The sequence below is a fragment of the Myotis myotis genome, unplaced genomic scaffold (genome assembly GCF_014108235.1).
Source record: "Myotis myotis isolate mMyoMyo1 unplaced genomic scaffold, mMyoMyo1.p scaffold_m19_p_11, whole genome shotgun sequence".
NCBI lineage: Eukaryota > Metazoa > Chordata > Mammalia > Chiroptera > Vespertilionidae > Myotis > Myotis myotis.
In genome coordinates this window covers 18,946,093-19,007,040 of record NW_023416315.1, presented here as the reverse complement: position 1 = coordinate 19,007,040, position 60,948 = coordinate 18,946,093, and the positions used below count along the sequence as shown (strand labels likewise).

Sequence of the window (60,948 nt, the reverse complement as noted above, 5' to 3'; positions counted from 1 at the left end):
CGGCCCCCTGTGTGGACCCGGGGAGCTCCTTGTATCTTTCTGGGGCCACAGGTACTCCCTGTAGTTTCCATTACGGGCTCCTGCTCTATCTTCCGGTCCTCTTTTCCTCAGTTGGATGGGGGTCCTTGAGGGAGAACCCCAGTCTCGCATCTCTCTGCTTCCCTCAGGCTTCCTCAGCAAGGTGGCCAGAGCAAGACTCGGGCCCACAGGGGGGGTGGACAATAGCTGATGTAAATGGGGAAGGCCACAGCCTGGTTGCAGAAGATGAATGTGTGTGTGTGTGTGTGTGTAGGGAGTTCTTGGCATGCTGACATGTGGGGCAGTGACCAGAGCAGGGATGGACAGTTGGGGTGGGCAGAGGGTGAATACGTGGCCCGGGGGTGGGTTCTTAAGAGTTGGCTCTACCACCGATTCTGGCTGCATGATCTGTTTAGTTCTCCTTATTAAGCCTCAGTTTACCCATCCGTAAAGGAGGAAGTTCAGTAGGATCCCAATAACAGTAGCAACAGCCATTTGTTCTTCAGTGGAGAAATAAGATCAGGGAAAACCTATGGGGTATGTCAAGGCACATGAAGAAGCTGAGGCTCAAAGCCATCCAGCTAAGGGGCCTAAGCTTACGGAGCCCTGGCTCCGGAGCAGAGCAGCGTCTGTCCATTTAAGCTGCGGGAGGCCCCCCTGTGTGCCCCTACCACTTCCCTGAACATAGAGGCATTCCCCAGGAGATCACCCCCACCCCCCTGTGTGCCCCTACCACTTCCCTGAACATAGAGGCATTCCCCAGGAGATCACATTTGACGACATCCAGGCAGGCTCCCCAAAGCCAGCTGACCTTTTCAGGCCGGGGCTGCGGGGACACCAACCCAGGAGAGTCAGGACTTGCCGGGTTAGGAAGGCTTCATGGAGGAGGAGGAGCAGACACGGAATCGTGAGGCTGTGGGAGGGAGACAGCACAGGGCTTTCACGCTCTGGATACCTTGGGGAGGATAAAAAGGAGGGCGGTGAGCCCTGGGAAAGGCACCACTCGGAAGCCCGGCGACCAAGGGGGAGTGGTTCCCCCTCATCCTGTCCTCCCGGGTCCGCTGTGCAGCTATCAGCTCTCGCTGGTGTCTGCCTGGGCGAACGCGGCGGGCGGGGTCCCGCTCCCCACGTACCACCGCTCCCGGCCTAAGCCCTCCCCCAGGCGCCCATTGGCCTGCACCCCAGCCCAGCCTGCGGAGCGCGTGGGGGTGGGGATGGGGGTGGGGGAGGTGGTGGTCTGTCGCCTCCCTCCAGCCCGCAGCTTGGCGGAGGCGGCGCCTCTCCCTGAGAGCTGACCAGGCTGAGCGGCGAGCGGCGCGCGGCGGGAGAGGGACGGCGTGGGCCACCGCGCTCGGGCGGTGACAGCGGCGGCTGTAGGCGAGTGCGGTCCCCACACACGCACACGCACACGCCGCCGGGCAGGGACCCACGGCCCCAGGCGGCCGGCTGAGGCACGCACGCGGACACCCGCGATCGGCGCGCACTCCTCGGCGCACACGCTCCCCATCCCAGCGCGGCGCGGGCGTGGGCGCGGACTCGCCTCTGCGCGCCTCCCCGCGGAGTCTGCCCCGGGCCGACCCGCAGCAGCCCGCATCCCCGAAGGCCCCGCCGGGAGCAGGTAAGGCCCGTCCCGCTGCCCCTGTTCCTCCACACCCTGTCCACCCTCCCAGACCCCAGAATCTTCGCCCCTGGGGACTGCGGACCCCCTCCTCCAGGGCAGCGCGGGGCCAGCCTCCGAATCTAAAATGAAGCCCCCTCCCGTCGCTGCTGCCTTTCTGCGCGACAGTCTGACACCCCCACCTCTTGGGGCGACTGGTCCCTACAGCCCTTAGCGGGTGGGGTCGACCTAGCTACCTCTCGACCCTTCCCCTTCCGGTGCCAGAAGAGAGGACCTCGGGTTGGGAACGCACTGCGGACGAGAGACCTATAAGGACCATAAGGACCTGCCTCTCTATTCCCAAGGCACAAGGACGCGCTGCGTGAATTGGGGAGGTGACGCTGAGGGTCCCTGGGGGCTGGATGTCGCAGGTCTCAGGAGGTTTGAGGGCTGAGCAAGCGATGTGCTCGGTAGGAGATGGGATAGGGGCCAGAATAGAATGCCCCGCTTGGGGACACATTTGGGATTGTTGTCTCTCGGTTTCCCGCAGCGTGGAGGGGCTGGGTCAGGATGGGTTTGGTGGTCCCACCAGGAAACGCCATCGGGGCCTGTGGGAGAAGTGCACCTGCCTGCCAGGCTGAAGTGGGCCTGATCGAGACCCCTGCCTGCTGCCTTAAAGGCACAGGTCCTGCGGCAGGGGTGGGAGGAGGGGGCCTCATCCTGTGAGTTGGGGCATCAGAAGGGGCCAGGGCTCCGATGGATGGAGCTAGATGCTCAGAAGGGAGCCCAGCAGAAGCTGATTCTATTTCACATGGAGCTGGGGAGTGGAGCCTGGCCCCTGGAAGGAGCTCAGGCCTCCTTTGGAAGGTGCTGGAGGGGGGTACGAGGGGTGGGGGAGACTCCCCGCTAATGCTCCAGGCCATGTGCATGCTTTTCATGCAAGTGCGTCAGTTCCCTTTCTCCACCTCCCCCAGCCTCACAGTGTCCCACCAAGCCCCCCTCTAAATAAACCCACGCACGCAAAAACAAAAAACCAGGCACGCATTTGGCTTTTCCTGTGAGCAGCCCTGTGTGTTGGGGGGCTGGTGAAGGGGACTTGGGAGGGATGGGGCCACACACATCTGTGGAGAGCTGCCTGCCTTGAGGCTGCCATTGCACCAGGCTGAGAAGCATCCTGAAGGCCAGGCTAGAGGCATTTGAGTGGCTGTGGGCTTCAGAAGGGGATGAAACACTGTTTGAGCCTGGGGGGTGGGGTGGGGGTAGCAGCAGCACCCATATTCTCCCAGGAGGCCCCAATCTGAGTTGGGTGCTGGGTGCAGGTGGGTTGTGTTGGAAGAGCTCACAGGTACAGATGAATTGGGCTCCTGATCCCCACTGACCTTGGAGAGGGCAAGCAGAGGTGCCAGTCTGGACACAAGCCGCAATTTGAACGTCTAAATTAGAGACAGGCCCTGTGCCAGATCTGCCAACCAATCCATCAACAAGTGTGTGTGGGGTGACCAGGGAGGCGGCCCATCCCTTCCTCCCCCGCCACGGGCAGTTCACCCGCGGTTCTGCGTCTGGGACAAGACCCGGGAGTCTGCCCCCCTGTTCACAATGAGGGGACATGGCTGTGGGGAGTCTCTGGAAGGACCCTTTTCTGCATTCTCAGGGCTAATCAGGCTAAAGACTGGCAGGGGGTTGACATTGGAGGAAGCTTCAGAACCCATTTTCTCTCCTGCGGCCACCCTCTCGGCCAGGCCCCTACGCTGGGATGCTCTCTCAATTTGTGTTGAATAAGCAAACACACAAAATGGGTATTTACAGTCAGCATATGGAACCAAGAGGCTAGGAAAGACAGGCGCTAAGGTGGCTTTCTTTCTGGGGATGTGGCCTCAGGACTCCAGGTCATTGACTAAGGGCTGGCAGTGGCTAAGGGGAGGACAGACACCTGGTGCTGTCTGCCAGAGGGCAGAGCCAAGGCTCAGCGCAGTACCAGGAAGGCCACCCGGCATGACGCCTACACCTGCGTGACAGTGGGTTTCTCGTCCGGGAGGCATGTGAACCAGAGTCCGGTGCCCCAGACAGGGCTGCCTCGGGGATTTTCTACTCTGGGAGGGTAGAGGCCCTGGAAGCCTCGGCCACGTCTGAACAGAGGAATCCGAGTCCGGAGTCTGAACGGCTGGGCCTAGTGGTCCAGCTGCCAGGCAACACGCAGGCAGCAAATCAGCTGCGATGTGTTTGTACCGTGCCCTGGATGCTGTCACGGGCACATGGTGACAGCCACCCCCACAGTGACACACAAAGAGGGGGTGACACACAGCCGGGGAAGCATAAAGGCTTCCTGTGACACCGGCCAGAGAGCCGGGACAGAACATGTGACAGCAGAAAGACAAATGGACATTGGGGCACACACCCTCAGATCTAGATGTACCTGGGACCCCGACATTTGCCCAAGGAAGGCCGCAAGAATCCTCCTAATGCAAGCCCAGGTGCACGGGAACTGAATGCAGGAAGTGCGTGTGGCATGAGATGAGGACAAGGGCTGGCGAGCTTTCTGCAAAGGGCCGATTGTCCGTATTTTAGGCTTCGCTGGCCACACACTGTCGCAGCCACTCAGTTCTGCGGTTGCAGCGTAGAAACAGCCACAGATGATATGGAAACAAATGGGCATTGCTGTGTTTGATGCGCTTATTTATGGACTGAGATTTTGAATTTCATAGCTTTCATGTGTCGTGAGATGGGAGTCTTTTCATTTTTTTTCCTGACCATTTAAAACTGTAAGCATCATGCTTGGCTCACTGGCTGTCCAAAACTGGGTGACGGGCTGGATCTGACCCGCCGGAGGGGCTGCCAAGACCTGGGCTGGAAGGGAGAGGTGGTGTAGGAGGTTGAAGAACGGAGGGGCTGAGTGCTAAGGGCTGGAGCTGCCCTGGGGGGCCTGGGATGCCACCCTCCATCAGCCTGGAGCTCAGAGGGCCCCTCTGTTTCGTGGGTCAGTGCCCGGAGAGGCTCCCCACCTGGCCTGAGCGCCTCACCCCAGACAGGCCTCCGCTTTGTCCATGTGATGAATCTCCCACGCTGAGGACCCCTGGAGACCACATTCGGGACTGAAAACAAATCAGCATCACATCACTGGGCTTCACCAGAGCCTCCTTTCCCATTCACCCCGTGCCCAGGTTTGTGCCCGCCTCCACCAGGAGGGCGACTACAGGGAAACCTGTGTGCCCCCCTGGAAGGGGAGGGTGAGGTGCTGCTCTCCCACTATGGGGGCGCCCAGGAGGCTAAAGAATGCCTGGAAAGACACACTGGAAAGATATTAGAGCTTCTCCCTGGGGACCTGGACCAGCCGCTGGAGAGCCGGGAGTGTCCCATCCCAGGAACTGAGCCCTCTGCAGCTGCAGTGCTGTAGAAAGAGTGCTGCAGGGGTTGGGGCAGTGGGGGTGGCTGGAGGGTCTCTGAGGAAAGTGGGGAACCCGGTGAGTCACCACTGGCCTGGTGTGCTGACTGATGACGCTGTTTTTGCGTGTGTCTGGCAAAGTGGCTCATCTGAGGACTCAGCTGCTCTTTTCAGTTCCCCATCCAGGTCTGTGGCTGTGCTGATGGGGCCTGAGGAGGGCAGGCCTTCCCGAATCTGGATGGGGAAGCGGACTCCCTTCCAGCCCAGATATCTGTCACACATCTGTTCCTGCCAGGCTGGGGCCACGCTCTGCACTGGGTGACTTTGGAGAGTGTCGCCCCCTCTCTAGTCTGTTTCCCCACAGGAAACTCAGTACCACTGGGAGGTGGCTTTTAAAGTCCCTTTGAGGTCTGAAATGCTGTGCTTATAGTTGCAGCTTCCTAAGGAGAGAAGTATGGGCAGGGGACAGCAGAAGGCCTGACCAATCCCCAAGGGCGTGAGAAGGGTCACTCATGGGGTATCAGTGGGTTTTGAGCTGATCTTTCAGCAGTAGCAGAGGCTGGCAGGAGCATAGGGATGGAGTGCACAACCTTTGGAGCCAGGTGGCTTGGGTTCACTTCCCAGCTCTACCACATATTTGCTGTGTGACCTTAGGGAAGTTGCATAGCCTCTCTGTGCCTCAGTGACCCCAGCTATCGTGTGAGTGAGGATAATGCTAGTAACTACTTCACAGGTTTGGCTAGGTGAAATGCGTTAATGCGTATTTATTGCTTGGAAGCGTGCCTGACACATACTGAATGTTTAATAAATGTTAGTCATTAGTAAAGAAAGGTGCAGCTGGCCTGCTATTTCCATTTTGAATGTTACACGGGGCTGTGGGGGGATAGAGGTGTCAGCAAGAGAGTGCAAAACCCTGAACACAAGTGGTAAGAGAATAATAATAGTTAACATATGTGTAGTCCTTACTGGGAGCCAGGCTAATACTGTATAAATTTCTTGGTGTCTCACAGCAGTATCTATGAGGTAGATATTACTATTATTCCCATTTTACAGATAATCAAATTGAAGCGCAGAAGAGCTAAGTGGCTTGTCCCTAAGTCCACCACAGTAAACGTCAGGAGATAGGGTTTCTTGTCCTCACATCAGGTGCTAAATTGCCCCAGCAGAGCCTGGACCCAAGGGCGAGCCTGGGAAGGTCGGTGACCAGGTCATCCTGACCACTTGTGTGGCTGGGTCAAACGGCCCAGGTCCACCCTGAAGGAGGGGAGAGTCCCACCCCAGGCTGCAGTAGCCGGGCCCTGCCCTGTGAGGGGGTCGCTGGCAGCTGGGGAGAGTCAGAGGGAGGCAGCCAGGACAAGGAGGGGCAGCCGCTGGCAGGGCTGTGGCTGGCAGACCCAGGGTTGCATCTACAGGGCAGAAGAGCCATTCGCATGGCCCAGGGGAGTACCAGGTTTGGGGTAGGTGGTCTAATATTGTAAACTCGGAGAGCTGTCCAGCAAGGGTGCTGGGGGCGGGGGGAGGGCGCAGAGGAGGTTGCCGTCTTAGAGAGGCTGCAGGAGATGACCCTTGAGGTCCCCAGTGGAGGTGGGGGAGTGGGAAGGCCAGGGCTTGGGAGCTTCCGGGGTCTGTCTTGCTGGTGTGTCTGCATCCGGTTGGGCAGGGGTGGATGTAGTGGGGGAGGGTGGATACGTAAGGACAATGGTGGGCTAAGGGAATAAGTCATGAATGTTGGCATCACAAGGAGAAAATTGTATAACTAGGTGATGGATGTTTACCAGACTTATGTGGCCATCACTTGCAATATATAGCTATTGAATCATTATGTTGGATGCCTGAAGCTAATATAATGTTCCGTATCAATTACATCTCAATAAAAGAAAGAGAGAGAGGACAATAGTGGGAATCGGGAACCTGGCCAGGCCTAGTTCCACAGGCGGCTCGTGTTGAGCGGATCCCACCCGTCCATCCTGTGTCCCTGGGCTTGGGCCACACCTGCTCCTGGATCACCTCGTGGCCTGAGCAGCCCGGTGACAAAGCACGGCACTGGGGGATAGTGGGTCAGCCCCCTGCAGTGGTGGCCGCGGAGCTGCTCTGCCGGGAGCGGGGTGAGCACCTGCCTGTCCGCCTCCCCGCGTGAACATACGTGTGTGCACGCGCGCAGGCCTGGAGTGCGTATGTCTGTGTGTGTCCCTCCTGCATCAGAATCCAGACAGATCTCATTGCCTCTACCTCGCTGAGTGCCTTTGCGCGGTGAGCGTGTGTAAGTGCGTTATGATATGTGTCACTAGGCTGATAAACATACCGGTGTGACTGCATCTGCACACATCTTTGTTCTCGGTTGGGTGAGCGTGCTTCTGCATTGCTGGGAAGGAGTGTGTGTGTGTGTGTGTGTGGTGGTCTGTCAGCCCCTGAAGGCATCTCCTCCTCTCCTCCTTTGTGTATTCCACACAGGGCTGTTTGTATTTTGTATTGATGCTTTCAAGTGGGTGCCCTGGGGATAAATGTCTTTATGATCTTCTCTGTGGACCTGTGTCTGTGTATGTGTGTGTGTGTGTGTGTGTGTGTGTGTGAGAGAGAGAGAGAGAGAGAGAGAGAGAGAGAGAGAGAGAGAGAGAGAGAATCGGGCATCAGCCAGTCTTCAATACTAACCCCTTGCTTGCCGGCTGCCACCTGCTTGCCTGTAGAGCAACCAGAGCCAAAGAAGCCACTGTCCTTTCAGGGCTAGCAGTCTTGGTGCTGATGGAGGTTAAACAGGTTCGTGGTTCTGCTCTACGTGAGAGTGAGAGTCACCTGGAGAGCTTTAATCAGCCCCGAGGCCCGTCCCGGCCCTAGAGCACCCACTCAGTTGGACAGGGGTATTTTAAACACACCTCAGTGGTTAGGGGGAGCGTGCAGCCCAGGTTGAGCACAGGGCTAATAGGTTAGAGTGCATCTTGGGACCAGAGTCGGCCCCGGCTGCTGGCCTCTGGGCCAGAGGGACTGGCAGAGGTACTGGAGGCCTTGTCTTGGGTGGAGGCCTCCCTGACTTCGCACCTCACCATCCTTTGGCCTACGTGCCTGAGAGTCAGCTCCACATCTCAGCGACCTCTGCCTGTGGTTCTCCTCGGAGCCTCCTGCTGGTGGGGAGAGCCGGCCTCCTGCATCTGCTGAGGGTGGGCCAGGCATTCCCATGGTCCCGCCAGGCGTGTCGGACAGGGCCTGGAGCTCCCCAGGGATAGTGGAGGTGACCAAGCCTCCGGGGACTGCTCGTGCCAGGCCATCCAGAGGCAGCCTGTGACAGCAGGGATGGGAGAGCCCTGTACACAGCTGGCACCCAGAGTGCTGGCCAGGGACTGCCCAGCCCGGGTAGCTTTTCCTGAACCACAGGGCAGAGGCTGGGCCAGCATCCCCATGGCCACTGGGCTTCTCAGAGCATCTCTTGGGGGGTACAGAGGCCGCCTTCAGCATCTCTGAGTGGGCCCTAAGCAAGCAGAGCAGCAGGGGGCTAAGACGGGCCCCTTTCATGGAACCTGCCTGTGGCTCTTTTTCTTTCACTGCTTTGGGTGCTTGTTTGTCCCCCAATTTAGCTTGGAGGGGCTGAGGGCAGCTTGGAGGGGCAGAGAGAGAGGGAGGGAGGCATGATGGGCAGAGAGCCTGGGCACAATGGCCCTAGGGTAACGGCAGCTCTGCCCGCTGGTGGGGGAGTGCAAGGCTAGTGGTCCGAATGTAGTGCCCATGGGCCTCCGGAACCAGGCACCTGTGGGCTAGGGGTGACCCTGACACGGGTCTCCTCAATCACTATGTAATTGAATAGTAATAAACATACGTTTTAAATGACCGAGTCGTATTGCATTGTATGGCTGTGCCGGGCCTGGGAACAGCGCCTGCAGGATGGGATGGAGGCCTTGTGGCCCCTGCTTTGTGTGGGTGCTGTTGTAAATGGTACTGCGGTGAGTAACCTCACCGTGCCAATTTCTGTTCAAGTGCAAAGGTTTCTCCAGGAGAGACTTCCAGGTGCGGGGTTCCTGGGTGGATGGGACTATGTGCTAACGATCAGTTTTCGAGGCGACCAGCCTCATCCCCTGCGACTGTGCGGGCCTCGCCAGCCTCTCCACCGGACTCCCCACACACTGCCGGCCTCAGTCCTGGAGGACCCTGCGCCCCTCAGCGCGGAGGCCCAGCTCCCTCGGCAGCCACTTCGTTGTGCGTGTCGGAGCTGAGGGCTCTGGCCTGGAGGCCCAGCGGGTGGAGGCCAGTGCAGGAGGCTGTGGGGTTAGGGGACCAGCTCGGCAGCTGGAACCAAGCGGCCTTCTGTGAGTGAGCAAGTTAGAGGTGCGCTCCTTTCTCACGTAGCAGCCTGGAGCTGGGGTGGCCCCGCGCCACGAGCTCCCTCAGGCATCCTGGTTCCCCCCGGAGTGTTGCCCCCACCGCTCAGGGGTCATCCTGGCTGCCCTGTCAGAGCGGGTCGGTCCGGCATTGGGAAGAGCGTAGGAGCAGGACAGCGTGTGATGCTGTAAGGACATGTGGCACATGTCACTGCCGCCCCTTCCATAGGTGGGCACACGTGCCCTCACCTGAGCAAGAGGGACAGGCGGGCACATGCGTGACAGCTAAAGCTGTCGTCGTGGAGGGAGATGGGGGAGACAGCCGCCAGCCGCAGAGGAGAAGGCCACCCACACCACCCCAGTGGTCCACTGGGGGCCTGCCCAGTGTGCTCCCACCGTGTCCTCTGTGCCTAGCAGATGTGGGTGCTCAGCAGGTGGTTGTGGGGCAGAGAATGAAGAACAGCATGGACGAAGGCATGAGGGGTTCCCTGTGGAGGCTGAGAGCCTTGCCGCCGGAAGGGGAGGCATGGGGGGGGGGGAGCAGGCTGTCCCGCAGGACTCATGCCTTTCCTCTCTCTCGAACCCTAGGCACCTTGGGGCTGACCAGCGGCTGCTCTAAGTGGGAGGTGAGCGGTGCTGGCCTGAGCCTCCTTGTGACTGAGAAGCACCATGGCCAGCATCGTATGGGCCTCCCTGGCTGTTCTCCTGCTGCTGCCTCTGGTAAGGCCCCAGGTCCATACCCTGTCCTCCCTCCCCCCACCAGCTGGAGCCCCCAGCTCACCTGAGCCCCCACCCCAGAGAACCCTGTCTTTGGCCTGCCCTCAGCTGGTATCTCTGCTGGCACCCCCACTGGACCATCCAGCACTTTTGTGAATTAGAAAGGGTGTCGCATCCTCAAGGCCTTCAACTGACTTGGCCAGAGATCCTTACACAGTTTAGGAATGTGTCGCGATGCTGACGTGGGTAGTCTCAGCGCTGTGCATCCTGCGCCCTGCAGGGCCCCGGCCAGGCTGCAGGAGGCTCTTTGGCCCCAGGCCCCTGCTCACCAGTCTGCCAGGTCAGAGCTCAGGAGCCTGCTCTCTGCTCATGTCTCTCCCAGAGCGAGGGTGGTGGGGAGGGTTCCAGGCCCTGGCCCCCGCCCCGAGAGGGGACTTCACACCAGCAGGGGCTCTTGCTGTCTCCGAGATCTGGATCCGAGCCCTGCCTCTGCCCTGCCTCACCGTGTGGCCACAGACAGCCTGTCCCCGGCCCTGGAAGCCGTCTGCACCTCTGTGAACAGAAGGGGCTAGACCGAGCATGGGAGTCCTGGATGTGCCTGCCTCCATCTCCCGACATCCCCCTACAGAACTGCGCCTGCCCCCGAATTTTGAGTTAGTGGCGACAGCAATGCCAGGGCTTTGAAGTTACTTCTCCTGCGCTTGAATCCAGCACCTGCCACTAACCAGCTGTGGGACCTTGGGCAGGAGTTTTCTTAACTTTTCTGAGCCTCAGTTTCCTCTTCTGTAAAATGGGGCAAGAGTAAATGGGAGTGGTTCATAGGCCCACTGAATGCTGCCACTGCTCCCTCGCCTGCACCTCCTTCCCCAGCCCCCAGAGGAGAGAGACAATGAGCGATCAGCCCCTCCTCTCCCCCAGCCCCTGCTCGCTCCCCTAAAGTGTAGCAGTAGCCTTGTGGCTTCTGGGGCTACACTGTCTGGGGCCGAATCCTGGCTGTATAGTCTACTATGCTGTGTGGCTTTGAGCAAGTTACTTAACATCTCTGGGCTTCAGTTTCACATGTGTAAAATGAAAAATGCCAAAAATACTACCTACCTTGTAGTCCTCTGGATATATATGTATACACATATAGTATATGACAGAACAGTGCAGGAGGTCATAAAGTGCTATATATGTGTTTGCTGCTGTTTTTATAAGACTTGGAAACTGAGGCCCAGGGTCAGGGTAGGATCTACCCAAGGCCACACTTTGAGTTGGTAAAGAAGAACCTCATGGTGTCTGTGACAGAGTGGATGTCAGGGTCCCTGCTGGCCCTGAAGTTTCTGTCATTATCCTCATCCTGCTTCTGCCCCTCCCCGCCAGCCCCAGGGCTTATAGTGAGCCTTGCTGCTCCCTCCCACCATCCCTCCTGTTCCCTGCAGATGGCCGCCATGCACTCCGACTGCATGTTCAAGCAGGAGCAGGTCCTGTGCCTGGAGAAGATCCGGAAGGCCAACGAGCTGATGGGCTTGAACGCCTCCTCCCATGGTGAGTAGGCTGGCGTGGAGGACATGGTATCCCAGCACGTCCATAGCCATTAAAACTGGTGCCCCAGCCTGCGGCCACCTGGGAAGAAAGGTGGAGGGGACGGGTCTGGGTCCTTCAGAGAGCCCTGTGGGGCAGTGGAGTCCTGGATGTGCCCTGGGCAGGACACTGGGTTGCCCTCGTTGGGGACAGCCTGCCCTGGATGCCTCCCTGTGGGAGGGCTGTTCTGAGTGGCTGGGTGTGGCTACCTTAGATCCCAGGGGGGCTAGAGCTGGGTCTGGCTGTCAGAGAGCTCGTTAGCAGGAGGCCTGGGCCTGGCAGCAGCAGGGACACAGCTGCTGCAGGTGCCCGAGCTGGAGAGCAGGAGGTGTGGGGCCCTTTCCCCCTCCTCTCCTCACTCCACCAGAAGCCAGAGACAGGCAGCAGTGGGAACCCACCTCGGCCTGTCTGGGCAGTACTCCTCCCTGAGCTGCTCTTAGCCTGGGGCGGGGTGCTGCCTCCTCTGCGGGAGCGGCCACGCACTGAGGACAGTTAGCAGCCGCACTGAGGACAGTTAGCAGCCGTTGTTTCCCTATCAGATGCCCTGGCTCCCCTGATCCCAGTGACAACCCGGAAAGCCTCGTAGCATTTCCAAATGTTCCAGGCAGTGCCGTGGCCCTGGCTGAGAACCAGGCGTCCTGTGTGGCCCCTTCCTCCTAACTCCCTCGCTGTGCAGAGAGGACACTGAGGCCCACAGGGAAAAGGCACCCTGGACTTCCTGACCCCCAGCAACCAGAGAGAGGGTCTGTGTGGGAAGCCAGGGACTTGGGGGTGGGGGCATTCCTGGAGGCCTGGCCAGCCTCACTTACACCTCCGTCGCTGGAGGGTGGGGCTCTCTGCCCAGATGAGAAGGATCCACCTCTCCCTCTGGATCCTCTCTGCTTATAGGGAGCTCTTCTGAGCACCATCTGCTTAAATACTCGATTAATCTGCAGCCCAGTTATGTGGAACGGTCCCTCCAGGCCAAGCTCCCTGGCCAGACAGTGAACATTAACTGCTAATAGAGCTGCTCCGGCCATGCTGGACTCGTTTGCCCTCCAGCCGAGCTCTGGCTCAGCCCTAACTGAGGCTGGAAGTGGATTCTAGGCCTCACCAGCCAGGGAAACTGAGGCAGGGGCCCCAAACAGGTGCCCAGTTGCAGGAGACCAAAGTGGTATCTGGCCTAAGGCTCTGGTCTAGGAGATGGGAAATGGGGCCATGAGGTGGACCTGGAGCCCAGCTGTCCTGCCTCCTAGCCCCGGGCCGCCGTTCCTGCATCACGGGTGTCAGGGGCATGTGGGGTGGGGCATAAGAAGCATCCAGGAGGAAAGGGTAGAGGTGGGAGGCGGGGCTATTGCACAGATGTTTGTGGAGCCCCAGCTGGGGGAGGACAAGCAGGCTAGCCCACAGGGGCGACGTGAGCGTGAGACAGAGGTGAGGATGGACACCCTCCCAGGAGGGGCAGGCCAGTGCTGGGAGAGGCTGCACCCCAGGTGTGCTCAGGAGAGGAAGAGAGGAATTCTGGGAGGGTTCATGGACAAGATGGTATTTATACTAGGTCCGTGGTTCTCAAACTGGCTGCACATCAGAATCTCCAGGAGCTTTTAGAAGAATGTGCTCACGCTACAGTCCAAACCAGAACCGCAGTCCCTCACAGTCACCGTGACTTCAAAGGCTCCGGGGTGACGCTGGCGAGAAGCTGGTCTGAGAACCCCCTAGTTGGGCCCTAGGGACCAATAGGCCCTTGACGTGAGAGCTGAGGGCGAGTGAGTGGGGAGAACATCCTTGGTGGGGGCACCACGGCAGCAAGAGCTCTGTGCCTCAGAAGCTCCACTACGAAAACGAGCAGGTGGGACGAACCTTATCAATCGCCAATACTTACATAGGTTTTCCATGTGCAGGCACTGTACTAGAGCTTTTCCTCCCACTGCAGCAACCTGGAAGGTAGGCTCTCCTATTACCCCTGTCTTATAGATGAGGACGCGGAGGCCCCTGCACCTCTTAAATCCTTGTCCCTCCCAGGACCTCCGCCCCCCAGAGAACACCAGGTGGTAACGTGCACTGTGGCCTCCAGAGGGAAGCTGAAGGACAGGGTCACGCTGGGGGAGGCACGGGAGCCGAGCAGGCAGGTGAAGGAGGAGGATGCGTCGGCAAGGTGGTGGAGGGCGAAAACAAGCCCTCTGCCCGGCGCTGCTGTCTGCGTCAGCCTCGGCATGTTCTCAAGATGTTTATTGGGACTGTTATTGAAGAGTTGTGTTTAGTGCTTTTGTCCCTCATTCCAAACCTCTGAATGCTAAGTGGGACTCAAGACAACACGGAGTCCAGCTCTGTCATGTGACACGCAGAGAGGCTGAGGCCAGAGGTGGCAGTCCCTGGCCAAGTTACACCGAGGGCCCGAGCCAGCTCGGGGACAGGCCCCAGGTCTGCGGCCCGGGCCAGGGGTGCCCTTTGTGCTGCAGTGCCCTATGCCAGAGAGAAGGAAAAAGGGCCCCTGGGCGTGGGAACCTGACTCTCCACTCCTGAGGGTCCCAGACCCACGCAGGTCACAGGCCCTGCCTGCTGGGCGGTTCTGTTTGCTCTCTGCTCCGCCCAGGCAGCCTGGCTGTCCTGTGTGAGTCCGGCCAGAGCCTCCCCTTTGCAGGGTTGCAGGCTTCCGTCAGCCTGGAGGCCTGGCCTGCATTTCAGCGGGGCCGGTCAGGTGTGGTCCTCGGGGGTCCCCAGACTCTGGAGGAGATGGAAGAGGGACGCCTGCAGCGGCCCTGGCAGGGGCAGAGGAAGGAGACTTGTACAGAAGACGAAAGCCTCTCATTGCTCTTCTGACCCGGCCTCTGAGGCCAGTCCAGGGTGCACAGTGCCTGGTCCCAGCCACTCCCCCCCCCCCCCCCCTGCCCCCACCAGAAGAGGAGAGGCCTGGAGGAGGGAACCACTGCAGGGCTGGGCCCAGGCTCCCATCCTGGGAGCAGAGTCAGCCTCTTGCCTGCACCTCCCAGCTGCTGTGAGACTAAACAGGCACCCAGCATGGGGGAGAAATGGGGTCTGCAGGGACCCCTCGCTCCCCAAATCTGACTCGAGCCTGCGTCAGAATCTTCTGGAACACTTGTTCAAACACAGATGGCTAGGCCTAGCACCAGAGTTTCTGACTCAGTGGGTCTGGAGGGGCCTGGGCATCTGCATTTCTGGCGAGTTCCCAGTGGAGTTCCTGGTCTGGGGTCCACACTTTGAGAGCCGCTGAGCTCGAGGGGAAAAATAACTTTCAGTAAATGGACATCATGCTTTACCCTCGAACTGGATGCTAAAACGGGGGCTTAGTCTACGCATGCATCCTCGGCGGCTTCTCAAAGGGACGGCTGTGCCTTGTCTGAGTCCCTGCGGTGCCTCTGCTCTCGCGGCTTTGAACACACTGTGGAACTGGACAGGATCGTCACCATGACAACCCGAGATGAGCGCCTCATTCTGTTCCAATTGAGGCTAATGGCTCCCGCGTCCTCTCTGTTCAGCCTGCCCGAGTGGTCTTTCCTCCCGCTGTTGTCACGAGGCGCTGCCCCTCCTTGCTGCTTTGTGTGGGTGGCTTAGTGGGAGCAGCCCAGGAGATGGGACCTCTCCCACCACTCAGGCATCTCCCCCCGACCCCCCCACTTCCCGCCTGAATTCCTCTGACCAAGTTCCATAGAGGCTTGAGGGGGAGGGAAAGAGGCAGAGCCAGGAGGGCACAGTGTAGAGTTGGGCTACAGCAGGAGAGGAATAGGGAGGTGGGGTGTCCCCGTGGAGCGTCCTCCAGGGCTCAGAGCAGTTCCAATTCCCCCCCCCCCCACCTGCTCTGCAGGGGTGAGGAGAGTAGGGAACGTTCTCAGCCTCTCAGCAGTGGCTGATGCACTGGACCGTCGCCGCCTGGAAGCACGCGTTCCTGGCTGCTGTCACTAACCTCTCCTGGTTTCCTCCTGCCTCTGGCCTCCCCTCCTCAGTCTTCTCTGCCAGCTGCTCTTCTGCTGTTGGCATGCCTTCTTTTGTTGGGGCCAGGCGCTCTTCTCTCTTCTTCTCAAATCTAGGCCTTCTCATGAGACAGATCAGCCAGGTCCATGGCCCCACCGAGCATCCCTGTGCTGACCACCCCCTCTTCTTCCTCCATTTCCGACTTCCCGCCTGCACTCCAGACCTTCATCTCACTGCCTGTTGGAAACCTTGGCAGATGTGCCTTGGGAGACACTTGTCCTGGCAGCGGGGCCAGAGAGACGCCCCAGCTTCTGGGCATTGGCAGATCTCGAGTGAAATCTCTGTTGCTGATTGGAGCTCTAGCCGCTCAGAGTTGGGAGTACCCTCAGAGACACCCAGCCCTCAGTGCGCACACAGGGAAACTGAGTCAGGGTGGAGGGGTAGAGACTTACCAGAGTCATGCAGTGAGCCCTGGGCTGCAGTGGACAGAACTCCAGTCTCGTGGCCGACGTGCAGAGCTGAGGGACACCTGCCCTTTCCCACTCTCAGTCCTCAAATGCAAACTTCCCAAATGTTTTCTCCACGTCTGTAGCCCTGGCACATGGCAGGAGCTCAGAAAATAGCTAAGAGAATGATCGCCTGCGCTGCCTCCAGGCCTGGGACCCCCACCCTGTGAGCCCCTTCTTCCTTGTGCCATCCTCACCCGAGCCCTGTGCCCCTCACCGCCCCGCCGTCCTTGTGACTGCTCGCCTCCATCTGAAGTGCCCCAGGGCCTCAGGAACGTCAGCTGGCAGTGGCAGCTGGCTGTGCCAGGGCCCGCTGTTCCACGATAAGGGAACATCTGTTAACGGGGCACCTGGGACATGGGCTGGGCGTTCGACGTGACCATACTCCGTCACTGTTCCCGGCCAGCAGGGGCCCTGCAGCCCACACTGAGCTGCTGGGTCCCCTTTCAAGTACCGGATGTCACAACAAGGCGTGTGCAGCTGGAGCCCTGCTGGGGTGGGCAGTGGGCACCATCAATGGCTGGCCTGCTGCTGTGAGGCCTGGGACACGGTTCCTCACATGTGGCCCCCCGTGACCTTGCCATCTTGGTTTGTGGTCCTCAGAGCTTTCTTTCTTTCTTATTTTCTTTTTTTAAAAAAATATGCTTTTATTGATTTTAGAGAGAGAGGAAGGGAGAGGGAGAGAGAGAGAGAAACATCATGTGAGCGTGAAACGTCGATCAGCTGCCTCCTGTATGTTCCCTACCAGGGACTGAGCCAGAAAGCCTGCAACTCGGGCGTGTGCCCTGACTGGGAATCAAACTGGTGACCCTCTGGTGCCTGAGACAATGCCCAACCAACTGAGCCACACCAGCCAGGGCGCTCTGAGCTTTCGATGGTGTTTCCAGCTCCCAGACTTGGTCATTCCAGGAGTAGGATGCTATACGTTACTGTGATGGGGGATGAATTCCAAAATAGCCAGGTGTCAATTCTGAGAGACAGACCACTTCTGGCCCACACAGCACCCAACAGCTCATGAGGCCGGCCCAGGCCCCTCTCTGCCCAGGCTGCCTCTGTGACCTGCCGGCCCTCCGCTGGCCTTCTCCCCTTGCCTTCTCCCCTTGCCTTCTCCCCTTGCAGGCCTCTCTCCAGGGAATGATTCCAGAGACACCTAATTGACGTGAAGTTATTGATGATAACAGTAGGGGGCGTGTGAGGAGTGAGCTTGGCGCTCTGCTGGGTAATGAGTGTGAACTCATTACTCTTCCCAGCAGCCCCGGGGGTGGGAAGTGGGGGGTGGTGAGGGTGAAAGGTGGGGGGGTGAGGGGTGGGGGGGTGGGGGGGTGGGGGTGAGAGGTGGGGGAGGTGGGGGGTGGGAGGTCAGTTCCACTGGCTGTACCTTACCTGGCAGAGAGGCCCTCTCTGCACCAGTGTGTATGGACCCCTTTGCAGCATGCGGACCCTCTCCCGACTCTCCATGCTCTGCTGTCACTTCCCTCCTCCTCCTCCTCCTCCTCCTCCTCCTCCTCCTCCTCCGTCTCTCTGTCCTGATCGGTCATGGTCATTATGGGCACTTCCTCTGCCCGCCCCCCTGCCAAGTAAACAAAGTCCACAGGGTGCCCTCCTCCCCTCCTCCCCGTCCTTTCCTGGTGGACTGCCATCCCATCGCCTCCCCCACACCCATGATGCTGGGCCTAGGGGCCGTCCAGGGAGCTGAGGGAACCAGCCCACGGAGGTGCCTGCTGCCAGGGCCTGGCTCACATGCTCTCTTCCCCACAGGCTGCCCTGGGATGTGGGACAACATCACGTGCTGGAAGCCCGCGCGCGTGGGCGAGATCGTCCTGGTCAGCTGCCCCAAGTTCTTCCAGATCTTCGATCCAGACCAAGGTGGGTTTCGCCCGCGCCTCTTCAGGCCACACTCAGCCCCGCCCGCTCCCCGCAGGGGCCCCAGACCTCCCTGGGACACGAGCACCTAGGACACGGCTGCCCTACAGGCTGATAGCTGTTCCCAGGGACGCGGGGATGGGACCACACGCCACCCCTACACAGGGACACACAGGCTTCCCTTGGGCGTGGCTGCCCGGTCCACGTGGGGGGTGTGACATCACGGGTGGGGCACAGCTGGGCTTTCACACACGGCCTCCATCACTCACCCCTGCTGCAGGCCTTGGGCAAGGCCCTCACCCCTCTGTTCCCTAGTCTGTCAAATAGGAATGTGTTGGGTCACTGGGGACTCCAGTGATACACGGGGGGAGTCACTTAGTGCAGGGCTGGGCACGTTTTAATACTCAGTGGTAATTGTTAACGGATGTTATTGCCATCACCACTCATCTGGAGACCCTGAGGGGCCCAGGGAGACACACACAGACACACAGGGAGACACCCTCAGGCAGTGGACACAGGACGCCCCCCCACGTCCACACTTGCCGGCATCCACACTCGCACACCACTCAGATCCAGGCACAGGGCCGGCCTCACCGTCAGGCAGGCGCACTCGTGCGCATTAAGCAGAGTGTGTTCTTGGTCCTCCCTGACCTTGGGCAGCGATGCGGGCTCAGGAGAGGAGGAGCTGGGGTCCTGTCCCCCAGGAGCCCCTGGGCTGCCTGGGAGAGGACGCTGGGCACACGGGAGTTGTGTGACATGCAGAGGCCGGCTTGGGTGACCGGTGTCTGATGGCTGCCTCCTTGTGAGGAGAGGCTGGGTGGGTGCAGTGTCATAAGGAGCTCAGCCTGGGGCGTGTCTGTTGAGGTGTGTGTGGGGGGGCTACTTCAGTGCCCTGGAGTTACTCAGGGGGCCCAGCCGATGTGGGAGACCTTGGGGTGGGCAGTGATGGGCTTTGTGACTCAGGATATAGGGAGGCGGGGCGGGGAGAAGGCAGCGGGCTATCTGCAGGCCCCAGGCTGTGGTGACCACATCTCTGTGGGGAGCGGTCTGAGATGGCATCTCTCCTTTGGGTGTGAGATTGTTTCCGCCTTCCCTTGAGGCCTTGTGGGCTCCCAAAGAAGGTTGGTGTCTGGCCAGATCACTGTGACCCGGAGAAGAGCCTAGAGCCAGGCCCTGACCCTCCACCGCACCCCTGTGGGTGTCAGGGGTGAGCTGAGAGCACTGTTGGGGGCGGGGCTCCAGGCAGGTGGTTTACTGAGAACGATGCGGGCCGGTGCTGACCACTGAGCCCTGGGCAGGGGCCTCGTGGGTAAGAGGGTCTGAGTCACGGGTGTGGTCATGCACAGGTCACTTGCGGCCTGGGCCTCGCTTCCTCCTTCACCTGAGACTTCGGTCGAGGTCCTAGAAGTAGGGAGTTCCCAGACCCCAGGCCACTTATAGAGTCCTGCCGGCCCGGCCCCTGTCCTGCCTGAGATAGAAGCAAATTCTGATTTCCCTGGAATCCTGCTAACCTTGACTCTGCCTGGATGGCAGGTGCCTGCAGGAGACTGTGGCAGCATGTTGGGGTGCCAGGCCTGTGCCTCAGGGTTCCATCCTACGACCAGAGAAGGCAGGATGTAGCTGCAGTGCCCCCCACCTTGCCTCTCCCTTCCCCCGCTTCCCCTTCTGGGGCCTGTTAGCCACACCCCCTACCTTCAGACCTCCTGCCAGCCCAGAAAGAGGGTGGCATGGCAGACAAACTCTCCCATCCTGACACCTCGGGCCTGGGCGTGACCACGTGCTGTCTAGAACGGGACAGGAGGTGAACTTTGGAAGCTGAGACGGAGGAGGGAAGTGAGTGCAGTGTGAGTGGTGGGACGTCAGGCATGTGGCAGCCCGGTGATGCAGCCCAATCTCTAATCCCTTCCTATAGAAGCCAGGTTAATCCCACCCTCCGTTCATGGACTCCTGTCATCCGTTCATCTACTTAAAGTTTACTGAACATCTCCTCTGGGTCAGGCACCATGGCAAGACTGCTTCTTGCCAACAGTGAAAATAAGGCAAAAGGAATCAGCAACAAAATAAGATCTTCTTGAGATAAACTTTCCTTCAGACGCCAGCCCTCCCCCCTGGCAGTGGCACCATGAGTGTGTTATTTACACCTGACTCATAACAGCTCATTAAGGCAGGCCCTTTAGCATCTCCATTCGCACAGCGGAATTAGTGAGACTTGCTACAAGCACTTGGAAAGTTGCAAACTGCATTTCTCTTAGCTCTGGGTTCCCAGGGCTGCCCCTGGCGTTCTCATCGGGGTGGTTGCTGCTTTGCAGGCCGTGGAGCGACAGGAGAACGCTCTGTTCTCAGGCGCCTCTGCTCATTTCTCTAACTGTGTCCAGTTCCCGAGGGAGAGGTAGATGTCTCCAGTGTCTGGCCGGCCCCAGCTTGTAGTCCTCATGGCTCTGGGCCCCAGCAGACCCTCGCTCCAGCGTTTGGGGGTGAGGTGGGGAAGAGGAGGGGGAGGGATTGGGGCCAGTGAGAGCAGACCCCACTTCAGCCCTTGCTCACCTCTGTGTTCTCTCCCTTTCTCTGTTTCAGTCTGGGAGACAGAAACCATCGGTAAGAGGAACCCCGGAGAGGACAGACTGCTGCTCATCTGTCCATCTGTCCACCCAGCTTGATAATCTATCCATCTGTCCATCCAGCTGGAGCCCAGCTCTGACTGCTGGGAACGGGTGGGGGTGGAATGAGAGGCTTATCAGGGACCAGGTTCTCCCCTCCCCACTTCTTTCCCCCTTGGCCATCCTCGAGGTGGGTTGGGGGCGGGGGTGGGGGGGTGGGGGGTGGGGGGGTGGGGGGGTGGGGGAGACACAGGAAGATAGAAGATGCAGCCCTTGGCCTCAGGGTGCTCATGGGCTTGTTTGGGAGGACGAGACTCACTCATGGAGGGGTTAACAATCCCACCACACGCATATGTGCAGCCCTGAATGTATGCGCGAGCCCACACAGATACTGACATCCCCAGTGGCTGCAGAGTTGGAATGTACAGCAAGCTCCAGAACAAAAGAGACCTAAGGATGCCGCATGCGGGCAGAACAATGTAAAAGTGCAGGGAGACTTCCTGGAGGAGGTGGCATGTCAGCTGGACCTTGGGAAAGGATTTAGAGAAGTAGAGGGGAAATGGAGACTCATTGCTAGTAGGGGCGTCAGCATGGGTGGAGGTGGGAAGAAAGAGTCAGGAGAGGAAGAGAAAAAGGTCTGAGGATAAAGTCTTTGAAGTTCTGGGTTCCCTTTGATGAGAGCGGTTTAGAGGGGTGAGCGCCAAAGAGGAGGGAGACCAAGCCCAGGACTTGTGTGGTTGTTCCTTGCCTTGTCCTTGAAAAGGCCCAACCATCCCTTTTCCTTCCTCTCCCACTCTGGGGGAGGCCCTCTCACCATCCTGACAATGTCCCATTTCCACTTCCTGTGGTCCAGGGAGGAGAACTGAGTCATCAGCATCATTAGAGCTTAGAAATACAAAGCCAATGGATTGCTGATGGGATGTGCAGTGTGTCAGGAAGGTGTGGGTGCAGTGCTGGGCTGCCTCCTGGCTGAGACCCCACCCCTCGTTCTCCAGACCAGGGGAGCTTGGCCTTCCCGCGTGGGAGGCCTGCAGTGGGCAGCCCTGGCAAGCTGATGGCCGGGTGTTCTGATTCAGGCCCATGTCTCTGTTTTTGCAGGAGAGCTTGGTTTTGAAGACATTAAGTCCTTGGATCTCTCAGGTACGTTGGGAGGTGGGGCTAGAGGAGGGGCATCTGCTGACCTGTGAGCAGGGGGACCCCTCTAGCAGGCCTGGCTCTGCCTCTCTGTGGCTGTGTGGCCTCTGGCAGTTCCTTTTCCTTCTCTGATAAGCTGTGGGTCTTCTCCGTGGAAATTTGTCCTCAAGTGCCCAGACAGAACGCCATGCCTACAATGTTAGGGGAACACAGATCTCTCGAAGCCCCATCGTGGACTCCAAATAAAAACCTTCTGGATTAGGTGGCCCCTGACAGCTGGGAACTCCCCTGTGTAGAATGGTGGTTCTCACACTTTCATGGTGGCCGCGACCCCCCAGGGGGCTGGTGGAAACCCAGATTCCTGGCCCCCGCCCAGAGTCACTCATCCCGTGGGCCTGGGTGGGGCCTGAGAAGGTGCACGTCCAGGCAGTCTCCCAGGTGATGCTGATGGGCTGGTCTGGGGAGGTGCCCACTTGGAGAAGCCAGGCCCTGAGGTCCTGTGCTCCGAGGAATCGCTGGGGGGAGAGAGCCGGGTGCAGTCACCGGGGCCGTCACTGCGGTGCTGACCGTGTGGAGGGCAGTACAACAGTGGAGTGGCCAGTTCATGGCAGACTTCGGAACAGAGGCTTATGCTGTCCTGGGCCCACACTGTGTTATTAAAAGGAAACGTAAAGAAGGAGAATAAGAGGAAGGAAAGAGCGTATACCTCCAGGACACTTTTTAAAAAATTGTTATTTTGAAGCAACTTCCCTTTCTTCTTCCCACCACCCTGACGTGGGCAAAGTGGAGAGGCGATGAGGCCCAGGCAGGGGAGGAATGTGGCCAAGGCCACGGTCCCATGGACACCCGGACTCTCTGAAGAGGTGGTCACGGGGGTTTGGGAGGAGCCTGCCAGTAGCAGCTGAGCTGGGTTTGCTGGAGCAGGAGCAGTTGTCCTGGAGTTGTGAGCGGAAGTGATTCTCTCCCTGGGCCTGCGGACGCCTTGCTGCCCTGGGTCACAGGACTCAGAATCCCAGGCACGTGGAGGCCAGTCTTCCCGCTGGGCCAGTCCCCTCTCCCCTTGTTAAGAGAGCAGCTTGCACCTCCCCCGACCCCCATGCCCTTTGTAAAGGCCCAGCCTGAGGTTATCAACAGTCACTATTTCCCCGCAGACAGTGGAGGATTTCAGGAACCTGAGTGGCCATGCTCCCCAGGAACCCCAAGTATGGAGTGACTTTCGAATAAGAATTTCAGGGCCTCTTAGATCATCTCTGTGCCTGTGTTCTCCTTCCGCCGCAGGCATGAGGGTGGTGAGCCGGAACTGCACGAAGGACGGCTGGTCGGAGACCTTCCCTCACTATTTAGATGCTTGTGGGTTTGATGAATATAATGAATCTGAGTCTGGGGACCAGGTGAGTGTGTGCCCCCCGGCGCCCAGAGGCAGTGGGGGTGGGGTTGAGGAGGCGGGTGGAAGGGTGTTCCCAGCAGCGGCTGTGACTCCTGGTGGGACGATAGGCATCTCAGGTCCCCAGGCAGCATGTGTGAGCACCCACCATGTCCGGATGCTCGGACGGTAGGACTCTCATTCACGCATTCTGGACCGAGAAGCAGCCGGTTTGCTGCCTGAGCTCCTGCAGCGCTCAGCATGTGCCCCCACCTCCCCGGCTACTCCTCTGGGACACCCAGCCTTCCTGTGGCCCAGCAGCAGGAGGGTCATTGCTGGGCCCGGCAGGGGGCCTCCTGGACCCTTGTCCAGGCTAAGGGGTGACTGGATTGCTCAGAGCTCCTGTGCTCAACAAGCATTTATGGAGCATCTGATGAGAGCAGACACACTACAGAGGGGAGGAAGCCACTCAGTGGGGGATGGGGGCTTGGGGAGGTCTCAGAGGTAGAGGCACTGAGCGGGGAGGAGGTGAGATCAGCAAGAGGAGGGAGGAAGGAGGGGCTGGGCGGCGGGCCCAAAGGGGGGAGACTGGGAGACGGGGCTGGGGCCGGCAGACCCTACATGGAGCCCCACCCTCCTGTGCCCTGCCCCAGAATTACTACTACATGTCGGTGAAGGCCCTGTACACAGTTGGCTACAGCACGTCCCTCGTCTCCCTCACCACTGCCATGGTCATCTTGTGTCGCTTCCGGTAAGATCTCCAGCACTGATCCAGTGAGCGTGCCCACTCCAGCTCAGAGTCCTCGCCACGCCCCCTGGACGTCAGCCCTGGAGCTGGTGGGCAGGGCTTCCCCCACTCCCAGCATAAGGGATGGGAAACCTGACCCCAGAGAGGGCAGCTGGCCTGTCCAGGGAGGAGGCCTACTTGCCTCGCTTGTGCCTTCCTGGCCTACACAGAAGGTCACGGGCTGGGTGATGGGGGCCTGCAACTTAGAAAGCAGGAGGGTAGGGGTGGTCAGGGCAGGGGCCCATAGCAGCCCTGAGTGCGCCGCCGCCGTGCTGTGGGTCACCCACCTCAAGGCCTCTCCCTCGCTGGCCAGGAAGCTGCATTGCACCCGCAACTTCATCCACATGAACCTGTTCGCGTCCTTCATGCTGAGGGCCATCTCTGTCTTCATCAAGGACTGGATCCTGTATGAGGAGCAGGACAACAACCACTGCTTCATCTCCACCGTGAGTGCCCGGCCAGGGACATCCGGGACGTCCGAGGTCCAGGGCTTTCCCGCAGGTTAACACAGTCCCAGCGAACAGGGAAACCCAGGAGAGATCACCAGGCCACCGGTAGCCAGGGACTCCCCTGCCTGAGGCCATGGCCTGGCCCTCGGCACCTGCGTGCATCCCCTGCCTGAGGCCATGGCCTGGCCCTCGGCACCTGCGTGCACTCGGCAGAGCAGTTGGAGGTCAGGTGGAAAGGCCGGGTCCCACTTGGCTAGGATGCACACAGGCTCACCGAGGGCTCGACTGGGCTGGTTACCGACTGCCCATGACGGAGCCCAAGGCCTGTGGGCTGGCATCTTCCTAGACCACCTCCCCAGACCTCAGACCTCAGGTCAGCAGAGAAGATGGGTTTGGATGGGGCAGGAGGGCAAAATCTGCCGAGAGCACAGGGCCTTGGCCTGGAGGCACACTTAGAGCCTGCGTTCTCTGTGAGATTTCTGGGGTGCCCGGGGTACCTCCTCTACCCCTGTGATGTCTAAAGCCCTCATTTGACGAAGGGGCCTCACATGGGGACCTGCCTACTCACCTAGCCTGTGGGACCTGGGAAGGGGCAGGAACATGGGGAGAATGAGCCTGGGGAGGGGGCTCAATGCTCACCCCCACCCCGTCCTTTGCTGACACGGGCAGTGTTGTCTCCGTGGGTAGCTTCGACTCTGAATCATGGGCAACTTTAAACTTTTCGCAGCCAGGAATATTGAGTGTTTCCGACCCATGGGGTGTGAACCTGAGCAGGCCAGAGCTGAAGGGCCCTCGGAATTCTCCCCGCTCCCGGAGCTGGTTCTCAGGGCTCGGCGGGGCAGGGGATGGGGGCTCATGTCGCCCTCCCTCTCTGGCCCCCTCGGCAGGTGGAGTGCAAGGCCATAATGGTTTTCTTCCACTACTGCGTCGTGTCCAACTACTTCTGGCTGTTCATCGAGGGCCTGTACCTCTTCACCCTGCTGGTGGAGACCTTCTTCCCCGAGAGGAGATACTTCTACTGGTACACCATGGTTGGCTGGGGTAGGTCTGGCTGTGGCCTCGGGGCCAGGCATGTCCTCAGGGCCCCGTGGGGGAGCGTCAGACCAGAGGAGGAACTTCCCTGTCCCCTCCCCCCTTGCCCCAATGCCACACACCTGCTGCTTGCACTCTTTCCTCTCTTCCTGCCCCCAGAAAGCCCACCTCTGAGAGGACATACTCTGTAAGGCGAGCCAGCCCATGGTCTGGGGGAGACATGGACCTCTTGATATAAGGGACAGTTAGGGTCCCCAAACTCCAGGTCTGAGAGGGAGCCATGCCTGTGGGTCAGAACCCCATGTCTGAGTGGGGATGATAGCCACAGGGAGCCCCAAGTCTGAGGGGGACATGGCCTGTTGGCGTTCCTGTTACCAGGGGCTCCTTTGTTGCTCCTGCAGGGTCCCCAACCATCTGTGTGTCGGTGTGGGCTGCGCTGAGGCTCTACTTTGACAACACAGGGTGAGTGCGTGCCCGAGCGCCGGGCTGGTTTTCTGTGTGGTTTCTCCATGGGGGACCCTGCTTTACCGGCCCCAGACAGACGATACCAGGCTGGGCACCCACTGCGCCCTGAGCCGCCCACAGGTGGGTCCACCCAGCCATACCTCAGCCAGAAGGCAGTGGGAAGGAGCATGGCTCAGAGCCCCGCTCTGCACCCGGGCCGGAGCGGAGCATCCGCTTCCTTTCAGGGATGGGAGGACGAGTGCAGGGGAAACTCACCCCCCAAGAGTCCTAGGTGTGAAGGGGAAGGCGGCCCTTGCCCAGGAGCCCTGTGGTGACCCTGACTCTTGGGCTGCAATCCCTGCTGAGGGAAGGCCCGCGGCACCTGAGACCTCTCCTTCCAGCCGCCCCTCCTCAGGGAGCTGCAGGGGAAGCACCAGCCAGGGCCAGAGACATGGTCCTGCAGGGGCCCTGTCCCTGAGCATAACCTCGCTTCTCTCTCTCTGTCTCTCAGCTGCTGGGATATGAATGACAGCACTCCTCTCTGGTGGGTGATCAAAGGCCCCGTGGTTGGTTCCATAATGGTGAGTGCCCTTGGGACAAGGAACAGGGAAGAGGTGGTGGCGGCTTGGGCATAAAGGCACGACGGGAGAGGAAACCTAAACCAGCCTCCTCCTTCTCATGGCTGCATTGTATTCTGCAGCATGGATGTGCACATGCTGTAGCTATCCTGAGCGCGTTGGCCATTTATATGCTCCCATTTTTCCTCATCGCAAAAGATACCACTAGAGCGGGTTCTGTGCATAATTGTGGACAGTCTTTTGGGGCAGAGGGTAATGGTTGCTCGATGCTTTAATATGCATTTTTCCATGTTGCTAGTGCCTCAGGGCATTTCCCAGATATTTGTTGACAATTTGTTTTTATTCTGGTTATTACCTTTTTATTTATTTTTTTATGCTTATTTTTCTAGCCCCGTTGTTGTCTGTCTTATTGTTTGAAGGATAGTAACACTACATTCGGTACACGTGTTGTAAGTGTTTCCAAGACGGCATAACTCTTATGCAGTCAAACCCTCAGGCTTCCTCTTTCCACATTCCGACCTTGTTTCTTGCTTAAGGAGGACTTTCCTGACCTATGACAGAAAGATATGCTGCTTAATTGTTTTGTCACATTTTTGTCGATTGGGTTATTACATGCTTTAGTCCGGCTGAAATTTTATTTCCTTGATCTGAAATGATACCTAATTTTATCTAATTTTATTTTTTTCCCCCTAGTGGATAGATGTTCCAGTCTCTCAATTATTTATATTGAATAGATTATCCTTTCTCCATTATGTTGAAATGCCATTGTATCTTAAACACTCACTGTATTTTATTTGGTTCCAGATTTTCAGTTTGATGTTACTAATCTACTAGCTTCTTCCATGGTCAGTACCCCACTGGGCTAGTTACTATGACACTGTAGCATGGTTTCATATCTGGTATGCTAATTTTCCCTTCTTTATTCTTTTTTTCTTTAAAAATCTTCTTGTAGATTTTCTTTTTCAAGTGATTTCAAATCTTTTGGCAAGTTGCAAGAAAATAGTCTAATTGCAATTTTTATAGGAATTAAACTGAATTTATAAACGAATTTGGAAGATACCGTCCCACCTTTCCCCCAGTTATCCACTGTTTTGCTTTCTAAGTTTTTAGCTCCCTACAGTCAACCGTGGTATGGAAACAATTTAAAAATATATATATATTTTTATTGATTTCAGAGAGGAAGGGAGAGGGAGAGAGAGATAGAAATATCAGTAATGAGAGAGAATCAGTGATCAGCTGCCTCCGGCCTGTCGCACATTGGGGATCGAGCCTGCAACCCAGGCATGTGCTCTGACTGGGAATCAAACTGTGACCTCCTGAATCATAGGTTGACACTCAACCATTGAGCAACACTGGCCAGACTGGAAAAAAAATTCTAAAAGAAAAATTCCAGAAATACACAATTCATAAATTTTAAATTGGACGCTGTTATGAGTAGCATGAAGAAATCTCGCGCTGGGTCACGCTGTCCTACCCCATCATGGACCGTCTCTTTGTCCAGTGTATCCTCACTGTATAGGCTACACACCTGTTAGTCAAAGCAGCCATCTTGGCCAGTGATCAGACTGATTATCATATTTTGAGGGAGAAAAAGACCACATTCACATTTACTACAGTATATTGTTGCAATTGGTCTATTTTATTATTAGGTATGGCTAATCTCTTACTATGCCTAATTTATAAATTAAACTTTATCACAGATACGTTTGTATAGGAAAAAACATGGATATGTAGGGTTTGGTATTCTCCACGGTCTTAAGCATCCGCTCAGGGTGAGGAAGGAGGGATGACTGTAACTGATATAAAGACTTAAAATATTGAGTCTTTCTCTCTAAGAACATGCATGAATCTCCATTTATTCAGTCTTTCTCATAGAAACGTTTTGTACAGTTTTTTTTCAGTTGTCTTTGTAATTTACCTACAAGATAAATCCAGCCAGTCTGGATTTATTCTTTCATTACATGTTTTAGTAGATTACTATTGATGGATAGGGAAGCTTTTAGTCTTGTTGTTTTTCTGATTACTTTTTCCCCCTTTGAATGGATTTATGCAGTTAGCAGTGTTTACTGAGCTAAATTCCAGGTACCAATGAGAGCGGTAGAGTACCTGATGAGCAGCACCCTGCCCTCACATGGCATGCTGTATAATCCCAACAGCTCTGTGAAAACAAACAAACAAGACCTAAAATGGAAATGTATTTTTATTGACCCGGCCTACCTTTTTTTCCTATTTTTTTTTTTTAATAATGAATTTTGGTCTTTCTTAATTTTCTTGTATACGTTATATTTGTGGTACTCTTTCCCTAGCCTTCGATTTGAATGCTTAGTTATTTTATCTTCAGCATTTATCATTTTTTACTAAGTGTTGGGCTATCATTTTCCTCGGAGCGCTGCTTTGGCTGCATCAGATGTTGCTTTGCACTCCTTTTGCGGTGCCTCGTTGCTATTTATTTGCTCGTCTCCCTCCTTCCTCACCATACACACTGCTCCCCACTTTGATTAGAGAGCTGTTGCCCTGATCTGTACCTGCAGGTAAATGCTGCTGTCACCACTCCCAGGCCTTGGATGGATAAGGGGTGTGGTCGTCCATTCTGGCCCCCATATTCAGTGACTGTGACCTTGGCGTTCCCAGCGGCCAGCTCTCACCTCTGCAGCAGCCTCTTCTCTTTCTGTCTGGCGTCGGAATGATTCCATCACCTCGACCCTGTCTGCTCTCTCTCTCTGCCAGAAATTACTCACTTTCCTGGATCACTAATGATATATTTCCCATTTCTCGGTACTCCTGTGGAATTCTTCTGTGTCTGTCTCTTCTGTCATTTCAACCGAATGAACGCCGTTCCGAATTCTGGGTCTAGCTGGGATCTCGGCTGGATGGGGCTGGGGGGCCCTGTTGGAGGGATAGTGGCGTATGCAGAGGCAGGGGTGTGGACAGGCTCTGCCCAGCATCATTTCCATCGGCTTTTCCTTTGCTCCTCAGGTGAACTTCGGGCTCTTCGTGGGCATCATCTTCATCCTCGTGCAGAAACTTCAGTCTCCGGACATGGGAGGCAACGAGTCCAGCATCTACTTGTAAGTACCACCATGTGAACGCCATCGTCCCCTCCGCCAGCTGAGGGGGCCCTGACGCAGGCCACCGGAGGACAGGCCTGGGTTTGGGGGACAGGGTAGCCTAGCGTGGGCTTTTGCAAGATTCCTTTCTGATTAAAGTGCCTTTGGAATCTAGTTGCCCATCTCTCCTCAGCCAAGCTAGCAGCTCCTAATCCACATGGCGATGACATGGAAGGGAAAGGAGATTGGAGGAGACTGGCCGATGACATGTCACCCTAGGAAATCAAGACGGAAATTGCCAGGTTCCCGAGGGTAGTTAGGGTCTTGGTTGCTCAGAAGTCAGATTTCCTTTGGGGATCTCGGTTCTCTGGGAAGCTCATGAGCGCCATTGGCTGCCTGCTGGCCCCATCCCAGCCCTTGTGTGCAAGTTGCTTCAGCCCCACCAGCAGGTCACGTGGACGGTCTCGCTGCTGGGTAATGGAAGGAGGGAGTCTTTTTCTTCTCCTCCCCTCAGAGAGGAGCTGTACTTTGGGGTCTGGTCCTCCCCCTGGAACTCCCTCTTCCCTGAGCAAAGGAGCATCTGATACATTTTGGACTGATGGGGTTCACAGGCCGCCTCTTAGCATTGAGTGTAGGGTTTTCTTCATTCACCTCCACTGCCTTGTGACTTGTTCCTACAAATGTTCCTGCAGTCATGTCCCCAGCAGCGTATCCCTGCTTGCTGTGGCCCACCCTGTCCCACCCCGTCCCAGCCTGTCCCAGCCCTCGACCCACCCTGAGTCAGACTGAGTACCTTCTACCTGACTCTTCTTGCCTCGTGATCAGAAGCATGACCATGACCAGCTAGGTGTGTGGGGAGTGGAGACACTTCTGATGCTGGGGCGAAGGCCAGTCCCCTGTGGGTGGCCGGAGGGGCCAGATGGGCACAGAGAATCTGGGGGCAGTCTCTGGGGTCTGTCCGTGGGCGGGGGATGAGCCACAGGTGTTGCTTCCTTGGCTTTTTAAGAGGAGAGCAGGTTAGAAGGAGCTGAGGTATTCTCATTGCATGTGTGGGGGGCTTTGTCCTGCCTTCATCAGAGACCCCAGAATTTTAATAGCTGCCCAATGAACAAATGGGGCAGCAGGCAGACCCCAGCAGAGGGCTCCCCGACCCAACCATTCTCCTGAAGAGAAAGAGAGAGAGAAGGAGAGAGAGAGAGAGAGAGAGAGAGAGAGAGAGAGAGAGAGAGAGAGAGAGGAGGGGGCAGAGACTGCTCAGAGAGCCATCCTAGGTCCTTCCCTCAGACTCCTCGGGGCTTCCCTTGTCTGTCTGTGCAGCCCAGGCACCACCCCTTGTGGAGCCCTTCCCCTGGGGTGGGGACCAGCGCAGGGCCTGGCGGGGGGAGCTTTGTTTCGTCTGCATAGAGGACGATTCCATTACGTTGGGAAGGAACCCCCTCCTGTTTTGTTATTCATTTACTGTTTTTTCCTTTTTTTCATACTTTTGCAAGTTCCTACCAACCTCTGCTTGTACGTGTATGTCATGCAGTAAAAAAATTATTCACCCATCATGTCATTCAGTCTCCCAGGCCTGTCCTCTGCAACGAACTAAGTTGCAGAATGGTCCTATTGAGGCCATTCCTGCCTGTCCCCAGGTCTGGCCAGCGGGGCCCTGCTGCTCTCCTCCCCCTTCCCTGTCTGGTGGTGTCAGGATCTGTGTCCTTGTGTCTGGTCCCAGTTTCCTGCTTGAGGGTGGATTGGCTCCCACCGAACTAATCTCAGATCCCTGACGCCAGTGTGTAGCCGAGTCAGCCTCATCGCTCCTTTGGGCTCTGGCAGCTTCGGCCGCCCGGCCCCGGGTCCTGGTAGAATCCGTCTCTTCTTCTGAGGTCCCGGGACCCCTTCTCTGGGCTTCTCCCCGCGCCCCCTCACTCTGCCTGTGCAGAGACACACAGGCCCAGCCACAGCCTGAATAAGAACACGTCCATGTCGCTGTGTCTCGGGGAACAGGGGCCCGAGGAGAGGGAGAGAGACTGGGGAACGGGCAGTCGCTGGAGCAGTCAGAACACTCGACATCTGTCGATTGTTTGTCTTCTGAGGGCCTGGCCTGTGGGCTCCGAAACACCTACCATGGTCACATCAAAGGTCACTGACCACAGGTCACCACAACCAATGCAATGATAACGACAAAGTTGAAATATTGCAGGAATTAACAAAATGTGACGGACACGGAGTGAGCAAATGGTACCAATAGACTTGCTCAACTGAAATCAATAAAAATATATTAAACAAACAAACAAACAAGCAAACAAAAAACCTTTTAATCTGTAAAAAAAAAAACACACCGTCTGTGAAGTGTACATGTGAGCATATATGTTTAAAGAACCCGCTAAGGGCTTGCTTCTCTCGTGTAAAAAGTCTCCAAGTCCTTTTTATAGAGAAAGCGAAGCATGGGTTCATCTTCAGCCCTAAAGGTTAAACCCTTGGATGGGTGTGGTCTGCACACGGGGGGCGGGGGTGTGTGTGGAGGGTGTTTGGGGGGGGAGGTAAGACCCACGCAGGACAAGGGTCAGCTTGATCCTATTCAATTCAGCGAGGGTCTGAGTCAAGGAGGCCCTGCTGCGGGAGTGAGGGGTCATGAAGGGGACGGCGCCTCAGAGGGTCTGGCGAGATGGGCGCAGAAATGTCTGCATGCGCATGTAACCCCTGCGTCGCAGCCGAGGGAGCTGCTTATCGGTGGAGGGCAGGGAGTCCAGTGGGAAAGCGTGAAGGCATAGCTGCGCTGCAGGCAGGCAGGCCCTGCACCCCAGGCTCCACTGTACCCCATTCCCGGCCTCAGGGGCGTCCCAGGCAGAGGAGGGTGGTAAGCAAGTATATAAACAAGGCTTCCTGGAAGAAGAGGCCCCGGGGTTCCAGCCTTGTGTGAAACTGCCCACCGGAGGGCATTGAGCTGCAAGGGGTCTGCTGTGGACAGGGAGACAGTGGGGGATTGGAAGGAGCAGGGCCCGTGGGAGAGGGTTTGAGGGTGGTGCCCCTGTCCCCTTGGGCCACCAAGTATGTGTTGGGCTGAGAAGCCCTTCAGACCTACCTACAGCTTTTTGGTTTTTTCCTCTGTTTCCAGAACAAATATAAGCCTGGGAGTCCCCAAGAAAGCCCGAGAGGACCCCCTGCCTGTGCCCTCAGACCAGCATTCACCCCCTTTCCTGTAGGTTGGTGCCAGCGGCTCAGCTGATAAGGGTGTGTCCTCCGTAGACCAAGACGGCGCTCTCGGCCCAGCCTCTCACGGACCTGGGGGCCGGGGGGGGGCACTGAGCCCCCCACACTCTCTCCCTGGTGCTCCTCATACAGTGAGCATCCGGGGTCAGGACTTGGGCGTGGAGTGCGGGCCTGGGTCAGGGCTCGCCCTGGTCTTGGGCAGGGGTAGGGCTCAGCCTGCCCGGGGTCAGGGTTAGCCTGCCTTTCCCTGGGACTAGCATTTACCTCTGTGAGAAGCAGGGGCTCTGAAGGGGGAGGAGGAGGCTGCAGGGCAGACAGGATTGCGCTGAGCGGCTCAGGCCAGGCCCTGAAGGAGGGCTTTATCCACGGTGGGCTTCCCACGGCACGGTGGGCATCGGGAGCTGCCTCTTGGGTCTGGTGTGGGGGAGGGAAACCCCATCTGCGTCCCCCTCAGGGACTCCACAGAGGGTCTCCATGGTCCCCGGGTAAAGGAAGGAGCAGAGAACAGACACGGTGATGTCCTGGGTGGCTCAGCAGGGCTGTCATGTACCCAGGGTCAGGAGGATGACATTCACCTCTGCAGACAGGCCTTTCCGGGCTGGGCGGAGTACAGGCAGGACGCTTCCAGTCGGGGACTCAGGCACCCCGCACGACGCCCGGTTCTCATGGGCCCCATCTTCCACTACTAAAGCACCCTCTCCCCTGTCTCGGAGCACCCCAGCATCCCAACTCCTGTTAGGGATTGGCAGCATGGAATGGTTACCCCATTTTGCAGAGAGAGAAACAGGCCCAGAGAAGGAAAATGGCCCCACCCAAGGTCACAGCTGGGCTTCTGGTAGTGGTACCAGTGTGGGGTGGAAAGCCCCCCTGGGGACTGGGTTGGGTTCTGGGGGTTCCCAGCATCTTAGCATCAGGGGGAGCCTCTAGTTCAGACCACGACATCCTGCGGGCTGGGCATATCCAGTGCCACACTGGTCACTAGGATGAGGGTGCACAGACGGGGCTGCCCATGGAGGTCTCCCTGCAGGGGTCTCGGCTGCATCCAGTCAGGTGTTGCCTAGGCCCACAGCCCGGCGGCCCCTCCCTCGAAAGGCACTGAAGCATCCTGGAGTCTGGCCTGAGACCAAAGCAGGGGCCCAAGGAACCAGGTGCTGCATTGCTGGTTATAGATGGGAGAGCCCAGACCTGGAAATGGCTTTGACTTCCTGTGGACGGACAGCAAAGCCTGGCAGGACCGGGCCGGGAGCGGGCTCTCTGCCTTCCTGCCACGGGGTCTCCCTCGGAGACTGGCTGGCGCTGGTCGCCAAGAAGTCCCACCCAGCACCCTTGTCTGAGTTTCTTATCTTCCTTGGATCCAAATCAGAACTGAGTGCGTCCGTCGGCCTGGGCTTCTCTCTCCCTCGTGGTTAAATTCCTTTTCCCTCCTTCGCTAGTTGCTGTGGCTGTCAGGGAATCTGACGTCTTGCTCACGCCTGTCTCTGGCTTCCTGCCGCGCTCTTGTCCGCAGGTCCCTGGGGGCAGTCGTTGAGGATTTGGGGGAGGGGTGTGTTTGGGGGTTCCCTTTGTCCCTAGATCCTTCTGAGAGCCCTCCCCAGTGCCAGGCCCCCCCATTGCTCCCTGCACCCCACTCCCCATCGGAGGCACAGGTCTCCCAGGGGCTGAGTTCCGGCCTCCAGCCCAGGAAGGGGGAACGAACATGTGGGAGCGCCAGGAGGAGAGACCTCAAAGGGGAGCAGCTGAGGCTTTAGATTCTGCGTGCAGCTGTGTCGGAGGCTCATCCGAGGTTCGGGCTCTCGGGCTCCGGGACCCCGGTTTCTGTGCCACACGTAGGCCAAGGTTGAGGGGCTAGGCCACTGACCTTAGGGGAGACTCGCCACCCTTTCAACCTGGGGGAGGCAGCAAATCCACGTGAAGAGTAGGATGGCTTCCATTCCTGAAAGCCCGACCAACCTTTTACAATTACACTTACATGTGCATGTGATGAGAGGAACAGCAGTGTACGTGCGTCCATCTGTCCCTTTGTGTGCATACGAAGCAGACCTTTGATGTTCATTGAGGACACAGGAGGAACCGTCTCCAATGCAGGACTTGACTTGGGCCACTGAGGGATCGTGTGAAAGTGCCGGTTCGGAGCCGAGGTCTGGGTGGCACCAGAGATTCTGCTTCTAAGGAGCTCTGGGGGGGCTGCTGCTGGTTTGGGGACCCACTCTGGGTAGCCGAGCATCGTGTCCCACATCCTCATCTATAAAATGGGCCGTTCCGCCCACCTCACAGCGCGGTGGGGATTGAGAGATGCTGTTTATTGAGAACCCCACCCCCACACTGGGGCACGGATGCTGGGGGACCTCGGTTGGCTCCATCTTAGGAATGTGTGATTCGAAGGTTTGCCTCAGTAGAATGACATGTCCCCCAGGCCAAGGACCCGCAGACTTGCTCTCAGAGAGCTGGACTCACAAATGACGAAGCTGTGAGCCCTTCCTGCATTTCTCTTATTGTATCAGGCCCCTCAGAGCGGCAGCCACGGGCAGGTTCCTGGGCTCAGGCCACGTGGTGCCTGAGGAGGGTGTGTGAAGCGGGCGCGTCTATTGCAGTCTTAATCCCCCACGTATGTGTTTGTCCCAGGAGGAAGAGAAGTGTCCGGGTGTGTGCCACCCCAAGCATCCACAGGGCAGAGAAGGGCTGGAAGAGATGGGCATTCCACGTGAGCCTCTGCAGAGGGAGGCTTGGCCTTGCCCACTGGCATGTCCAACTAGACTGGACCCCGGGCCCACACGTGGATGCCCCTGCAGATGACTTGTTTCTGCAGGCAGAGGGACAGTGCCCAAAAGACGCCCCCTCAGCCTCAGCCCCTGCCCATCAGACTTCTCTCAGGAGGTTGAGCCCGACCAGTGCTGTGCGCTGGGACTCAGTGGCGGCGGATGCCTGCGATCTGTGCTGACCCCGTGGCACCCACTAGTACATGTGGCTGTCGAGTCCTTGCCGTGTGGCGAGGGCCTGCGAGGAGGTGGCTTTTTTATTTGATTTAATTTAAACTCAGCCACAGATGGGTAGTGGCTGTCACAGTGGATAGGTCGGGTCTGGACTAAGTCTGTTCTGTCCAGGCCACCTCTGTGCCCCCGTATGCCCGCCCCGAAGTGCCTGGGGGCTCAGGAAGGTTCGGGTGGAAGAAGAGAGGTGTAGAGGGGAGACGGTGGCCATCGAGTCAGGCTCCATAATGAGCCCACAGCTTGCCCGGGTCCAGGCTCAGTCCACCAGGGCTGGGCACCTCGAGATCCATGGTGTTTCCAGTTGCTCAGCTCTCTGGGTGACCTCGGACAAGGCCGCACCCTGAGCCCAGAGCTGCCCATGGTGACAGCTTCTGGCTCAGAGACCCAGCCGAGCCCCACCTTCTGAACACGTGTTCTCTTTGAGCCTCACCCCCATGTTGGTGGTCCCAGTGTGAGTGCTCATGTGTGTGTGCATGTCCATGCACAGATGTGTACATGTATGGGTGTGTGTTTCCCTGTCCTGAGCTGACCCTGTCTTGGCCCTTGGCTTCCTCATTCTCCATGTCACTGCCCGGTCCTGTCTCCACACCTCGGCTCCTCTCCCCGCCCCTCCCCGCCCTCCCCGTGGACTCTGTGGCTCTAAGTCCCACCTCAGTTTCTCCATGGCCCGGTGCCCCGGCTGACACCAGTGCTGATCTTGTCGCACCAGCAGCTGCGTGCAGAAATGCTACTGCAGGCCAGAGCGGGCTCAGCAGCACTCTTGCAAGATGTCAGAACTGTCCACCATTACTCTGTAAGTGTGCGTGGCTGTGGCCCGTGTCCTGGAGGGGAGGGGGGCGCATGCCGCCACCGCCTGGAGCCCGCGTCCTGCCGCTGGATGGGGAGAGCAGAGCACAGTGCCCCAGCCCCGAGCACCCCTGGCTGTTGCATGTTGACCTCTGTGTGTCTTGTGAGTTCTCTGCACTCTTGGGGGCGGGGGTGTGGCCCGGGAAAGGAGGCCGTGGGGATGGAGCCGCTGGGGCTTGGCTGCTGCCTTGATGTGTGGTCTTTCCCAAATGTCTTACTTCTCTTGGCCGAGTCTTTGGAATTGCTAAATGATTTCTGCTAGTCTTAGAGCTCGAGTTCATAGGGTTGGTTCCCCCACCTGGGACAGGGACTCTCACTGCAGCAAACCTCACTTACACTCACATGCCCGGTCTGTGTTCACTCTCTGAGTTCCCACCACAACCTTATGAGGTGGGTACTTGTCTATCCCCATTTTACAGATGTGAAAACTGAGGCATAGAGAAGTGAAGTGACCCACTCCAGGTCACATAATTGGCAGGGTGAGGACTTGAACCCAGGGAGTCCTGTCACCTGGCCCCAAGGTGTCTCTGGCCGGAGCAACCACCTCGTTGGACATCCTTTTAAGTGGGATGAGCATCAGTGACTGTGGGAAGCTGTTTTGGGTATTTTTCTGCCATGGATGCCCCTTAGGGGCAGGGGACAGACGCCAAGGGCCCATGTCACTGTCTCTGGGTTAATCAGATCAGATGGTGATTCTGTGACTGTCCTCAGAGGGGCGTTGTGAGGCTCACACCGTATGTCCCCATTCCAAGGCCTCTGGCCAGCTCTGAAGGGCAGAGGCCCCAGAACTCTGGGCCCAGAGATCTCCTCACCTGCCTCTACTTCCCCATCTGCCAGAGGGTCCCTGGGATGTGCTGGGTCCCCAGCAGACTCCCCGCCTGTTCCGGGCAGCCTTAGGGCTGCCAGAGGGAAGGTGCTGTCCCTGGCTGTGCAGCGGGCACCTGATACCAGTTGCCACACTGGCAGCCCATGCCTGAAAGGTCACTGTGTCTCACACACTGACCCCTGGTCATCCACTGACACCACAAAGGCTGGAGAGGGTGGCCCTGTGGTGTCCAGGGTGCTTTTCAAACTGCAGGGAAAAGTCCCTGGGAACGGGCCCATTTGTGGGAGAAGAGCTGGAGGGAGGAAGGCAGGGACCACAGGCACGTCCCAGGGCACCTTCCCTCCTGAGCCCCCCAATTAAGCTGCTCTTGCAAAGTAGCCCCTGTAAGGAGTGTCACCGAGGGGCTGCCTAGATAAACACATGTCTACAACCCGGGCATGTGCCCTGACTGGGAATCAAACCGTGACTTCCTGGTTCATAGGTTGATGCTCAACCACGGAGCCACACCAGCTGGGTTTAAATTTTCATTCTTTAGCTAACACTCCCTGCTGTCTTTGGTGCCAGGCTCCGGGAGCCAGCAGAGGACCGAGTGCCCAGGTCACCGTCAGTGTAAGGACTGAGGCTTTCAGACCGGCTGTGCGGCCATCTGTTCCTCCATGGACAGGCCCTGGGGGTGGCCGCTGTGCCAGCACGTGCTGCCCTGAGGCTAGTGGGGATAGTGAGGTGCCAGCCACCTTCAGGAGCCGCAGCCTGAGAGGGAGAGCAGACGATGGAGGGATAGACCCTGCAGCACCGTGCCTGGGCCCAGATGGGTGCCTGCTCAGATCCTGCTGGCACCAGCCCAGGTCTGAGGATGCCAGGTCTTGCAGAATGGGCTTCCCGCAGGGGGAGAGGGGTGGGCGCCCAGCCCTCGAGGGGCTTCATCTCCCCAGGTTCTCCTTTTCTCCTTCCCTCCATCTTTTTCTTCCCTTCCCTCCTTCCTTCCCACTGGGAAGCCAAGGGTCTTATTCTGGCTCCAGGGATTTGCTTCTGAGATCCGGAGCCCAGTATCCACAGAACATTCTGCCCCAGAAAAGCTGGGATGGGGAAGAGGAAGGGATGCACGGTGTCAGTGCCCCAAATCCCATGGCAGCTCCCACGCCCAGCTGCCCCCCGCATGGACCCAGCCTCCCACTCGCCCTCTGACTCAGCCAGTATGTTGGGGTGGGTGGAGATGGAGTCCCATGCTTGGAGACCCTCTGGGAGCCCCTTTTTCACAGAGCAGAGCCTACAAGGGCACCACTGTGCATACCCTTGATGTCTCACGTAGCCTCTGTGCCCCACCCCTCAGAACAGAGCCCCTCCCACAGGGCCAGGAGACTGGGGCAGGCAGAGGAACCCAGAATTGCTGGCTTCTGGGCAAGAGGTCTCCACCCCCACGCAGACAGCTTTCTCTCCCGGGTGGCAGGCTTCTCCTGCTTGAATGGGAATTGTTCATGCCCGCAGTCAGTAGGTCCTTCCGCCCAAGTCTCTCCTTCTGTGGCCACTCCCCCCACCCACCTCCCTCTCTGTCCTCAGCACCTCCCTGTCACTCTCCATGACTAGCCCCAGACTCTTTCAGGCCCAGGAGCTCCCTTTGCAGCAGGAGACTGTGGGCTTTGCCGAGGGCCCATCACGTTGTCACTCAACGTGTCACATCCCACCCTCGTATTTGCCCTGCCTTCGCTTTCCCCGTGAGGGGTGTCTGTAAATCACATACGCACATGCGCACGTTTAGTGGGTCTGCAGGATGTGGCCTACAGGGACAGGAGCCCTGCAGACGGGGGGCTGTCCCCCCACCCCCAGAGCTTCCCAGGGAGCTCTGGGTGTGGGCTCCGTCGGCCATCTCCCCTCCTAGGCCCTGTGTATGTGGGGAGAACCCTGAAGGAGGGTCCATGGACAGGGCTCTGGGGAGAATAAAGGGCTGGGACTGGGGTTCTCTGCCCTCCATGGCTCTGGCCCAAGCGCTGGTGGCCCCCAGAGTGGACGTCCTCCTCTCTCCCGACAGGCGGCTGGCGCGGTCCACCCTGCTGCTCATCCCGCTGTTTGGGATCCACTACACGATCTTCGCCTTCTCCCCCGAGTATGTCAGCAAGAGGGAGAGGCTGGTGTTCGAGCTGGGCCTGGGCTCCTTCCAGGTACGTGCAGGGGAAGGGGGGGGGGGGGGGGAGCTCACAGGGATCCAGGGCCCTGGCCCTAACCTGCTGGTGGTTCTAGAAGCTTCTTTAACCTGAACTGGGCCTCCAGGATTCCATCTCTGCTGTGAGAGCACTAGACTAGCTGGGGCTGGGAGAGCCTTTGCTGCTGCTGCACTCTGGCTTCTGTGAGACCCGGTGTCTCCTGTCACTGTGGCCGGGTGCCCTGAGCCCGGCCTCTCAGGAGCTCTAAGACGGTGGCTCCCCATCCCTCATCCGCGCTCCAGGTGCCAACAGGGTGGCCTCCAGAGACCGCTTTGTCCTCGTCCTGACTCCAGTCTGTGGACCGGGCACCCCGTGAGCGCTGGGGCTCTGCGTTGCCCAAGTCAGGGCCCTAGGACAGGACCTGGCCGCAAAGTGCCAGGCAAGCGGAACTGGTGGGAGAGCACGCGGGCATATAAATAAATGACCCACGGGGGGCGGGGGTGGGGGAGAGAGGGAGACACACACACACACACACACACACACACACTAGGGACTTCATCTGTGAAGGAGTAGGAAGGTGGGTTGTGAACAAGTGAGCGACGGGGAGGTGGTGTGACAATGCAGAGTGAGCAGCTGAGCAGATGGGCGCACGAGCGGGCCGTGCAGGCTGGGCTGGCTCCCCGAGTGTCCCCAGGTTACAGCAGAGAATCTGTCCTGACCCCGCGTGTTTAAACATGTATTTGACTTGGAGGGTCTGAAAGGTCCTCTGTGTAACTGCCTTGAGTGTCTCCCTCCCCCATCCTAATTCTTATGCTGATGAAACTGCCAGTTAGAAAGACCAAGCCTTAGCTTGGGAGTCAGAGGCTGGGTCCTGTCTCAGCACAAGAAATCTGAAGGCAGAGAATTCCGTAAAGAGCACGGCAGGGCACCGGACCCTGCTGTGCACAAGCACGTGCTCACGGTGTCTGGGTGCGTGCGCAGAGCGTGTGCACTGGGTGTGCGTGTGCAGAGCATGTGGCCTAGGGAGGGGTGCATATAACACAGGGCCGGGCTGTTGTGCTGGGTCTGCCCTTGGGGGGCCTGCAGGCTGCCTGGGGAGCCCAGAGGACATTCTGGGGTATTCAGGGGCGGCCTCGTGGAGGAGGAGGGATCCATCGAGCTGGCCTTTGGGAAAGGGAAGGACTTGGCCAAGGTGTGAGCTCGGAAGCCAGGTGTGTCCATGGGAGGGGCTCCCTCCTCAGCCAGGTGGCTCCGTGGCTGTGGCCGTCTTGGTGGAGCAGAACTTTCTCATCCCAGCTTCCCGGGCGGCAGGTGGCCCCATCCGAGTGACCGTGTTATTCTGCTCCCTGGTCGCTCCCGCCCCGTCCCGCGCACCCTGCGTGGAGGTCCTGGCGGGCACGTTCAGGTGTCCTTGCTCTCTCTCCCCAGGGCTTCGTGGTGGCTGTTCTCTACTGCTTTCTGAACGGGGAGGTAAGACCCTGCCCTCTGGCTTCTCAGCAGTGGAGGTGGGCTCGCTGGGGAGCAGATAGGGTGCCACCTGCTGGCACACAGGGCCCGTAATCCAGACCGGGGCTCTGCCAGGCTCCCAGACCGGACTGGGGGTGAGGGGTGGGGATGGGATGGCATAGCGCCAGGGAGTCCTGAGAGCCTCCTCCCCCCACCCCCGCTCCTGTGCCAGACTTTCTCCCACTTCGCTGCACAGCCGAGGCCCAGCCTCTGGAGCAGATCCGCCCCCCCCCCCCCGCCCCCAATAAAGGCATCAGCTGCAGAGGCAAACCCTCCGGGAGGGCTCTCATAGGATGTGCCTTAGTAAAGAAGAACGGAAAGTGAGGAAGGGCAAGGCAGAGGAGTGGTGCCCTCCACTCAGGACGCTGTGATGGGCAGGGGTGCTGAGCGGGGAGCTGGACAAAGTTCAGCGCTGCTCCCAGCAGGCACCTGGCCCAAACCCGCCCCTGTAGGGAGAGGACTGTGGGGACTTGGCAGAGACCACGCGGAGAGGCCTGGCACCTTCTAGTGATGCTCATGTCCAGTGCTCTGCTCTTGGGGTCCCCAGATCTAACCTCTTAGGGTGATGCTTTGAGCGGAGCCCAGACCAGAGGTGCTGAGGTGGTGGGGCTGGGGGTGGATGGGAACTTGTGGCACCAGGCTTGGTTCTTGGCTGGGAGACTCGGCGGGCTTCCCCACTCTGCATATAAGAAAGAAGATTTGGTTCAGTGGTCGCCGATGCCCTACAGCAAGGCCAGACCAGGCCAGACCCGGAGAGGCAGAGGGGAGACAGGGAGGACACAGGCTTGCCCGGGGCTGCTGTGGACGGGGAGCTGGGCTAGAGAGGTGCCAGTACCATTTCCAGTTGTGCAGTCTGTGCACCCCACCCCACCAAGGTTCTAGATGGGAGGTGCACAAAGACAGGAATGGGGAGTGCCCCCCAAACACCATGCTAAGATCAAAGGGGGGTGTCCGCCCAGGGGGTGCATTATTTGTGGTTCTCAGCCCGGACTGCATCCCGGAGTCCCTGGGAGTTTTCAAATAGGCGCAGGACTTCCTCAGAGATGTTGACGTGCTTGTTGGGGGTCGGGTCCGAGCGTCTGGGTTTTTAAAGCTCTCCACTCGAGTCTAACGTGCAGCCCATGTTGATGGTCAGCAAGAGGGCGCCTTGCCCCGATCCGTCCGCCCAGGGCCAGTGCTGCAAAGCTTCCTGAAGGCCCCTGGCGGCTGGTCACTGGCCGTGGACACTAGAGGCCACGGACCCCAGGAAGCCACGCGCGGGCCTGGCTCAGCAGTGACGTGGGCTCGGGGCTCGGTCCGATCCTCACAGGCCTTCCTTTCCCACCGGGGGCCGGGCTGCCAGCTGCCGTTTGGGGGTGGGCGGGGCGCGGCTGGAGGTGGCCGGGCCAGTCGGGGCGGCCCCAGGGCAGGAGGCAGGCGGACAAGGGAGGTCGGAGAGGATGTTGCTGGGAGGTGACGGCCCTGCTGCTCCCTGCAGGTGCAGGCGGAGATCAAGCGTAAGTGGCGGAGCTGGAAGGTGAACCGCTACTTCGCCGTGGACTTCAAGCACCGGCACCCGTCCCTGGCCAGCAGCGGGGCGAACGGGGGCACCCAGCTCTCCATCCTGAGCAAGAGCAGCTCCCAGATCCGCATGTCCGGCCTCCCGGCTGACCACCTGGCCACCTGAGCCCCGTCCGCCCTCCTCTCCTCACGCCAGGCTGGGCTGCCAGTGGGCGCCGGCCACGCATGTTGCCTCTTTTCTCCCTTCGGGCAGGCTCTGGGCCGGAAGCCGGGCTCCCCGAGGGGGGAGGAGGATGCAGGTGCAGAGGGTATTTCGCCCCCCTTCCAGTTTGGCGCTGGCCCCACCCACCACAGACCCCTGGGCCCTGACCCCAGACGTGTAAATACTCATCAGATGTGGGAAAGTTGTACCATCCGGTCCCTTCGTCTAGTGTCCCTGCCCACCTCCAGCAGGTCCCAGCACCACCGCCCCCGTCCCCCCCAGCCTCAGCGAGCGCCGGACCTGGTCCTGAGGCCGACACCCTTGCTTTGGGGGTTCGGGTGGGGCCAGCCGGACAGCCTCTCAGAGTATCTGACTCTCGAGGGGACTCCTCACCAGCCGGGGGCCCTTCTCAGGCCTGCCCGTCGCCGAGGCCATCCAGGGTCCCACGAGGATGCCGGAGCGGCCTTCAGCGCAGGCCAGATGTGAGGGCCCTCCTGCTCGCCCAACCTCTCGGTGTCCGGGTGCCCAGCTCCTGGGTTTTGGGCTGTGGGACCGCTCCAGGGCGCTTCCTTTCTGAGACTGCAGTCTGGGTGCGGGGCTAAAGGTCGGGGAACGTTCTGGTGCTTTTCATTTGGCCCGTGGAAGACGGCCAAGAGCTGGAAATGTGCATCTGATGGGAAGGAGATGGACGGGGAAGGACCCATGGAAGCCTTCACCATCTCCGTGATTCACCCGGACGCACGCGGGCAGGGAGTCACCCGGTAGCCTCCCTTCTGCTCCCCCCCACCCCCCCTCGCCCAGGCATCAGCTGTGGAAGGAGAGATGGATGCCTGGGAATAACTGCTCCCCAGCCACGTCCACCACATAGAACCCCCAAGTCCTCCCTAGCTCCCTTCCCCTCAGTCAAAGCCATGACTAGGATGAAGCACCTTAGCCCTCCATGGGCCCGATTCCAGGCCCAGGAGCCCCCCCCCCTTATTTCCCCCCTTGCCCCTCGCTACCCCGAGGAGCCCCAGTCACTAGCTCCTGGGGCTGGGCCTCAGCTAGGAAGTCTCTCTGAGACCGGGGCAAAGACCCCCGTGTGCTCTTGCCCTTGAGTCACAGGAAGGATGCTGGGGTGTCCTCGATGCTGAAGGGGAAGCCACACCCCCCATGCCTCTTAGGAGAAACTGCAGATGGAAGGAGTTGGGTACCCCAGCCCAGTCCTGGCCCCCCACAGTGTGAGGAGGAAATGGGCCAGACCAGGTTTGGGGTGGGGTGGGGTGGAGGATGGCGTTGGAGTGCCATGCATGACTCCAGTGTGGGCCTGGCGTCGTGCTGTGTCAGCTCTGATGTCCCAGCTGAGTGTCTGTGGACTGGCTTCACGGTCGTGCCTGGGATGCTGGTGGAGCTGGGGTGGACGGTGGGGGTGGCTTTGTCTGGTTTGAGAAGGAGGAAGGGGCCTGGCTTGTGAGCTGCTCGTTACTGGAGAGGCCGTCCAGCGACCGGGTAAGGCTGAGCTGTGTGGGTTGGAGAATAGGAGGCCCTGGGTCTTTGGCAAAATCAGAGGGCAAGGAGCTGCCTCCACTTCCTGGGCACATTGGCGACGCAGGCTGGCCGTGGGCTGTGCTGCGGTCCTTCCGTCTGGCCTCTGACCTCGAGACCCCCCTCCCCTGCTCTGCGAGACAAGTGTGTTACCCAAAGGCGTGTCCACGGGCCACCTTGCACTCCGAGGGGCCTGAGCGGCTTGGAAGGGGCCACAGGCTGGGATTCAGAGACAGGGGGCCTGCCGCCAGGCTCAGACCACTGGGCCTGTGGACAGAGCGCTCCCTGTCTGGGTCTCAGTTTCCCCATTTGGGAGATGAGGGGACTAATGCGTCTCCAGGCTCTGTGCTTCCGTAATCCTCCAGTCCAGGTGGAAAGCGGGTAAAGGGCGTCACCCAAGGTCTGGATGTGTACGTTTGAGTAGGTATGTGGGCGATGCTGCTTATTCTGAGGAATGGAACAGCCGCCTCTTCCACGTGGACACCACAGCGGAAGCTGGTGGGCTGGAGGGAGGCGTCGAGCCAGGGACAACTAGACCAGTGGCTTGGGCATGATGTGCAGACCCAGCCCTGACCTTGGCCGGGACAGTGGTCACCTCCAGATCGTGGGGTGGGGGAGGTGTCCCCCAAGCATGGCCCTTGTTCCTTACCCTGCCCCATCAGTAGGCCTGCTTCACTGTGAGAGAGGCTGTGACTTTCTATGGAGACCACATCAGCAAAAACAAAACCAGCCCCGAATTCCCCGTGCTGCCGCCTGAGCCCTGGGCCTGGGTCCTCTTGGGCCCCAGGTTCCCGCTGGTTTGTCACTTTGTTTTTCTCTCTGAACCAACGATTGCCCGTCGTGTCAGCCGAGGTCCCTGCCACATTTGGGATGTTCTAGGAGGCTAGGCAGCTGGCCTTCAGGGTCACAGGCATGGGGGGCGAGAGCATGAGGTCCGGGGAAAGCCTCGCCCTCTGGTCCTTTGTTTTCAAATCTGTAAAATGGACAGTAAGACTAGATGGTTTGTCCCGTCCAATGCACCTCTGGATTCTCTGTCTAAACACCAGTCATCTGCTGGGAATGGGCCCTGGCCAGGATCTCAGTGTCTGCCTGGTGTGGGAAGGATAAGAAGCCGCATTGAGTGACGAGGGGGAGGACGTGGGGAGTGGGGAGGCTGGGGAGGGGCAGAGTTCCCGACTCCGTGTTTCTACAAGGTCATCGCCAGGAAGGGGGCGATTCTTGCTCCATGCAACCTGCAGGACAGAGCTCACCAGGGGAGGCTGAGCCCTCCTGGGGATGAGGCAGTGTCGGAAAGGCCCAGCCCTGGGACAGCGGGACTCAGGCAGGGAGCCTGTGAGGGGCAGAGTGTGAGATTTGGGGGTTCAGAGGCTCTGGTGGCCCCCAGGGCTGAGAGCTTTGTGACTGTCCCTATGCCTGAGGCCCGGCCACATCCTCTGTCTAGTGGGCAGCTCTCTGACCCACCCAGGGGCCTGTCCTTCTCGGACCCCTCCCCTCCCTGAACTGGCTACTCTGGGGGCCTGACATTCCAGGCCACCCCCGACCCAGGGTGCTCTCACCTCCCCCTGACCCTGTCCCTTCCGGAAGGAAAGCTGGGAGAGGCTTCCTGTCATTCTGTGAGTCCCCTTGACCCCCTCAAGGCCACTCCAAAGTGAAAGCAGTGAGTGCTTTGTCACCATAGATTCCTGCCTGAGCCTGGTGACCAGGGCACAGGGACCTGGGTTTCTCCCAGCTTTGCCGCCGGCCTGCTGTTTGGCCCTGACTCCTCTGTGCATCTTCAGGGTGACTCACAAAGTACTAGAGGTCCAACCTCCCCCTTGGGCTGATGACAAAATGCAGGTGGGCCTAGCCTGGCCCTGCACCTGCTGGGATCCCGTGCAAATATGCGTGAGGACAGGGCCCTGCACGGGGGGCCCCCCATGAGACCCTCAGGGAAGCATCTGTTCCAAACACGTTCTGCCTGGCGCAGGGCAGGGCTCTGGCCACAGAAGTTGTTAGGACTCCGGAGTGCAGGAGGGGTGGCGGGGTCACCGTCATGTGGGGGACCTGTGTGCCACCCTGGGCTGTCCCTCCTGGCTGAACCTCCCTGGGCCGCTGCTTCCTGACTCGCGAAGCGGGAGGACATGCTGTGCGTCTGTCCGCGGGCCAGGGAAGGGGCGGCAGTGAGACCCCTGTGAGAAAGGGCTTTGGTGACCACACGCGTGTGGGGATGGTTATTGGGGGAAGACCCCCGAAAGGCTCCCTGTGCTCTTTGTCAACGGCCCCGAGCCCTCCTGGGGTAACCTTTGTCCCGCCTGTAGAAACCTACCAGCGCCAAGGAGAGGCGAGGCCAGGCCCCGATGGACACCCTGCCAGGGGTATCTCCATCGTGAGTCAGGTGGTTCTTGGGTTAGGACGTGGGTGCTGTCAGAGTCCCCTGCCACCCACAGGAATCCTCCAGAGATCTGGGACGTCCCTCAAGTGGGCCGCGTGCCCATGCCCTCTCCTTCCCTGAACTCCAGTCCTGGAGTATGTGTGCTTGGCCACGTGTGTCTTGTGCTGTGTCCGTCTGCCGTCGCTTTGCCCTGTGAGGACCAGTGTGGGGCCACCCTGGCATCCCAGACGCGGCTCCAGGACCCCTGTGGGAGCCGGGTCAGCCTGGGCCATCTCGCTCGGTAAAGACCAGCCACACAGACCCGCTCCCGCTGCCACTATTAATGCTGTGCTCACCCCTCGTCCGGGATGTTGAGGATGTCAAACTGCTGTAGACGACTCAATAAATGTCTTCTCATTTTTCCTGGTGGCTCAGACTTGGCGACTGTCTTACAAAGCCCTGAATAATGACTGTCCGCTGCAGGTCGGGCAAGGGCAGTGCCAGGCCCTCTGGGGATGGGCGGACCACTCTGAAGATGGCGCGTCAATGGGGAGTTAGCTGTTGGCCCTGCAACGGGAAAGGCCATTGGCCAAATGCGCCTCGTGGGGCTGGGAGGCTGGGAGGCTGGGAGGCTGGGAGGCTGGTGGGTTCTGTTTCAGACACAGGCCCACGGAGAGTGAGGGAGGCCGACGAGCTCTTTCTGGCCCAGTCATTTCTCTTTAAAGAAGCCTCACATCAGCTCCTGTCTCATTGGCCAACAGGTGATCACTTGGCCACACGTCACTGCACCCCATAACATTGGAAGGAGAGAATGGGCTCTGGCCGGCAATCAGTAGTTTGTGCCATAGCCTCAAACCCCCAGATCTTTAGGGGTGTAGGTGGTGGTCCCTACGCCACTGGGAACAAACCAGGGGTGCAGTCTCCATCCTGGATCAGGGAGTCCGTCTGGGGGTCCTCAGTCAGAACTGAGGGAGCGGCGATGCCCACCGACAGGAACCACTGTGGGGGAGGTGTGAGGGCGCGCTCGCACCCCGCTGGCTGCCTCTATCCCTGCTCTCTCGCGTCTGCGTTTCCTGGGTGCCTTCTGCTCCCTCGTGGCTTCTACAAATTAATCCTGCGTTCACTTGGGAGATTATCGGAGTAATGATGTCGTCCACCTTATTTTTTTGGTCTTTTAATTTCTGTCGGTTGCCTTCCAGGGAACTCAATTTCGATGCGTCTGAGCCTTCAACTTGGTTAGACTGCCCCCTGGTGGACGCCCACGGCAGCGTCCTTCTGGTCTGAGAATAGGGCCGGCTTCCCTGCCCTGTTCTGGAGGCAAAGGTGATGATTGCACGTGTGAAATTCAGGCACCAAGACCTCTCCTAACTTTCAGGATGCCGTGTTGTAAGAGGCTAATGTAGAGATAATTTTTCTTGGACTCTGAAAAAGTTGTTTCCTAAATTTCTATAAAGGAGAGGCTTAGGGATATCAACTTTATTAGAAGGAGGATGGTGGCAAGAAGGCATGTGGCTTTCATTTATTTAGTCAACACCTGCCTGCTGAGCATCTAACTCTTCATTTATCAAGTATTTCTTGAGCACCTACTGTGTGCTGGGAGCTGCTGTGTCACTAGTGAGCCTCAGGGATCAGGGCCCCGCTGTCAGGAGCTTACCTTCTACATAAAGGAAAGAAATGAGGTTGATTTCAGGTAGAGAAAAGTGTCAGGAAGACAGTAAAGCCATTGATAAATAGTAAGTACTGGGAGTGGGTGGGTAGGCTGAGACAGGGCAGCCAGGAAGGCCTATCCAAGATGCAGGCATTTAAGCATCTGGGTGTTCTGCTCCTGCCTCATTGGCCCATCCTGGGGGGATCCCTGCAAATACCTTGGGGAAGAGTATTCCATGTAGAGGTACCGGCAGGAACAAATGCACCGCATATGAAATAATGACCATGTCCAAGGAAGGGTGTGCCACTTCCTGGGGCCATAACAAATCACCATGAACTGGGCGGCTTAACACAACAGAAATCAATTCTCTCAGTTCTGGGAAGTGCAAACGCAAGGTGTTGGCATGGCGGTGCTCTCGGAAGGCCCAATAAACACTCTGCCCCGTGCCTTTCTCTTGGTTGCTAGTATTGCTGCGCACCTGGCATTCCTTGGCTTGTGGACGCATCCCTCCAGTCTTTCCTCAGTCACCGCCCGGACTTCTCCCTCTGTGTCTCTGTGCCTCCCTGTCTTCTGCTCCTCTTTTAGGGATGTGGGACCCACCCTAGTCCAGTATGACCTCATATTAATAAGATCTGCAAAGATCCTATTTCCAAATAAGATCACCTTGACAGGGAGTTAGGATTTCAACGTGTCTTTGGGGGTGGGGTGGGGGGGGGGGACAGGGGGAGTATCTCAACACACAACAAAGGGCGATTACGCCAGAAGGTCCACTGGCTGAGCTGACACACGCTTTGCCTTAGCTCATTTGGAAGAGGTGAAGGTTGATGATACATTGCGGTGCAAAAGGGGATGAGAGCCTCCTGTCACCCACAGTCACCCCTCAGCCCCACCAGTGTGTTCCAGTAAAAAGACACGTGTCAGCCCTGCCCCTGCTATGGTCCCTGCTTTTCTTGTGTTTCTCATGGAAATTGACCCCTAAGACTCCATTGCCTGCTACACCACGACTCCGGCGGTGGCATGTGCATCCTTCGGGGGCCCAGCCTCACCCCCGTGAAGCTGGATGAAAGTCATTCATGGGGCCTGGACCCTGGCCTTCTCTCACTGTCCAAACACCCCCAACTTCCCAAGAAACTGAGCGCCCCCCTCAAAGCAGAGACAAGATTCTGACAGTCAGCCACACATCCTCACGGACGCCGGAAGCCTGTATAGAACCATCACTTACATCAATTCTGACTCAGAGAGGCTCTCCCATGGGGATGTGGGGGTGACGTCTCAGCTTAGTCAGCGTGTCCTCCCCAAGCTCAATGGGAAGGGCCTGTGTTCTGCCCCAGGGCTTCCTCTCAGGCCACCCCCGCCCCCCCAGTCATTCTTCTCTCTTTCCTGTAGACAGCCCCCACCCCAGTCTAGCCTGTTCTTGCTACGTCCCCCTCCTCACCAGGTCCCTCCTCTCTACCCTTGGCCTTGACTCAGGCATGCCGGGGTGGTCAATGTTTTTCTCTAGCTGATACTCTTGGTGCCCCTGTCTTGTGGGTTTCCCTGACTCTCGGGAGTCATCTGTGGTTTTCTCTTCAATTCTCTTCTCTTTTTATAGTAAATGGGCCAAGCATCCATTTCTGTGCATGAACCATGACCTCGGTGAAACGTCCCGACTCTTCGTCTCTGGGCACAATTTATTGGCATAGACAAGCTTACTCAGGTGGCACCATGGAGAGAGGCCAGTGAACTTGGGTTCCAGCACCACAGACAGTTCCAAGACACCCTGCCTACTAGAGCCTGGGCTCTGTGGTCACTGCATCTGATGTGAACAAAGGCAGATCTAGGTTTCATTGGTTCCTGAAACTCATGATTTTGGGGGTGTCCTCTTTAATAAAAAAATGCAAACATTTACATTCAAAATTGGTATACTAATGAGGGTTTTTTAAGAATGAGAAAAGTTGACAACCACTATAAGTATTATAAAGCCCAGATAAATAACATCATATTTGTATTAATTACTCTGATACTTTTTGCCTGGCTCCATACATGGCAAACTTTGTCTCTATCACTGCTCTGACATCACAGGACATTTCCATGTGATGACATGATCCCTGGCCCTCTGCGTTTGTATGCCATGCTGAGTACATACAGGAGTATTCCTGGATGGATGGTAATAATCTAACAATATAATGAAGCAACAGTACAGTACTGATTTGTAACCCCAACTGAATGTATCTCTAGCTTAACTTCCCCTCAGCTGGGTCCCCAAAGCGCTCACGGTCCGTTCAGCACTCCCCGACATGTGAGATGGTGTTGGGGTCTGTCTTTTGCAAGGTATTGTATCTTGACTGCTGGAGGCATCTGGTATACCTCGGGTGGGGGCAGGTAAGGAAAGTTTGCTTTCCTTTGCTCTTGAGCCTGATTATTAATGAATAAAAAGGATAAGAAAAGAGTAAAGAAGTAACATTAGAAGCAGGGAAAGTAGCATTAGCAAAGACTTCTTCACTTTTTTTTTCTGAAAAGCTTGCCATAGGCCCAAAGCTGGTTAAATGCCTCTGATGTTTTCTTATAAAATTCTGTACTGAGGCCACCCTGAGTTTTGGGCACTCATACAAGAAAGGTTAATGGCACATCTATTAAGTTCTATGTGCTTCAGATGCCTGGGACTAAAACCATCAGTTAAGGATAAGATATTTTTTCTTTTTTTCTGGAAAGAAGTCCTTCCACTGGAGTGAGAGGGGTATGCAGAAGGGTTGAGGCTGAAGATGGAATGAGTTATATCTTCAGGGGAGTTTAAGGAAACTGTGTTTTACATGACTCACTCCAGCCGTCAAAATGTCAGAGCCAGCCGTGGACCCAGACTGGCTGGAGCCCCACGCCTGAGGGGGCCACACGCTGAGTTCTGAGGAGCCTGCGTGAGACCTAGGCTACCCTGAGCCTCCAGGTGACAGCCAGGCCACAGGCCAGGCCACCTGCAAGCCCCAAGTGCAGAAGGTAGGTCTTCTGGGCTCTGCAACTGGCCTGGCCAGGGGTCCCACCTCCTCATTCATTTGCATCACAAAAAGAGAAATACGTAAGACAGGTCGTGACACAACCGGCCATTTAACCGGAACCTCCAGCTACGGAGACAGCAGCAAATGTAAACAGCCTCAGGAGCTGAGAGCAGACTCTCTCCCCAGTCCAAACGTGCAGGCACGCTCCAGGTCCTGACTTCATTGGGCGGGAAATCGGTGCGTGGGTCTGCACTGCCCTCTGCTGGTCACTGGCTCACCAGCCAGGGCAGCCTAGCGCTCAGCTCTGGAAACCACGGGAGCTCTTTGTTTCCACACAAGGACTCATTAATGAGATAAGGAGGGGCGAGAGCAAGTTACAGGATTTCCTATAATTAACACCAGGGGGGAAACTTACATCTTACATTGTTTGTGGAAAGAATGCGGCCTAGACAGGATTTCAGTGGATGTAACCCTTTGCATTTCCTGTAGATGAAAAAAACACTTACTCCCCCACCCCCATCCCCCAGATTGCAAGTAATAGTGTCCAAACCTGTAGACAATTTTATAAGATTTTATTTGAGCCAAACCGACCACATGCCCAGGAGCAGGACCTCAAATGCTTCAGAGAGTGACAGTGTCGCCGTTTCTTTCACACATTTGGAATGAAGGGGGGATGAGGAAGAGGACAGGAAAGTGGGAGAAGCAGGGTGGGGATTGGATTACAGGGCAATTAACAAGATTATGTGCTTCTATGAGGGTAATTACACTTAGAGGGGTCTGGAAAGAGGGTTATTTGTGGTATTTCAAAGGTGTGTGTTAACCTGGATGCACAAGAACAGTGGACAAGGCTGGCTTAAAATGTTACTGCCCTGGCCGGTGGCTCAGTTAGTTAGAGTGTCATCTTATGCTAAACAAACAAAACAAAACAAAACAGGCTTCTGGTTTGATTTCTACTCAAGGCACAGACTTAGGTTGCAGATTGGAGTTCCGGTTGGTTGGGGCGCATACGGTAGGCAACCAATTGATGTTTCTCTCTTCTCTCTCTCCCTCTCTCTCTCCCTAAAATAAAGAAACTAAAAAAAAAAAAAAAAAAAAAAAAAAAAAAAAAAAGCACAAGAAATCCTTTTACTAAAGAAGTTATAGGCCTGAGGTGTGAGTGCCCACCAGGTGTGAGTGTCCAGTTAGGAATTTATGATCAACTCCTTGAAACCGTGGGCCATGGGGGGACCTGTGAGGTTCCTTTCAGTCACTGAACTTGTACACATCTCCCCTTTCACCCACGCCGATCAAAAACGGTTTCTGAAGGCCGCATACATGTAAGAAACATGTTTGGAACGTGTATGTAAGGACTTTCACGCTCCATTGCGAACACGAGTGCACTCATGGGGCTGTTCACCCATCCCTCAGAGTTCCAAGGACAGGTGCGCCATGTCCTTCCGCCCCTGCTTTGGGAGATACGGTCAGGCTCTTGATCGCAAGCAGTGTGTTGTTTGCAGGGAAGAAAATAAATCACTAACAGACAGCAAACGGGGATGTGTCCCAGCAGATGCTGTTGTGTCCGCCGGGGCTGCTTCACCGGTCCAGCCGCTGCAGGGGTGGCTGCTCATGGCGTACACCTGCCCCCTTGTCACTGAGCGGTGCCTGAGGGCCACCACCCTCCCTCCACACGTCCCACCCAGCCTGGCCCGGGGCCAGGGGCTGAGTGATGCAGGGGTCAGACAGGCCAGCCCCTTGCCTCTGGCTGGGACAACCCCTGTGGGGCAATGCACAGGCCAGAGCTCCCTGAGGGTGGGAGAAGGCAGATTCTGCTGGGAAGACCTTCGCCACTCCCTCCTCTCCTCTCCCTGCTCCCCTCGCTCCCCTACGGTGTCTCCCCAGGGCACGCCCCCCCCCCCCCCCGCACCCCCCCCCCCAAAGTGGCTTGCTCAGAGTCTTCTTTTCAGGCTCTGCTTCCAGGAATCCGGATGGGAACCTGTGCTATGTAAGAGGCCCGGGAAAGACGATGTCTAGTTTCAGGTGAAGGGAAACGTACCTTGAGGTCAGGGTTAGATGTGAGCACATGAGAGAAATTCATTCATTCCGCACACGCGTTGTTGACAAGTACCTCCTGTGACCGGGCATGCTCCCAGGCCCTGGGGACACAGCAGCAAATAGGACAGCCTTGTTATGACTGTTACCCACTGTGTTTTACTGGACAAAATGAGCCAGCCCCGACTTAAGGAGCACACACGGGGAAAGAAATGTGCCCATTTTTATAAACAATCAACTTCCTGGGCTATTCTATAGCCTGACCTAAGGTCATTTGATGACATTCCTTAGAAAGAAAAAATCTTAGGACCCTTCTGGGAGTTGATGGTGAAAGGCTTATTTTTAAAAAATATATCTTTATTGATTTCAGAGAGGAAGGGAGAGGGAGAGAGAGAGATAGAAACATCAGCGATGACAGAATCACTGACTGGCCGCCTCCTGCACGCCCCCCACTGGGGATCAAGCCCACAACCCAGGCATGTGCCCCTGACCGGAATCGAACCCGGGACCCTTCAGTCCCCAGGCTGATGCTCTATCCACTGAGCAAAACCAGCTAGGGTGAAAGGCTTATTTCTAAGACACACTTGTATGAGATTCATTATCGTTGGATCTGGGGCCCTTAAAATTGGACCAGAATCACCATCTAAAGTGAGGTCAGCATGAAAGTGAGTCAATATAAATGTAATTGTATAAAACTAATAATTGTTCATTGGGATCCCAACTCTTGTTATTTGCCTCCCACAAGGATAAGAAAACAGACCCATTATTAAGAGCTGCCCTTTGCTGCAAGTATTAGCTGACGGCGGTTGGCCCTCTCTGGGAATTTCCACTTAGTGATCTGCTGGAAGCCGTTCCCGTAATTTCCAACGTGCTGTTATCCAGGAGATTATCTTTCTTGTAGCTGTGCTGGGTTTTCAGAGGCATTAATACAGCTGAGTATCTCTTCCTGTTGCTTCTCTAATTAAAAGCTTGTTGGATTTCCAAATAAGAAAAACGCTATCCAGGCACTGGTAATAAGACTGCTAATAATCAGGACGAAAACCTCAGCCAGGGATGGCATTAAGGACCTAGGATCTTCTCATCAGGCAAAGGAGAGGGCCAGGGGTCCGGGGTTCCCGAGGTCTGAGAAGCCAGCCTCCCTGGGGCGGGGGCGCTGCAGACCCAGCACCGCCAATGGGCAGCCAGGTGCCCCATTTCAAGCTGAATGCACGCATCCTGGGTCCCAGAAGAACGGCTCACGCCTGGCTTTCCAATCATTACCTCCCTCCTCCCTTGCTTCCTTAAACTCCCAGATCCCGCCCCTGTGGTGGCCTTGGCCTGCTTTGGTCTCCACAGCAGGTAGCAATTCCACCAGTTACAAGAGGCAGCCACTAGGTGGCACCAGGCGTTCAGAGGAAAGTGCTTGACTGCATGGCTGCGCAGGGCCTTCCTGGGTGAGTGAAGGCAGGGCCTTCTCGTTCCCCCACCTTCCTCTCCACGCCCTCACTCCATCTCCACCCCCTTTAAAAGTTAGGTTGCTTTCACAGCAGCTTTTACGCAATTCTGAAGGTCGAAGAAACGTGTGTGTGTGTGTGTGATTTGTGGGATGTGCAGGAACTTTGAAACTCTAAGGCACAGAGTGAACGCTGGGCAAAAAAGGACAGCAGCTGTTTCCTAGTCTCTCTTGCGCCCTCACCTCTCTTGAGCATCGCCACGGGCTGTTCCACAGGCACCTCAAACTGCCTTTTCAAAGACAACTCACTCCTTCTCTCCATCCTCTCCCGGCCCAGTCCACTCTTGGTTGGGTAGTTCCCTCCTCATTTCCTACACTCTTATAAACAGGCAGCTCCTCCGGCACCTAAAAACCATCCTGTTTTCCTACACGCGCACCCTCCTAGCTCACCTGCCTCTAGCATCCCTCCTTCCTCTCATCCCTCCTTCCTCTCCGTGTGCACTGCTCTGAGCAGCACGCCCTTTGTCCCATCACCTGGTGTTTTGAATAGAGTGGAGGTGTGGACGCTGGGGATGCAGCAGTGACCTTGAACCTGAAGCTTTCAGGATGAGCTGAAGTTAGCCCGGCAAATGGGAGTGAGTATTCTCTGTGGAGCAGTGATGTGTGTGGGTGAATCGGCACAATTTCAGTCACTGGCCTTCCTGTCTAGAAGAAATATTGGTATCCTATGATCGTTCTGATTTTGTTGTTGTTGCTTGTCTAAAGGAATACAATTAATTTGTGCACGAAACAATTTTGCTTCATGTATTTATTAACCATTATAAGTTATCTGTAAATTTTTAAACTTTCTACAGGCAATCATGTCATCTTCAAATGCTGACTTGTTAAAACGGAACATAAATTAGTACTTTTACCATTTCTGTTAATGCAAAGACTCTGGAATGCTTACTATATATTTTGATGTTGTCTACCGATTAATCCCTATGAACAATTATTAGTTTTATACAATTACATTTATTTTGACTCACTCTCATGGACCTTTATTTTGATTTTTATTCTTTTCTGAATCTTCCCTTCATCAATCTGGGATCATTTTCCTTAGGTACTTTATTATTCCATTTATTGTATATCTGCTGCTGATGAATTCCCTCAGCTTCTTATGGTCTGAAATATCTTTTTGTTTTTTGAAGGACTTTTTTTTTTCTGGGAAAAATTTAAGTTTACGTTATTTTTATTGAGTACTTTGAAGATGTTATTCCATTATTGGCTGGGTTCTGTAATTTTCATTGACAAGTAAGTGTTATTTCTTATCTTGCTTTATTGAAGGAAATGTTTCCTTTTCCCCACTAGTTATTTTCAATGCACTTTTCTTGTTTATATTTATTTTTCAGAAGTTTTACTGTGATAAATCTAGGTGTGTTTTTTCTTTATATTTTCCTGCTTGGAGTTTTTAGTGTTTCTTAAACCTGTGGCTTGATGTCTTTCATCAGTTTAAAGCATTTCTATCTAGTATCACTTCAAAAATGGCTTCAGTCCCATTTATGTGTTACATTCTCTCCTAGAATACAATTATACATATTAAAATTTTGGGTATGTCTCTTACTCCACCCTTCCTTCTTTTTTCATGCTTCATTTTTAATATTTTCTCTCTCTATCTCTACCTATATCCATATGTATTTATAATCCCTAATTACATAATATATAGACACATACTGCTGTTAGACACAGCTGGGTTTTTTTGTTACATTAACCCAATTATTATAGGTTGGCAATATTCAGATTGTGGAGCTTCTACTAGTCTTTCAATTCTTCAGCCTTCTGATGACAGAAGTGGTGATGTAGGTCCAGGCACATCTGTTTTCAATTTCTGTTTTACATTTTATTTTTTATTTTATTGTAAAATTTTCTAATTCAATCTACCATCTTGTCATCTAATTTCTTGAACAGCAATAGTCACTTATTTTAAAGACCATGTCTGATAAAACCGTTATTGAATTACCTGTGGCTCTATTTCTGTCCTTTGTTTTTCCCCCATGATTTAAGCCATCTGGTTTTATTTCCTGATGTAACCATTTTTGACGAAATCCCCATATTAAGTATATCTGTAGAGGTGCCCTGGAGGGTGTTACCTATGCCTACAGATGGTTTCTTTTTGCCTCTGGTAAGCAGTCAGGGTAGGAGATAGTCATTTCCATACAATCGTTTTAGTTCAATCACATATTGAATTAACTTAAAGCTGGGCTTCAGTCTTTGTAAGGGATGGTCTATTTCTGGTTCATTCCTGTTACCACAGCGTCGTTCCTTTAGGGCTCTCAATGGAAATCCTGGGGTGTTTGCTAGGACACTTCCTCTAATTATCGCCCCCAAGTCTTCTAAGAATGTAGGAGATCCTTGCGCAGCCCGCCTCTTGGCCACCACTCGTGAATCATCAGAGGCCTTAACCAGGAAAACAGTAGGAAGGTAACGTCAAGCTCACCTTTTTGTAAATGTCCTTTCCCCAGGACTTTGCTTCCTCAAGTCCTCACTGCCTTTGTAGTTCTCCAGTATCCCCAAGTACATATTTAAAAGACACATTCTCAAGCACTTCTAGTTGATTTTAGTGGGAGAGTTGGTCTGAAACCAGCTGCTCTCTGATGATCAGAATCATAAATCTGTGATTACAAATCTTTAAAGGACATACAACGAGCTTTTAACCAGTGGTTTCTGTAGAAGAATATTAAAGGCTCTGTGTAAAGGGAGGTAAGGCTTTTTTTTTAATTTTATAAACCAGGGTTTAGTATATAAGTTCATTTAACCTTTGTTTCTTTTCTATGAACTGGATAGACATATGTGGGATTTTTTTTTTCTTTTTTGCTACAAAGAAAATGTTTGTGGTTTCTGTGCTTATATTTCCAATTTTTTTTTTTTTAATTTACAAAGATTTCCAGGGAAATAAAGGGGAAAATGTTAGCTTTATAATGCCATCTTTAAATCAGAAGTCTGATCTCATTTTCATTTTAAATGTATCACCTTGGCTATTGCCTGGAACATTATTTCAAATAGCAAAAGGCTGTAATGAACCTAAATGTACATGAATACAGGATGGTTAAATAAATTATGATAAATTCATATAATAAAACATCATAACCATTAAAAATAATTAGGTAGCTTTCTGTGTAATGACATGGAATTATTCCAAGAGATATTGACTGAGAATAGCGAGGCGTGGAACAATGTGTGTGCTATTACTGCCACCATTTATATGAAAAAAATACATGTAAATATATATTTTTATAAATTCATAAACTGTCTTTAGAACAACATACAAAAACTAGCAAAAACTTGTACTTTCTACAAGGAAATGGAACAAGGTCACGGGGGCGGGGGAGAGGGGGACAGGCCAAAGGTGAACATTAACTTTTGAATGCGTATCTTTCTGTATCTTTTGGTTGTGTTACCTATTCAAAAATGTAAGTAGGCTCTGGCCAATGTTGCTTAGTGGTAGAGTGTTGGCCCATGCACCCTAGGGTGTGGGTTTGACTCAAGGTCAAGGGCACGTACTGGGTTGCAGGTTTGATCCCTGGCTTCAGTCAGGGCAGGTGCAGGAGGCAACCAATCAATGTGTCTCTCTCACATCTGATGTTTCTCTCAGTCTGTCTGTCTGTCTCTCTCCTCCCCCACCCTTCCACTCTCTCTAGAAAATATAATCAATGGAAAAAGTATCCTTGGGTGAGGATTAACAACAATAACAAAAATTAAAATAAGAAAACATGCATTTTACTGGATCCTAGTGAAATAATTTTCATTTCTGGGCATTACTAAACCTTTCCCTTCCATTATGAGTCAAGTAACATACACATTTTATATAATTATAATCAGAGAATTTTATCTTCTTTTTCTTAATTTGATAACTTTTCACATTTTTATAATCTTCAGGATTATTTAAACATTTTTTATAATATTTTGTTTCGTGCATGTACCATAATTTATGTATCCTTTCCCCAAGGCTGGTTATTGATATATTTACACATTTCCTTATTATGTGTGACATGATGATAAGTATCTTTGTGAATGTATATTTGTTTGGTGTCTATAATGAGCTCTAAACTTTTATGGTTATTTGGTAAGGCTGAATGACAATAAAGCAAGCACTCTATGGAGTAGGAGAAAGGTCAGCTATGATTATAGATGATCCTTCGAGATCCCCACGGTAAGCCAGGCGGCCTTCATTCATTCTAACATTTGTCTACATGGGTAAAACAGAGTTGTTGCTCTTTAAATAGGCACACAGTGAAAATGGAACTCGTAGGAAAGAATGCACTTAAAGAATCATTAATTATTACCTAATTACTTGCACCACTGTGGCATGGACAGAAAAGTGCTCTGTGATGATGAAGTTGTCAATTACAGTTCATAATTAAGGGGCCAGGTGCATGTTTAACTTAACAAGATAAATATCTGCCCAGATGTTGTTTGTCTGCTGCTTCATTACCAGGTAGGTTAGAAGATTTCCATAAACCAGAAAGCCTATTAGATGCAAAACCTTCCTATGTGAAGAAATCTTTAACAAACTTGTTACTGTAGCTAATATTCATTCAAGAAGGCTGCTCGCCAGGCCTCCAAGGGAGCGGAAGAAGGAAGTACGTGTATATAATACCATGTTTGCACATTCTCAGTGAAGTGGCCATTTGAACGTAAAATAGGGCAAAAATACGAGAGCATGGAAACCGGAGAAGACGCCTCCCAGTGCCAGGGCATGGAGGGGTTCTGTGCAAGATTGAAAAGGCCAGATCATAAGAAGACAACAGAGAATCAGCCCATGTGTGGACCAGTCCATGGAACCCAGGATCCTTGGGTGAAAGAGATGGAGACGCCGGCAGGGTTATACGTAGTCAGATACCCTAAGTCGAAGGGGCGAGACAGGGAAGAAAGGACTGGTTGGAGGGAAAATGGAAGTCGCATCATGTCACACCTTGTATTCGTTTCTGGGGCTGCCCTAACGAAATACCAAAGAGCGGGTGGCTCAAACAGCAGAGTTGTGTGTTCTCAGAGTTCTGGAGGCTGGATGTTCAAGATTCAGGTGGCAGCAGGATCCGTTCCCCCTGGGAGCCCTCCCCTTGACTTGCCATGGCTGCCCCTCGCTATGTCCTCACACAGCCTTTCCTCTGTGCGTGCGTCTCTGGTCTCTCTTCCTCTTCTGACCAGGACACCAGTCATAGTGGATTAGGCGGTCAGTGGGGGGCTTAAGGGAGGCATCTGTAATACCCTCACCCCTCAAAAAATAAAATAAATTTCATCACTTCTGCTAAAGTGGTCCATGTATAAAAAGTATCTGGGAGCTACTACTTATTTAATCATTTGCATTTGCTAAAAAATAAGAATAAGGTCTGCACCAACACGTTTGTAAGGCACGCCGTATTGCCCCTCTTTTGATAGTCAAGCACAGAGAGGCAGGTAGCTAAGTAAACCACAGGGGACCACGTGTGAATGTGTGAGAGGAAGCGAAGTTGACATCAGGCCTGTCTGCATCCAAGTCCCACTCTTTCCACTGCGGAACACAGGGTATTTGGGGAACTACTGTTTAAAAATCTCTAACGGCCTGACTGAGTCACATGGGCTGCTGTGTGCTGGCGGAGGCGAACAGCTGTTTTCTGCAGCTCCGGTCCCCCTGGCGGGCACAGGCTCCTCATCACGTCCAGTTCATGGGTGTCAGGAGAGAGAACATGCCTGACCCGGGAAATCACCCTGTAGAATGTCTCCATGCAGTGCGACCTTCCGTGCTCTGCCCTTGCGCGGCAGGCCTGGGGTTTCCCCTCTCAGCATCTGCCCACGGCCTGGGGTTTCCCCTCTCAGCATCTGCCCACGGCAGGCTCTGGGTGTGGCAGACGCCCACGCCAGGGTGCAGGGTCCCCGAACACCTGGGTCCACTTTAAGTCATGGTGCTGAGTGGGTGGGTGCCTCCGCCCACAGCCTGGCCTCTGGGAAGAAGGAGTTGGCTTTGGAGAATTCTGTCCTCGTTTTGGGGATCAGCGTTTCATCTATAGGCTTCTGTATTTTCTGTTTGATCAGCTTTATTGAGGATTAATTTGCTTACTTCTTTGTATTTTGGTAGGCCCCTTCCTTCCTTTTTTCTGATGATCATAATACATCTTTATTGTAAAACTGCAAATAATACAGAAATATATGGCAGAAAGTAAAAGTTTCTTTTATTTTTAAAAACAATCACTGCTTGCTGGGTACTTACCATATCCCACATACTGTATATACATACTCTCTTTCGTTTCTTGCAACAACTCTATAAATGGGCATTATTATGCCTATTTTGCAAAGATTCTGAAGATGAGACACACAGATGAGATCATCCCTCCAGAAGGTCTCCCAGGTAACATTGCACTGGGCTGCGTTCAGCTCTCGCTTAGCTGATGGTAAGCTGTCTCACTTCAGCTCTGTAAAGCGTCATCTTTGCTCCACGTGATGTTTATTAGAACAATCTTTTCCTCCTCTTTGACTTCAGTTATGTCTCTTTCTGAT

The 60,948-nt window shown here is 55.8% G+C and overlaps 1 protein-coding gene across 4 annotated transcripts; it reads left to right on the top strand.

The window, feature by feature from the left end:
- The first annotated feature begins 1,259 nt into the window (after positions 1-1,259).
- ADCYAP1R1 (ADCYAP receptor type I) lies at positions 1,260-46,784 on the top strand. Of its 4 annotated transcripts, none has more exons than XM_036327694.1 (17): positions 1,260-1,636; positions 9,887-10,018; positions 11,437-11,542; positions 17,752-17,859; positions 20,431-20,451; positions 21,552-21,593; positions 22,866-22,978; positions 23,604-23,701; positions 24,051-24,183; positions 25,074-25,227; positions 25,620-25,680; positions 26,174-26,243; positions 29,217-29,308; positions 36,182-36,262; positions 39,168-39,297; positions 40,708-40,749; positions 42,263-46,784. In XM_036327694.1, the coding sequence occupies exons 2-17, from the start codon at positions 9,968-9,970 to the stop codon at positions 42,449-42,451; spliced, it is 1,491 nt and encodes a 496-aa protein (XP_036183587.1). In that variant the 5' UTR covers positions 1,260-1,636; positions 9,887-9,967; the 3' UTR covers positions 42,452-46,784. The 4 variants fall into 4 exon arrangements, with proteins under 4 accessions (XP_036183587.1, XP_036183585.1, XP_036183586.1 ...); XM_036327692.1 differs by having other exon boundaries at positions 36,179-36,262; XM_036327693.1 differs by lacking the exon at positions 36,182-36,262 and adding an exon at positions 32,388-32,471.
- The last annotated feature ends 14,164 nt before the right edge of the window (positions 46,785-60,948 follow it).

Bases quoted from the DNA above. Each gene is read 5' to 3' on its own strand.
- ADCYAP1R1 (XM_036327692.1), top strand. From the start codon at position 9,968: ATGGCCAGCATCGTATGGGCCTCCCTGGCTGTTCTCCTGCTGCTGCCT. The intron at 21,594-22,865 runs GTACGTTGGGAG...CTTCCGCCGCAG, and splicing joins TAAGTCCTTGGATCTCTCAG to GCATGAGGGTGGTGAGCCGG. The intron at 29,309-36,178 runs GTAAGTACCACC...TTGTCGCACCAG, and splicing joins AACGAGTCCAGCATCTACTT to CAGCTGCGTGCAGAAATGCT.